This window comes from Acinonyx jubatus, chromosome X (genome assembly GCF_027475565.1).
Source record: "Acinonyx jubatus isolate Ajub_Pintada_27869175 chromosome X, VMU_Ajub_asm_v1.0, whole genome shotgun sequence".
Taxonomy (NCBI): Eukaryota; Metazoa; Chordata; class Mammalia; order Carnivora; family Felidae; genus Acinonyx; species Acinonyx jubatus.
The window spans coordinates 75,167,831-75,239,919 of NC_069389.1; the positions used below are offsets into that span (position 1 = coordinate 75,167,831).

A 72,089-nucleotide genomic window follows, 5' to 3' on the forward strand; every position below is an offset into this window, starting at 1 on the left:
CATTTAACCCATTTACATGCAGTGTTATTATAGAAAGATACGGGTTTAGAGTCATTGTGATGTCTGTATGTTTTATGCTTGTAGTCATGTCTCTGGTACTTTGTCTCACAGGGTCCCCCTTAGGATCTCTTGTAGGGCTGGTTTAGTGGTGACAAATTCCTTCAGTTTTTGTTTGTTTGGGAAGACCTTTATCTCTCCTTCTATTCTAAATGACAGACGCTGGATAAAGGATTCTCGGCTGCATATTTTTTCTGTTCAACACATTGAAGATCTCGTGCCAATTCTTTCTGGCCTGCCAAATTTCAAAAGAGAGATCAGTCACGAGTCTTATAGGTCTCCCTTTATATGTGAGGGCACGTTTATCCCTTGCTGCTTTCAGAATTTTCTCTTTATCCTTGTATTTTGCCAGTTTCACTATGATATGTCGTGCAGAAGATCGATTCAAGTTACGTCTGAAGGGCGTTCTCTGTGCCTCTTGGATTTCAATGCCTTTTTCCTTCCCAGTTCAGGGAAGTTCTCAGCTATAATTTCTTCAAGTACCCCTTCAGCACCTTTCCCTCTCTCTTCCTCCTCTGGGATACCAATTATGCGTATATTATTTCTTTTTAGTGTATCACTTAATTCTCTAATTTTCCCCTCCTTCTCCTGGATTTTTTTTATCTCTCTTTCTCTCAGCTTCCTCTTTTTCCATAACTTTATCTTCTAGTTCACCTATTCTCTCCTCTGCCTCTTCAATCCGAGCTGTCGTCGTTTCCATTTTGTTTTGTATTTCGTTTAAAGCGCTTTTCAGCTCCTCCCCACTGTTCCTTAGTCCCTTGATCTCTGTAGCAAGAGATTCTCTGCTGTCCTCTATACTGTTTTCAAGCCCAGCGATTAATTTTATGACTATTATTCTAAATTCACTTTCTGTTATATTATTTAAATCCTTTTTGATCAGTTCATTAGATGTTGTTATTTCCTGGAGATTCTTCTGAGGGGAATTCTTCCGCTTGGTCATTTTGGATAGTCTCTGGAGTGGTGAGGACCTGCAGGGCACTTCCCCTGTGCTGTGGTGTATAACTGGATTTGGTGGGCGGGGCCGCAGTCCGACCTGATGTCTGCCACCAGCTCACCGCTGGGGCCACAGTCAGACTGGTGTGTACCTTCTCTTCCCCTCTCCTAGGGGCGAGATTCACTGTGGGGTGGCGTGGCCCGTCTGGGCTACTTGCACACTGCCAGGCTTGTGATGCTGGGGATCTGGTGTATTAGCTGGGGTGGGTAGGCAAGGTGCACGGGGGCAGGAGGGGCAGGCTTAGCTTGCTTCTCCTTAGGTGATCCACTTCAGGAGGGGCCCTGTGGCAGTGGGAGGGAGTCAGATCCGCTGCCAGAGGTTTGGCTCCGCAGAAGCAGAGTTGGGTGTTGTTTGCACGGGGTGAGCAAGTTCCCTGGCAGGAACTGGTTCCCTTTGGGATTTTGGCTGGGAGGTGGGCGGGGGAGATGGCGCTGGCGAGCGACTTTGTTCCCCCACCAAACTGAGCTCTGTTGTCCGGGGGCTCAGCAGCTCTCCCTCCCTTTGTCCTCCAGCCTTCCCGCTTTCTGAGCAGAGCTGTTAACTTATGACCTCCCAGAGGCTAAGTAGCGCTTGCTGTCGGAACACAATCCGTCAGGCCCCTCTGCTTTTGCCAGCCAGACTCGGGGGCTCTGCTTGGCCGGCGAGCCGCCCCTCCACCCCGGCCCCCTCCCGCCAGTCCATGGAGCGCGCACCGCCTCGCCACCCTTCTTACCCTCTTCCGTGGGCCTCTAGTCTGCGCTTGGCTCTGGCGACTCCTTTCTGCTAATCCTCTGGCGGTTTTCTGGGTTATTTAGGCAGGTGTAGGTGGAATCTAAGTGATCAGCAGGACGCGCGGTGAGCCCAGCGTCCTCCTACGCCGCCATCTTCCCTCTCTCCAAACCACAATTTTTTTATCCATTCATCAGTTGATGGATATTTAGGGTTTTTCCACAATTTGGCTATTGTTGAGAGTGCTGCTATAAACATTGGGGTACAAGTGCCCCTATGCATCAGTACTCCTGTATCCCTTGGGTAAATTCCTAGCAGTGCTACTGCTGGGTCATATGGTAGGTCCTTTTTTAACTTTTTGAGGAAACTCCACACTGTTTTCCAGAGTGGCTGTACCAGTTTGCATTCCCAGCAACAGTGCAAGAGGATTCCTGTTTCTCCACATCCTAGCCAGCATCTATAGTCTCTTGATTTGTTCATTTTAGCCACTCTGACTGGCTACTGTCTTAATGCTAATGTTTTGTTAGAGGGAAAAACAACCTTAGCTTGACAATAGCTAGGCCTCCAGTTTCCTGAGTCTTCTTTAGGATATGAAAATCTCCTTGGAATCTTCTCCTGGACTTTACCTCCCCAAACTCCATAGTATATAACCAGTCTCTCTTCATGGTCCTGGGGCAGCTCTTTCTGCCCACCCCATGGGGGTCCTGTCCCCGTGTTTTAATAAAATCACCTTTTTGCACCAAAGACATCTTCAAGAATTCTTTCTTGACTGTGAGCTTCAGACCCTGTGAACCCCACTATCACCCAAAAGCCCTCAGCATATATGAATTGTTATTTAAATCTTAATAAAAGTTTGAGCATCTAAAGTTGCAAACTGTTATTCTGTAATGACATTCCTTTATAGTAAGTGGGCTCTATCAGTAAATCACTCAAAGGTTAATGTTTCTGAATTGTCAGAAAGAAGAGGGTAGCATTGCTCCAATATCCTGGTATTCTCAGGTCTCATTGATCAGTGTGGGATTTGGAAGCAGCAATTTAGAGTCACTAATGTGGGGAAGGAAATCAGAACGTGCCACCTCAAAATAGGCCTTTTTGGCATGAGCATTATTTTTGGGCTGATTATTTTTGAGAAGCTGCAGATACAGGAGAATCTCTGAAAATAGAGTAGAAGCTACACTTTGCTAGGGAAATTTACATTTAGAAGGGAAATCTCCATTTGTAAGATTGTCTCTCTCTACCAGGAAGAGAAAGAAGAGTATAAATCACAAAAGAATTTTATGAGTGGACAAGGCACCAACTTAAGTCTGCATAGTAACCTTACCCTTGTCTACTTGCTTTTCCTAGTAACCTCTCATAGCTGGCCTCCCTCTATCCCAACATTTTTTTTTTTGTCTTTAGCTGGAAATTGTATTTAAGATGGCAGATTGGGCCATTTGGGGCAGTTACAGTTTTCCTGGCTCCCATTTTTACAGGAGGTGTATATGTTATTAGATTTGTTTGTTTTTCTTTTTTTAATTTGTCTTTTATAATGGGGGGTGGGTCTCAGCCAAGAACCTAAAAGTGAAGAGGGAAAATTATTTTTCTTACTCTACAGAGTGACTAACATGGTAAACCGAAATTCACTGATAGTGTTCCTCTTCCTTCAAAGAGCTCAGCACTCAGATGCCCCAGTGTCTAAAATTCTAACTGCATACTTATTTTATTTGACTTAAGCTTTTTTCTTTCTCCACAGTGCTCTTTTAAAATGATCACCATCCCTCAGATCTAACATATTAAGACATTCCATATATGATGCTGTTTATTTGATCCCTTTTTCATCTTACAGGAAGGACTTATATATTTTGAGATGTCTGGGATTCTGGACCTGAGGATGGAACAGAATGGTTGCTGAAGAAAAATTTTACAACTGTCAGTTTGGCCAGAGTGTGACCCTGCTGCCAATCAGTTTCTCAGCTCCTCAAAATGGATGTCTCTCAGCTCCAGTGTAGATTCTTCTATAATGTTCTTAAGGTATTAAGGCCACTAGACCTACAGGCTTTGACATAGGGGAGTGGGGGTCTAGGCTGTAATTTTGGAAAGGACATAGAAGTCATGACAGGCACACTGGCATCGGTAACTCCCAGGAGGTGGAGGGGAGGAAAAATAATTTTCCTCTATCCTTCTAGGGTCTTGGCTGAGATATCTCTGTAATAAAAGATAGATTAATAAAAGAAAAAACAAGGGCTTCTGGGTGGCTCAGTCAGTTAAGCATCCAACTCTTGATTTCAGCCAAGGTCATGATCTCAGGGTTCCTGAGATCAAGCTTTGTACTGGGCTCAGCGCTGACAGAAAGAAGCTTGCTTGGGATCCTTTCCCTCTCTCTCTCCATCCCTCCCTTGTTTGTGCTCTCTCTCTCTCTCTTTCAAAATAAATAAACATTTAAAAATTAAGCATAAAAACAACAAAAGTTTGATAACATGTATACTTCCTGTATATACAAGGGGCAAGACTCAGGAACAGCAAGTAAAACCCCCCAAAATGCCCCAAGCTACCCCTTTAATATCATCTTTATCTAAAGACAAGAAGAAATATCAGGGTGGGTGGGAAGGCAGTTATGGGAGGTTATAGGGATAAGTGCAGTAAACACGCATAAGGTTTATTATGTAGATTTAAATTGTGCCTTCTCCATTGGTAAAATTCTCTTGTGATTTATAGTCATACTGCTCTTCCCGGTAGAGAGAGGAAGACACCCTTACAAATGGAGATTTCCCTTATAAATGTAAATTCAGCTAACAAAAGCGCAACTTCCACTCTGTTTTCAGAGATTTTCCTGTGCCCTCAGCCTCAAAAATAATCAGCTCAAAAAAATCCTTATGTTAGAGAGACACATTTTCAGGTGGCATACTGTGTTCCCCTTCAGAAGACTGTGCATGAACAAAGACATAAACGTTAGAGTGATGATCAGGCCTCTTTTGGGGAGGGGAAGATGAGAGGATATCCCTTGGGGCAAAAGGTGCACACAGTATGCAGAGCAGAAATGCTTCCGTTGAGTTACATGGAATGAGAATTTGGTCAATTACATTCTCTAAATGTCTAATTATCCCTCCTTGTTCTTACTTAACAAATTCCTCCTCCTCTTTTTAGTATACGATTCAAACATTTTGTAAACTGCTACCACACCCCTGCTTAGTGATCATCTAGTAAAGCCACATTTTAAATTCCTTTCACCTTTTCTTGTAAATCAGTCCCTTTCTTCCTTGAATTTTGTGTTCTTTCTTGCTGGATTCTTTTTCTCTCTCTCCCTCTCTTTCTTTCTTGCTTGCTTTCTTGCTTTCTTCTTTCTGATATGTTTTCTTCCTTTCTTTCTTTTTTCTTTCTGATATTGAAATGCTCCAATTAAATGCAGTGCTTATCTCCCAGGCTACAGCCTCACTCTTTTGGTCTGGGGCAGATTACCTCTTTCAGCTAAATTCTTCTTTTACTTTTTCTTTCTGATTTTCTATATCTACACAGTTGTCATAGAGGTGGCTTTCACTTTCTTCAATAACTGCTGTAATATAGCCCTGGTCATCAATGTTATTGTGCAGCTGTTGGAGAAGTGAATAAAGTACACCAAAGATCGCCAATGGGTCTAAAACAAACTGTGGTCTCTAGCTTAGAGACCTCTCCTCCAGGTTCTCCTTCCTTTATTTGCTGAGCGCACAACCCCCCCCCCCCAAATATGGAGGCTTACAACTATAAATTATCCTTCCTGCTCGCATTAGGGGCTCAGATCTTTGGAGAAATGGTCTTCTCTGAGCCCGATGGTGTTAAACAAATCTCTGATCCACCAAGATCTCTGAGTGCTGCTTGGTTTTTCCGCCAGCTTTTCAGCCTGGTTCTGTAAGAAATTTGGTTCCCTGACTGGGAAACACAAATGCGCTGGCCCATTGTTGCCACCAGTTTGGGAGAATGGCGTGGCGGTGACAGAATGAGGGATCACAAGGGAGAAGGCCTGCCCTGCCTGAATTTTGAGAGTCTCCTGCTCAGTTGACTCAGGCCAGCCCCCGCTCTGCCATTCCCGCTGGACTCCAGTAGACTTGACAGGTGAGGACCTGACCCGACATCAGAACTGGTAAGGCTGGGGCCCAATCTAGTTAGGCCCACTTGCAAGAGTGGAAGGGGGACTTGATCACTCCCCGAGACTTCAGAAGTTTCACAGGTAGGAATTCTGTGGGAGGGAATGTAATAACCTCTGGTGTGTATGTGAGTGTGAATGTGTGACTTGGTGTAGCTTGCCTGCTGACTTCGATTCTGTGGCCGGATGGGCGGGCGCCCTTGGGGTACCCAAGGGTCCACAGAGTCTGAGTGGGTCCATCTGCAATTCCATGATGAATGGTGTTCGGTCTGTGGCGATATGAGAGTGTTTTCTGATCATGGATTGCAGGGCTGGGACCTGTGGGGCTGAGCCTTGCCTGGGTTCCTTCAGGACACGGCCAGGCAGGCATCTGGCTGGTCTCCTCATTGGAGGGGGTGCCCCTGTACTTCTGTCTCTGCGACTCTGCTTCAGGGGAGGATTGTGGGGTTGGGATGGTGCAAGGAGAGCCAGGCAAAGGTTTTAGCCACTTTATCTGGAGACTCACCCAGGGAGCCAAAGAAGCGACCCACTGTTCCCCAAGTGTTCTGCCTCCTCATGACTCATTAGGTTCCCTCCCCCCTCCACTGAGCTTGAAAGTCCTCCCTGTCTGTCTTGCCTCTGCAGCCACCATGGCACCTGCCACCACAGCTGCCCATCTCTCCTCCCCTTCCAGGCCAGAGAACCCTATCCCACAAGGACCAGTGGCCAGCTTGTGCCCTCAGCCAGGCACAGGCTCTCTCCAGATGCTGGTCCACATCTGCGGATATCAGGAGGCTTTCCAGGGGATCAGAGCAGGGGGCTGAGAAGGCCATTAATATGAACCTACTGCAAGGGGAAAGGACATTAAAAAGAATAGGTGTCCCGACCAGGGAAAGTCCCAAAAACCCAGCTGAAATCAGGAGGAACCTCAAGAAGGGGACCTTATTGGTCTAGCCAAGATAGAACCATACTAAAAGGGGGCACTGACTCTCTCTCCCTGTTCCTCTGCTTAAGAGATGTGAGGGTTCTCCCTCATTTCCCAGGTTCACAGCTAGAATTAGAACCAACTGTGGTTAATCTACTTCAGGAAAGGGGACTTTAAGGAATATTCCCAAGCAGTTGCTGCTTCTGCCTTCCCCTCCCCCTCATGCTTCTGCACCAACTTGGGTGTGGTTCTATACCATCCTCAGGGTCTCAGGCACCATTGCTTCCTCCTCCCACACTCCAAGTCAAGGAGCAGAGTGCACCCCCCCCCCTTGGACCACCCATTTCAGATATCTCCACTGGTGCCCCAACTGAAAATTGACAATGGGGAAAAATTGAATGACTTTTAGGTGGACGCAGGTGAAACATATTTGATGTTTAAACTAATTTAAGTTTATTGGACCTGTCTTTAAAGTTATCGACAAAGGTCAAATAAGCTCATGTTATCTCTGTTGCAATTTGTTAATGATAGTTAATTTTGTCTGTCTCAAAGTTTTCATGGGTAATTGTTAAGATAACTTTCAAGGTCCTTGGTAACCTGAAACTTTCCAAATAGGCTGGAACGCTAAAGCTTTGATTATTGAACATGGGTTTGTGTTTCCAAATTCTTATTGCTGAGAAATTAAGGCTATTCGGACCTATTGGAAAACATGCTTTGTACTTAATTGGTTCATGAATTTACCATCTAAAAAAATTCTGATGTAAACACCTCCCAATTGGTTACTAAGTCCTCAACTGGAGACTAAGGTTTCCTAAGAGTTAAAATTCTGCTAAATGTACTTAAGACTGATGAAAATAAAGAAAGCAACTCTGTATGTAGGAAAATAGGAGGTATATAAGAAAGATATAAGGAATGGAAATACAGTTTCGTTGAGGGTAGAAGAAAGTAATTTTGTCCTAAATGAGACAGGTTATTTGGAAAGAAAAGGCTTTGGGACAAAATTTAGAAGCAAAAGAAAGTTGTAGAAGGTTGAGATGAATGGAATCTTAAAAGTACACTAGTATAAGGTTGAAATCCTGCTTTTTTCTCTGCTCAAATGACAGTTTTCTTGACCTGTTGAACTCCTCTTGATAAGACAATGCAAACAAAGGTTTATCCTCTGGGAAAATCAAGGTTTTAGGTGTCATCTCTATCAGGTCTTTGATTACTTAGTTAAAACTTCTGAATGTTAAAGGAGCTAGGTTTTGATAACAACTGTATAATGCTATACATTCACCTTTGGGATCTTTTATTGCCACTTTGGTTGAATACATAAAATTGTAAGATTTTTAATGATCTGTAATCCTATTTAGGATGCACTTATGACTTATGGGGTTTTAACAAACTTCTCAGGATTTAAATGGTAAATGAAGTCTTTTTGACCAATTAGGTCCTTTTATTTGGGATGTTAAGTTATTTGGAAAAGCTGTCATATGATAGTAAACCTTAGATTGTATTGCACAGGTAAATGTTGTAACTGCCTGAATATATGCAATTCCTAAAATTTTAATGTTTTGATATAAGGTCATCACTTAATATTCTGATTACTTGAGATGTTATGTGTCACAGAAATAACTGAATTTCTTTATCAATTGCATCATAATGAATTCTCATCAGATCTTTAACGATGTCTATTTCTGAGATTTTGTCATTTATAATTGTTCTTATTCTCTCACAAAATGTGTTTCGTCTTCAAAGAGATTTATAAAAAGGACTTTGGGGACAAATACAGATATTTGACATCTTTACGATTAATACTAAAATGGGTAAGAATTTCCAGAACTAAAAAGCTGCATTCAAATTGAACAAGAATTAGGAACATGGGATTAAATGAACCGAGGAAGATTATAGTTTTGTGATTCTTGTTGAAAATATTGCTGGTTCCCTAATGTTTCCTCTTCCAGATTAAGGTAACTTTCTCTTAAGATATCGATGACATACAAAAATGTCATAAAGTATGCATTTGTAAACTGAAGCATTTATCTTTACTCTCTACATTATTCCCCTGAAATTCAAAACTCTCAATGAGTATTCTTTCTTTCATGGCAATTACAATTGTTTGCATAAGTTCAATAAGAATCTGTTCATCTTATAACAGGCCACCATTTGGAAATACTGGTTATTTTACCAAGGCTTTGACTGGAATATTTGAGGATGTCATTCATAGACTCAGATATGACCAGAAAATTTAAGGAATTAGGGTTGGCTTTATAAAACATGGAGCCATAAAGCCCCTTGGAAATGTTGGCCTTGTGCCTTGCTTACAGAGTTCCCAGCAGCCTCACCAGGTTAAGTAAAGAAGGTCACTTCCTAGCAGGTGCAAGAACCTCAGGATATCTTGGGGACCTCATGAAGAGGAATTCACCCAATTCTACAGGTATTGCAGGCCTGTCTAATGGCATGTATTTGGCTTGGCTTCTGGCTTGGAGAGGCTACTAAAATTTCAACCCAGAGATTCCTTATAAAAGGTTCCAGCAAAGCAAACTTTAAAAGATACTCATGATCAGTCACTATTCTTACTAAGCTTATATAAATAATTAGGCCAGGTTTGTTAAGACTGGATTTGTTCTACAAATACATTGGTCTCAATTTGTCTATCTCTGGAAAGGGGGGTTTCAGAGAGAACAACTATGTTTCAACAATGAACTGTTATGATTGTTAAATTCTAGTTATGATTGCCTTTAAATGTTTGTTGTTTGCCTAAACTAGATACTTGAGGTAAACGTCAGAAAATTGTCACAGTATTTCATGTACAGGCAATCTTCTGTGCTTGTTATTCTATGGGGATAATAATAAGACCCCATGGGCATATGATTATTTAAACAACTGGAAAACAGGATGGATCTTTAAATATGCAAACCATAGCTTCCCTAAACCTGATCTGACAGTTCCCAGAAACCCGCCCCTTTCGAAGACTTGGAGGTGGACTTTACAGACATACAACCAAATAGAGGATTCAGTTTCAGGTATCACCCCATGCGTCCATAACTCCAGAGTTAAGAAGGCCAACTCAGAGTAACCCTCAACCTGGCAAAGTGATCCAGATCCATTCAACCCGCTTAAACTGATCTTCAAAAAGACACTGGCCCCTGAGATCTCCAGTCCTGCTCCAGTCACACCCCAGAAGCTGGCTGGCCTGCACATAGCAGAAGCTTGAGGAATCAACATATGGACCGAGCCCAGGGATGTGGATGCAACTCTGCCAGCCCTTGTCCCTTACTGGTGTCATAGCCTGGATCTTACTTCTTGCGCTTGGGCTGATAGAGACTGCACCAACAAGCTGGACATGGGACAAAAGATGCATGCCGGGTCTCACATACCTCCTCTGGATGGGAGGATTATTAAGTATTGCCTGTATATTATGATAACCTCTTTCACCCTCACAACTGCCGCTTACCCACTTTTTCCCCAGGATTGTTATATGACAATAAGGGGTGTCAAGGGCATTCAGTGCCTTCACCTCCCTCCACAAAGATTGCTACAAGGGAAAACACCCACTCTCTGTCAGTCACCCGGTGCCTCAAGGACTAAGTATTGGACCATAGAGATAACCCAAAATGTCAGGAACCCATGTCACAACAAGGGCCTCCAGAGAGAGAAGCGAGCTTGCTACACTTAACTTCCTCAATGGGGGATCTCCGACGGGGGAGGGATGCAAGACAGGGCCCTTCAAAAGGGTATAAAGGATACCCAAGACAGGGTAATATAAGCCATAAAGGCGACCACTCCCCTGGCAGCCTGCCAGGGTTTGAGCCTTTCAGCCCTGAATCAGATGCTGACCAATTCCCCATTCCAGCATTGGGCCAACACTACTCTATAAGTCCTTCATAAAATAGATAATCACACCCAAACCTGCTGGATATGCTTGACCCTCAACCAAAGGGCTTACTTAGCCGCTCCTATCCCTGTGACCTGGGAAGCTCCTGAAAATCTCAAAACCAACACCTCCGTCTTAATTGGACCACTGGCCACTGGTATCCATCTCACAAATGCCAACAATCTAATCTGTACAGTCCCTGAAGGTATGAACAGTACCTCCCTATGCGGAAGCAATATAACCTTAAAGAGGAATACAACCTTATGTTCACCCCCTGGGGTGTTCTGTGTTCTAATTTGGCCTACCGATGCTTAGAAGCCAACTGGACTCAGACATGTTATTTCATCTTCCTAGCCCCAGAGATATCCATGTACACTGAAGATCAGTTCCCAATAGCCTTTAGCCCCAAGTCCTGCACTAAACTGGCAATCCTGCTACCCATTCTGATAGGAGCAGGAATTGCGACAGGAATAGGAACTGGAATGGGGGTATAGGTTCATCCATAGGACTATACCATAGACTATCTCAAGAGCTAAATTAAGACATGAAATGGGTGGCAGCTTCTCTGGTAACCTTACAAAGCCAAATAAACTCTCTGGCGGCAGTGACCCTCCAAAATAGGTGAGGCCTTGACTTCCTCACTTCAGAAAAAGGAGGGACTTGCACCTTTCTGGGGGAGAAATGTTGCTATTTCATGAAACAGTCAGGAATAGTTACAACTACATTTAAGGAACTCAAGGAAAGAATTTGACATAGACAACAGGTAAGTATCAACCAGTGGAAAGGATGGGATCTCATGGATTGGGCATCCTGGCTTCCTGCCCTGGCGGGGTTCCCTCCTCTACATAATTTTACTTGTATCCATTGGCCCCTGTATACTGAATGCTGTGGTACGTTTTATTGAAAACACTCTTGCTTGCCAAACTACAGCATGTATCTTAGCCTTCTGAGAGTACCAACCTGTAAAACTGAAAGGTGATGCCTACTAAAAGTTTTTTTTTTCTTAAGGCATCAAAGGAGGGACTGTTGGAGAAGTGCATAAAGTACCCCAAAGATGGCTGATGGGGCTAAAACAAACTCTGGTCTCTAGCTTAGAGACCCCTCCTCTGGTTTCTTCTTCCTTTGTTTGCTGTGCGCGCGAAAACCGCCACAGATATGGAGGATGTTGGCTATCAATTACCCTCCCCACTTGCATTCCAGGCTCAGACCTTTGGAGAAACAGTCTCCTCTGAGCCCCCCGGTGTTAAATAAATCTCCAATCCACCAAGATCTCCAAGTGCCACTTGGTTTTTCCGCCAGCGTACCAGCCTCGTTCCATAACACAGACACAAACTTAGGAGTATAGGGAGAAAATTATTTTTCCTCCCTTCCACAATTAAGAAATTGAATGTCAAATTGTCTATTGATGATATTTATAAATTGCCAAAATCAGATATGTTATTTGACCAAACCATCAATTTTAACACACCCAATCTTTCATGGCTTGTGAGTCTAAAGTTCTGATATTCGAGTTTCCACTTTCGCATGAGGACTTGTTTTTGTATTCTTGCCTTTGGCTATAGTTGAGTCACTCCTATTTGCATAGAACACAGTGCTAGACATTAGAGTATCAATAAAAAAAAATAGAAGACCATTCTTCTAGTGTTATAGAACCAGTCTGGATCGCTGGCAGAGAAACCAAGAGGCACTCAGAGATCTTGGTGGATCGGAGTTTTATTTACATCAATGGACTCAGAGGAGACAGTTTCTCCATAATTCTGAGCCCCAAGTTCAAGTGCAAGGGGTAATTTGTGGTTTTGTCTTGTCTGCATTCATGGCAATTTGGCACGTGTGGCAAGCAGAGCAGGAAGAACTCAGGAAAAGGAGTCTCTAGGCACGGACTGGAATTCCCTTGTTAGCCCTGCTGGCCGTCTTATGGTATAACTTTGTTTTTCCAACACTAGGAACTTAAAAGCCAGTTGGAGAGTCAAAAGGAAAACACATAACAAAATCTAGCATTTATTGGGCACTTACTATACTGAAATTAAAAGCTAGTCATTCATTATCTTATTTTATCCTAACAACCTTCTGAAGTGGGTACTAATTGATGTGGGAAACAAAAGCAAATGAAAAATTAAATTTCCTTACTGTCTATAGCTCATTGACAAGTGCTTGAAACAGGCAAAGTGACATTCCTCTAGGAATTCAGCTGCCTCAATGATGACAACTTTGCTAAGGGCAAAAGGCAATCTTAGCTGAACATTATCCTGACCTCCAGGATCCTGTAAGTCTCCTTTAAGATATAAAAATTCCTTTGGAAACTTCCTTTATCTCTACCCACCAAGATATATGTGAGCAATCATCCTCCAAGAATATGGCACACTGATATACATCTGAAGGGTCTTATGGTTCAGTTTTTGCTAAACAGTAATAAATGATCTTTTCCTAACAATAGCTAGCCCCCTCAGGATCCTGGAAACCTTGTTTCCAAAGTACCTTGGAGGCTTACACCATCCTTAAACCCCTCTTAACTTGAAGGTATATAATCAGTCACCCTTCACAACCCCAGTGCAGCTCTTTCTGCCCACGGGTCCCGTCCCCATGCTTTAAAAAAACCACCTTTGTGCACCAACAATGTCTTAAGAATTCTTTCTTTGCCGTCAGCTCCAAACCTGAACACTTAAAACCACATCACTAATGACTTACATTTATTGAGGTCTTATCAAGTGTTTTACGCATATTCTATACTTTTCACAATGATCCTGTGAGGTTCTGATAATCAGTTGGCCCTACTTTATTAAGGGGGAGGGGAACTGAGTCATAGGGAAGTTAGGCAATTTGCTCAAGTTCACAATGCCAGTAAGTGGTGGAGCAGAGGGTTTAAACCCAAGCATTTTGGCTCCAAAGCCTTGACTCTTGATGCTTTACTATTATCCCAGTTTTACAAATGAGGACACTGAGGCTTAGAAAGAAAAAAAAGTGATCTACCCAAGACTATGTGGCTAGTAAATGAGAACCGGGGTTTTGTTTGACTCTATGGCTCATGCTCTTAGCTTTTGAGTTATACTGCTTCATAAAGCAAAAAGCTAACAATTTAAACAATTAAGTAATGTCACATGGCATGGTGCGATGGTGACAAGTTTAGCAGAAGAATTTCGAGATTTTGTCTTCCTTTTGAGGAAGGAAGCTTTTGTTATTTGTATTGTTCGTATTTTCCTTGTTGGATTTGCTTTCATACTTTAAAATTTTTTCAACAATAAGGACAAAATTAGTTAAAAAGTTAGTTAAAAACTCAGACCCTTCAATGCTCTAGGCTAGTTGCCTTGCTTCCCTTGATGATATGGACATGATCAATTTTTTTGTGTTCCATTTGCGGTGTTATTGACAGTTATTGAAAAAAGAAAACTCCTTGTGCAGATGCATTCTTTGGCCTTAAATTGGCCTCATGGGTGAACATGGCCTTTGAACAATTAACCACCTTGATAACAAAAGCCTTTCCAGACTATTGATGCTAACATCTCCAGTGCCTCCAAATTAATCTTTTCTTTAGCATTTAAGGATAGAAGCTTTTTGTATTTATTTTTGCATAAGAGATTCCACATTCAGTTGATATTGTATCTTTCTTTGGTTAATCAATTTTGCCATTCTCCTCCAAACAAAAATGTAAATAAGCAAACCCACATTAAACACAGCCAAAAAAGATGTTAGGCCATGAAGGACACTTGAGTGGCTCAGGTTGTTGAACATCTGACTCTTGATTTCAGCTCAGGTCATGATCCCAGTGTCATGGGATTGAGTCCCACATCAGGCTCCTCACTGAGCATGGAACCTGCTTGGGATTCTCTCTCTCCCTCTGCTCCTCTCCCCACCTTGCTTTCTCTCTCTGCCTCTCTAAAAAAATAAATTAAAAAATTAAAATAAAAGAAGTTAGGCCATGAAAGGTGAAGAGCATTTTGATCTACAGAAATGGTGGCTGTGGTGGCTGTAGGGTGTGTGTGGATGTACATGTGGCAGTGGGAAGTACAATTAAGAAGCAAAAAACACTTTTCCTCAGAGCAGGTGGTGGTGGCTTGTGCAACCATTGCCAAGGTTAGAGTTTGAGGTCTTTCTGGAAAAAAGGAGGAGCTGCTGTAACAGCTAGACAACCTAAAGTTGGAGTTGAACCAGCTCTATGTCACTAAAGTGACAGTATGGTATCCAAGTTCTCCAAGATCCAAATTGTTTGCAAATCCATTGTTGCATTCACACTATTATTAACCAGACCCAGAAAGAAAACCTCAGAAAGTTCTACAAGGGCAAGAAATACAAGATTCTGGGTCTTCAGACCAAGAAAACACGTGCCATGGATTACCATCTTAGCAAGCATGAGGAGAAGCTGAAGACCAAGAAGCAGCAGCAGAAGGAGCAGTTGTATCCACTGCAAAAGTTTGTGGTCAAGGCCTGAGCATCATGGCATCAATAAGCACAAACAAACTGGAAAAAAAAAGAAGTAAAAAATAAGTGAAATGGCACAGGAAATAAGGATGGAAAAGTCTTGTTGTTGTTTCGTTTGTTACAGTTCTTCTCTATCCATGTTCTATCCAATCTAGAGATTCCCTTGTAGAGGAAGCACTGTGTTTCTCCATTCATCAGTGCTATGGGAAGCAAAAGATTTGACGAATGGTATTCTAATTGGACATCAAACCAAGACAGTGCTTGCTTTCCAACCCGGAAGAGAAGGTTTTAGATCCCTGCTCTACTTGGAAAGAAAGTGCATATTTCCCATTTATGTAACAGGCTATGTAAATTTTCTTAATGAAACTAAAAGTACCAGTTGAATGCTGTGACAGTGTTCCTTAAAAAATGTTCTTGTGGAGTCACAAAGGACAAGATAATTAAAACTCCTCACGGAGTTTAGTTCTTTGACCTCTAATTAGTTTCAGCATTATAAATTGCCATTTGTTACCAGCCTAATTTGATTATTAGCCCCTCTGAGCTTTATAGCATACATTCTGAAGAGTGGACTCTGTATGACTCAGAATGCATGCTGCATATCCAAGATGGAAAATTGAGGAGTAAATTGCCTTGATCCGGTGTGTTCATGAGTTAGTCATACTAAAGTGGTTAAACAAAGGGAAAGCAATCCTTTCCAACATCTGCAGCTATAAGTTTGATAAAAGAAACTCAAAAGTGTGACTAGTTCATTCTGGAAGCAGCTTTATGAGGTGTCATGGAGGGAGGAGGAGAAAGAGGGAATTTTGGTTCCTACAGTTTTATTAAGAAAAAAAAAATTGGTGTGTTATATCACCTTTTGTCACCCTGCAGAGTGAAATAACTGAATTATTTCCTCAAGGTATTTCAACAAATGCAGAAACTTACAGCTGGGAACTACTAGCACATTCATTCTTTATCTCTCTAGGTAGGTCCTCTGGTCTCAGCATTTTAATTAATTCATTGATATTGCTATTAGGAGGCTCAGCAAATGTAATCAGGCTTCTTGCCAAAGCCAGTGTCTGTAAAACAACCCAACTTCTATTTTTTTTTAAATAAGCAAGCTAAATCAGAGAGTTATAATAAAGCAAAAAAGCATGATAATAAGAATACAAAATTGAGGGGTACCTAGGTGTCTCAGTAGGTTAAGCATCTGACTCTTGATTTCGGCTCAGGTCATGATTTCACAGTTCATGGGTTTGAGCCTCACGTTGAGCTTTGCATTGATGGTCTGGAACCTTCTTGGGATTCTCTCTCTTTCTCTCTGTTTATCCCCCACTCATGTGCTCTCTTTCTCTCTCTCTCTAAAAATAAACATGAAAAAAAAAGAATATGGAATTGAAATACTTTCTGACCCCTGTGCTTGTCAAATATAAGCAGTTGAAACAGTTGGACCCATTGCTTCCATTACACTCCAGATCATTTGAGGCAAGCATAAAGTCTTCAATTCTCCCAAATTTGAGATTATTAAAGAACATTAATTAAGTTAGAATTTCAGTTTGAAATATGTAGGAAAACACATAATAATAATAACAGTAACAATATACTAGATTTTTTCTTAGTGAACTTCCACTTAATCAGCTTGCTGGATTAATTGACAGTAAGACCCAGTAACCAATGACAATAACTGCTTGCGGTTGGTGGTGTGGTTAGAAGTGTCTAGTTTGCCCAGAAACTTCAACAATTTTTGTTGTACACTTACTGCCAATTTTTTGAGTTTGTTCCAAATCTATTTATGCCAGTTTTACATAATAATGTGATTATCTGATTTAATTAAATATTAGGTATACTGATGAAATATGAATGCAAAGTGAGTTGTTGCTTCAATGAAATCTAGACTGAATGTGTTTGTAAGACTCAGAAAAGGCAGGGTGATAAAAAAATCTGTCAAAATTAAGTATAGGTAAGAAAAAAGTAAAAGATGGGGGAAATTATAAAAATTAAAAGATTCTACATTCAGATTGCTTCATGTTTTGTTTTTTATATTATGGAAGATTTCAAACATATCTAAAATTAGAGTATAATATAATTAAAATGATATTCTCATCACCGATCTTCAACAATTACCCATACATCTTCAATCTTGTTTCAGCTATACCCCACTCACTCCTCCATCATAATTATTTTGAAACAAATCTCAGACATTTTGTCACTTCCTCTCATAAGTCTTTTACATTTTCATTCCATTTTAAAGGAGCAAAAACTGGAGATTATTTTGAATGTGGCTTGAGCAAGCAAGATCATGCAAAACTCCAAAAGTCAACCCCTACTTAAGGAAAAAGTTGGAGGGTAAAAACAATACCATGGAATCCATATTCTGGGCTCTAGAAGGGAGAGGCTATCCACTAATCTATTATCAAAAATATTTGTAAAATATTTAAGGTATACAGCATATTTTAATGATTGTTTCAATCACTTTATGTGACTAACAAATGAACTACTGAATCCTATTCGTTAGATTACAAAGTTTTTAGCATAAGAATATTGATGATGATATAATGTGATTGGTATGCTGAGAATGATTTACATGTCAAGGTTAGCATAAACCAATAACTGTAATGCCATGTTTTTCAGGTTTATTTCATTTGGAAAAAGAGAAACTCATGGCTTCAAGGTTTGTTTCATCTGAAAAGTCATAGTTTGAGAGCAGCAAAGATGTCATGTTAATTAAGTTGTTTGCCTAAGTCCAACTTCTTTTAACATAGTCCCATTCACTAGGATGCAATATTTCAGTGACTTTTCATTCCACTCTTCTACCCCTAGACACACCTGATTAAACACACACCAAGACACCAATCCATGGGTTAACCCACTGCTCTGTCTCAAGAATTTGAAATAAAATACATAGATCTAGTTAGAAATAAAATAAAAAATAAAAATATAATGATAATAATAATAATAATAGTAGAGCAATAATTTGGCTTTAGCCAAATAGGCCAGTTAAAAGCAGAAGAAGTGAGTTGAGAGAGAGAGAAAGAGAGAAAGAGAAAGAGGAGGCAGAGAGAGACAGGCGTTTTCAGAGACAGTTTTTGATTTAACAGGTAAATTTCTAGTTTCTAGAGTCCTGACTGGGCTTTGTTGGTTGCCCTTGGATTTCCATGAAATTGTTTGTTGCAGTCTTTTATTGATTTTTTTTTTCTGTTTAAGTTTGCTTGAATCAGTTCCTATTCCTTGAAAACAATACTCACTAACTGATAAACCTCGCAGTTTAAACTAAATGTAGCATTAGGATAGGGTTTGTCATGGCAATCCCCCACCCATGTGCGTATATGTGTATGTGAACTTATGTGATGAATGTATGTGTATGACTTTAATATCCACTGATCCTATGATATCTATAAAACACCCAGGGTTGTCTCAGCTTAAGATACTTGATTCACATATAATCTTATACAAGAAGAAGGAATTATCGAGTGGTAAACTCAGGCCTATGAAACAGGGCAAGTTTACATTATTTTATTCATGTTTTTAATACTATGTTGCTCCTTTGTTTTAAAATTGCTTATGAGTCTGAAAAAGACCATTTTCTGTTTTTATTCTATTTTATTCTCCATAAACTAATTTCAGATGGGTATCAGAAAATAATGTTTTCCCAACATATTGGGTTTATGCAACACTTACTAGACATCACACACTTTTGCATACTGACTTTAACTTTTTCTGGAAACTGTCTTTTACAGATGAAGAAATTGTGACTCAGAGAAATTAAATGTCTTTTCCAAAGTTGTATGGCTAGTCAGTGGCAGAATGATGTACTCTTTCTATGGAAACAAAGGGTGTAGCATTGCATATGAGAGCAAAAGTGAACACATAGCTTAAAATAAGGCTATAAGGGGCATTCTTTCACAATGAAGAAATAATTAGTAATACAGACAAAATTCCTTTAATTTAGACTCTTTTAATTCATCACTTGAGCTATTAGATAAGAATATTGTTAGTGAGCAAAATATGCTTTATGCAAGACAGAATAAGGATGATCATAGCCCTATGTTCAAATAGTAAGAACACCTTGGTTCACATTGGATTTAACTTGGGTTAGGTCATAAGTAAATTGAGTTATCCCTGATTTGACTTTAGCCTTTTTTGTGTCTATTATTATTACATGCAATATTTACTTTTATTTCTTCATAGAATACCCTGTGTGCAAATGTAAGGGAATATTTTATATTGTGAGTAAGAATTATGAGGTCTCCAGTGGAGAAAAGTCTGAAATGGTATCCAGGAAGGCTCGTTGCAACATTTCACAAACAGCTCTACCCAAGCATTTGTAGATCCAGCACTAGTCAGGTATTGCTTTTCTATGCATCTTCCTGGAGGAAAGTTCTTCCCTTTATTGGATCTCAGTTTACCCATTTGTAAATTGAGCAATTTCATCCTAATTATTTCTATAAATAACTCTTTATTCGATAATTTTGCTTTCTATAAAATATATTTTCCAAAAGCAATAGCATACTGAAACAGAATTATCTTATTCTTTTTCCTTTTAGGTAGTTATTTAATTGGATAGTAATGCATTTCCTAGAAGCTGGTGAATCTATTTGATGGATACCAGCCTAGTTTGTACTGACATCTTATGTAGCTCCCCATCGATATTACACAATCAGACATGACACTTCTATACAGCTTATCTAGCCCAGAGGTTAAATGCATTCATTTGCTTATTACCAGGGCCATGTATACACATGTCTGCCAACATTTGTAGCACTTAGAAAAAAAAGAATTGCAGAGAGGCTTGGCATTCTACTTTTTCTGTTTGGTCTTGGCAGAATTGTTTTCTCTTGCAATTTCATGAGCATTGTATGGCCTTTATTGAATGACTAAAATGTATTTGTTTTTGGAGTATGAGAGAGAACTATCATTCTCTTTTTAAAAACCTTTGGATAATATTTTGTTCCATTTCTAAGGCTGCCATTCATTCAAAAATATTAAATGTATTAAAAACAAAAAAAAATGTATTCAAAACAGAGAAGAGTTATTGTCAGAAAATGAAGGCAACTTCTAGAAAACTCCACATGGCCAACTTCTACTTTCCTTTAGGAAATAAACAGTGAATTCTCCCTCAACTCTACCTTAATTATCTAGTACAGGACTTTCCAACAAATTCATTCACTGTAGCCTTGCTCAGTTTAATTTCTCTGTCCTCATAAACCTACATTCAGTGTTAATGACAGAATTGAAGGAGAAGTTGTGGAGAGTCAGTCAGATGTGTGCATATTTTCTTGGAGCTTTTACATACTAATGGTTCATTTTCTGAGTCCTGGGAAAAATCAAAATAATACACTTTATTATCAATAGTATCTTTATTCCACTTCTTAATAACACTTTTGGGGTTTTTTGACATTCAAATCAATATCCCTACTCCTGAAGCATTTTCTCTCTTTAACTTGAGTTGTCTTTTTTTTAAAGTTTATTTTATATATTTTGAGAGAGACAGAGAGTGAACAGGGGAGGCACAGAAAGAGAGAGGTAGGGAGAATCCCAACAGGCTCTATACTCTCAGCACGGAGGCTGACTCGGGGCTCAATCTCATGAACGATGAGATCATGACCTGAACGGAAATCATGAGTCAGATGCTTAACCAACTGAGCCACCATGTGTCCCATTGAATTATCTTTTTTACATCAGTTTTTCTTGAATAAACCTTTGATGTAGCTATCATTACTCATTTATATCTTGTCTAATAGTACATACTTGATTATTTTATTACATGACATTAGAAGACTGTATGGCCTAACTAGCTACTCAAGCAACACCATCAAGGGGAAAGTATTCTGTCTTCATTCAGGTATTGCTTTCTTGCTTAAAAAAGTTTTCTAAGACATTTCTTTTCTGTCAATTTTTTTTCTTCAATAGAAAGCAGCTAATAAATAATATTTCACTACTTCTCTGGCCACAGCCTTGCCCTACCTTTTAAGATAAGAATTTTGAATGAGGAGCATGCTAGTTTATTTGCCATATATATTTTTTTTCAATTGTTACCAAGATATTGCAACCTACTGATCTCGTTGGGGATGGTGACATTTTGGACATATATGGATGTGCTATAGGTTACATTCTTAACATTTTGATTCATACATGTGTTTTATTTACTGAGAACTTTAACATGTTTTGAAAAGACTAAAGAGTCATCAGTGACTTCAGAATTATTCCAGCCTTTTCCATCTTGTATGACATTCTAGACAGTCTTCTCTAGCTTGTATCACATTCTAGACAGTAGTAGAAATGACAGTGGAGTAAATAGCAAGGTAAAGGAACGGGTCACTTCTCCTATTTATGTCATCTAGGATTCTATGGAAAAACTTAACATTTTATTTTGGTGAAGAACTTATAAAGTGTAGACTATCAGGAACTATCAAGAATTGGGGAGCCTGAGTGGCTTAGTCGGTTAAGCATCTGACTCTTGGTCTCAGCTCAGATCATAATCTCATGGTTTCATGGGATGGAGATCTGCATGGGGCTCTGCACTGACAAAGTAGTGCAGAGCCTGTTTGGATTATGTCTCTCCCTCTCTCTGCCCCTTCCCTGCTTGGATTCTCTTTTGCTCTCTCAAAATAAATAAACTTTTTAAAAAAAGAACTATGAAGAATATACAGAGTGTATTAGAAACAATAAAAAAATTAGAAATGTATTTTGGGAGAAAGGTTGTCCTTTAAACATTTATAATAACACAGCTTGTTAGAAAGATCCAAGGCTTTATCCACTTGGAACCGAATAGCCACTGACCAGTTGTTGGACTGAATTTACCAGTTATCCATCACTACAGTTCAGTGACACCTGTTTCTTCTATCCAGTTAGGATGAACAGCTCAGTATGCTATTTGTAACACTGGAATAGTTACCATGCTATGTTCTACTCCCATTTTTTTAAGTTTTTCTATAAACAAAATGCAACATTCATTAACCACTGTAGTGTGCGCAAAATTTTCAATGTGGCTAAGTGAGATCAGTGGAAACAGGCACTTCTAGTGCACAAAATTGCATGAAACAAAATGTTTGGGATTTTTGACTTCTACCCAAGTGAAAAGACCTCAGCATTAAAGTACAGAATTGGACACTAACTAAGCTTCTGCCATAGCACACTCCTTGTTGTACTCAGATGTGAAGTCCCCTGACCCCTGAGTGCTGCATCATAATGGCAAGCAATTCTTTGCCACTCCCTGGCATGAATTTGCTCACAATTTGCTCACCTTTAGTGCCAGAGCTGATTCAATGGCTCACACAAACCCAAAGGCCCCTCAGTAAGAACAGTTTAGAGAACACTTCAATAGGAAGTATAAGAACTGAATGACCAGCCTAGCCGTATAGGTGGTTCAGGGAGAGGAACTCAGATATTTGCTCTTTACTTTTCCTTGTGTACCCATTTGGTGACAGTCTCTGGTCTGAATCTATCATTCTGATCTACCAGATTAAAAGGGTGTACAAACTGTAAATATATCCCTGATCTCATAGTGGGTAGATAAGGCATTAATATATGTGCACATACTCCAAGTTTTCCCCACAGAATGTAAAATTGCAATTGGGGATGTGAATATTTATTTTATAGTTTTTTTCCTCTATGTGTGGCTGCAATATTTTTTTCTAAACCATTCTGACCTCAACTTCCATTCAAGCTGATCAGCTATTGTTCTGCCCAGTGACAGGAAGAGATTTTACCATGTCTCTGCTGCTGTGGGACAGGAACTCAGTTAATTAGTTCTGCCCAAATTTACAACTGATGTAGTTCTATAATGATTTTGCCTTTATGTATATTTAAATAGTCTATATCTAGTTTCTTTGTGTTGTTTACTAGATCATAATCTTCTAAGCTTTAAGACATTTGTCTTTTATTTGAATCATTAACTATACCTGTTATATGACTATAACTGTACCTGTTACTGGTTGTGTATTACAACAAATATAATTTTAGCAATGGTCACAGCTGAGCTTAACTGACGTATAGACATACCTGAGTGCATCTGATTAGCTGGTAAGAATCATCCGCCTGGTCCATTTACATGGGTTTAGTAACTTGGGGAGAAGAGATCTAGGAGAAGGAGGAGTTGTAGGAGGAAGATGAGATGAAGATGGTGAAGAAATGCCAGGAAGAGTCATATAAGTGGTCACTTGGTTGGCAAAGATGAAATGGAGGAGAAGAGATGGAAAAGATAGCCCAGTACCTGTCCCCTGATCTATTCCCAAAGATTTCTGTCTGAACTTTTTGAATAGAGGCATTGCAGACAGAAGCAGAAAGAACTGTATTTACAAGAGACTTGCAAGATGTCATATGGTATGTCATGGTCAGGCTTCAAGTAACCTTAATGATTAAGTAAGCAACAAGACACAGAAATACATAACTGTGATGTGGTGAGAATTTCATTAATATTAATAGGTAGATCCTTGAGTGCTGATGGAGATGCTTTCTCTGGCTAAAATCATATAAAAAACAACAGGTTCAGGTATTTGACTCCTCTAACCTTGTAGATCTCTCTTTTTGCATAGGACACATTTACCACTGATTTTCTTGTATTTCCACAAAAAACCTGGGCAGCAACAGAGAGCTGCATCATCTGTAATCATATCTGATATATATCCCTTCTCATCTTGTTTGCTGGTTTGGTAATATCACAGACTGAAAGTAAACTGAATTCTTTCTAAGCCATCATTGCCTCAAGTCTTTAATGGTCCAGCTGCGGTGGTCAGGTGATCAACCATGACACAACATGGAGGAAAAGAGCATCCTGTGTGGATACAGTGTGGCCTCAGCTCAATGAGGACTCAAGAAATTAGAGCATCTCTTTGACACAGCTTCAGAAGCAGCAGAAGAACATGGTATGGACATGGAAATATATCCATGGCAAGAAGCAGCTAGGTCATGATAAGATGCCACCTTCAAGTAGCTGCGTGATAGCTCACGTTAATGAGATGAAGGTGTCCAGAAAGGAGAGTTGCAATGACCCTGTGAGTTCACAGATGATCCCTAAAGGATATCCTATTTGAGGATATCCCTAAGTAGTTTGATAAAACTTGATGTGGATAACAGGTAAGATACCAGCTCGTTCATTTTCTGTTGTTTAACTTACTATTACTTACCCCTCCACCCTTCATGAATTAATAATCCCTTATATTTATGTAACCTTTACAGTTTACAAAGTGGTTCACATGCATTCAGTACCAGGAAGGAAAACACAGATAAAGAAATCTAGGGTCTGGAGAGTTGAAAACATTTTCCCAAAGTAACATCTCTAGGAAGTTGATAAATTAGGTATAGAACTGAAGACTTACTGCGGTAGGCAGAATAATGGCTCCCCAAAGATGTCCATGCCCTAGTCTCTGAAACATGTGAATAAATTAACTTCCATGTCAAAAGAGACTTTCAGATGTGAAAATGACTAAAGATCTTGATGTGGAGAAGTTTTTTGCTGGATTACCCAAGTTAAACAAAGTCTAATCACAAGAGTTCTTAAAATTAGAGAATCTTTTTCAGTTGAGGTCAGAAAAAGATGCGATCATAGAAGGGTCAGAGAGAGATTTGGCTTTGCTGCCTTTGAAGATAAAGATCAGAGCCAGGATCCAAAGAATACAGGCAACCTTTAGAAACTAGAAAAGGCAAGGAAATGGATTGACCCTATATTAGTTTCCTATTCTGCTTTAAAAAAATAGCGCAAACTTAATGGCTTAAAGCAGCATGAGTTTATTATCCTATAATTCTGGAAGCCAAAAATTCAAAATGGGTATTACAGGATAAAATCAAGATGTTGGCAAAGCTACATTCCTCTAGAGGCTTTAAGAGAGAATCTGTCTCTTGCTTTTTCAAGTTTCTAGAAGTCACCTGCTTTCCTTGGCTCACGGCCTCCTTCTTCCATCTTTAAAGTACATCACTCTCCAAACTCTGCATCCATCACCACATCTCTCTCACCCCCATTATGTGATATCTGCTTCCATAATAAGAATCTTTGTGATTATATTGGGCCAACTTGGACAAATCCAGGATAATCTCCAGAAAGGAATGCAGTCCTGCTAACACCTTGATTTTAGCCCAGTGAAACCCATGCCAGACTTCTGATCTATACAACCATATGATAATGTATTTATATTATTTAAGCCACTGTGTGTGGTAATTTTTTATAGCAGCAGTCAGAAAGTAATACATCTTCCAATTCTCACACCAGGGACTTAAGATATCATAATTGCTTTGGTGTGCTTTGAGGAATATCACTTTGGTATCTATTAATCATCCCAGGCTGGACCTTGGGCTTTCTGAATTCAGAACTTTTTCTCTTAGTCAAGCATATTAGAGGGCATGTTTGTTATCATTTTGAGTTTATATACATCACATTGTACACATTCATGAATTTTTATTTATATATAATGTGTATCCTTAGTTCCATTTTGCAGATAACTAAACTGAAGCAATAATGTTAGGAATTGGAAACACAGCACTTATTTCCCCAGCTTGCTACTTAATATTCTGAGTCATACTCTTCCCTGTTAAAAAAAAAAAAAACTCTAAAGGTACAACTAAAGGAAACTACCATAGACAACGATTTTGGTGAAGAAAATTATCTAAGACAGTGAAGATGACAAAAAAAAATGTCGAGAGACTGCAAGTGTACAAAGTGCTGTGTATGTCCTATGTTTCCCAACTATGTTGCATTTTCTCTTTGGTAGTTAAACATACTTGTCTCATAAATGACATAAAATGGAAAAAGAAGATGAAGAAGAATTAGAGACAATTATTATTTTAAAGTGAACAAGACTCAATAGGTAAAATGATAGATTTTTATGTTTGAATATCAGATGCATTTATACAAACACTGATTTATAAATCAGTTGTGCCACAAATTTGCGAGTCCTAAAATAGCTAGTCAGCAATCTGGAAGCTGTCGCCCTATCTTGCCACATCCTAGGAATGAAGATTCAGCAGTCACAGCCTAACTGACAAAATCATTGCTGCTAAAGGTGGAATACAATTCAGTTCCTACTCTCTCATAGGAAGACTGGCTCAACAAAGCTAAGAGAAAGAAAAAGATGTTTTGTCAGTAAATGAAAGAGAAGGGTCTCAATGGTACACAAGAAAAATCTGGGGGATAAATGAGTTTTGTTTCTTATGTTGTCACTTTCTGGACCAATACAATCAATGATTACTTGTAAGATTTCAGACACAAGAAGCAAAATGGTCGCAATATGCACAAGCTATTAAATCCACTGCAACTGATTGTCCTGAATTTACTACCATTGAAAGCAGCTTGTCAAATTCCTTTTAGGAATATATAGTTCTGGTAGACAAGCTCCACCCTAAAGGATGGTCAGATTCAACAGAAAGACAGGTACCTGAGCAAGTTTAACCTCTACTACCAGCATCACACAAACCCTCATGATGAGGCGTATTGCAGATGTACCTGCAGAAAGCCTATCTGTTCCTGAATCTATCTTTATCCCCATTGTATAGATGAGGAATATGAAGTTAGAAGGTTACGCCTAGGGGACTAGTAGGTAGCAGATCTGGGACTTGCATTCAGGTCTTATTAGCTCCCAGTGTATTATTCGGCTTGCTGTTTTACAGGGAAAATGTTAATAGAGCTTGGCCAGGTGGTAACTTTAACTCAGGGAAAAACGATTAACAAGATGTTATATAAATAAATTTTTCTCTGTGTGTGCAGTAGCAAAATGTTGTGGTTCACATCCTACTACTGAGAAGGAACCTTTTTCCCTCAGCTTTTTAGGGATTACTTCTAAGTGTGTTGCTCTGTGTTCAGTGTTTCACATATTTCACTTCATCATTCTTCTCATTGCAAAGCAAACTAACACATTTGAGTAAAAAATAATTTCCAAGTAAACAGTTTTCCCAGGAAAAAACGTTTTAAAAGAAATTCTATTTATCATTTGAAATTAGTATGAATATCAGCACCAGGTAATGTCAAACTTACATGAATGTTTCAAGGACAATACAGAAAAATTCTGATTGCTCTTTACCCAGCTTCACTCTTCACTAATGTTTAATAATTTGCATTTTTGTTTTATTATTCTGTCCTTCTGTCTTTCTCTCTCTATATATATGTATATATACATATAAAATATATGTAAACATTTTTTTCTCAACTATTTGAGAAAATGCTTCATAAGTCCTGAATTACTCTGTTTTTCCTAAGAACAGAAAATTATTTTATATAAGCACAGTGCACTTACCAAATTCAGGAACTTTAATATTGATGAAATACTTTTACTTAACTGTGGATCCACATCTACTTTTGTCAGTTGACTAATTCATGTCCATTTTCATCATTTTCCCCTTTCACAGAATTCAGTTCAATCTCATGTATTGCATTTAGTTGTCATTTCTCTTTAGTCTTCAACCTGGAACAGCTCTTGATGCTTACTTTGTTTTTATGATATTGACATTTTTTAAAGAATGCAGTTCAGTTTTTTTAATACAAAGTACTTAAATTTAGGTTTGTCTGATGTTTCCTCATTATTCGAAATGAGACTTTTCTACATACTACAAAGGTGATGTTGTGTCTGTTTCAGGGAAACACATCGAGAGGCATATGTTGTCTTTTCTCCCTTTATTGATGAGGTTAATTTTTTTAATGTATGTTTGTTTATTTATTTATTTATTTATTTATTTTTAACATTTATTCATTTTTGAGAGACAGAGAGACACAGAGCATGAGCAGGGAAGGGGCAGAGAGAGAGGGAGACACAGAATCTGAAGCAGGCTCCAGCCTCTGAGCTGTCAGCACAGAGCCCCTTGCAGGGCTTGAACTCATGAACCGCGAGACCATGACCTGAGCCTAAGCAGGATGCTCAACTGACTAAGCCACCCAGGCGCCCCAAATGTTTATTTTTGAGAGAGAGAGAGAGACAAAGAGACAGAGAGAGACAGAGACACAGAGAGAGAGATCATGTGTGGGGGAGGAGGAGAGAGAGAGAGAGAGAGATCATGAGCGGGGGAGGGGCAGAGAGAGAGGGAGACACAGAATCTGAAGTAGGCTCCAGAGTCTGACCTGTCAGCACAGAGCCTGAGGTGGAGCTCCAACTCACAAGCCATGAGATCATGACCTGAGCTTAAGTCAGATGCTCAGTCGACTAAGCCACTCCAGCGCCCTGATGAGGTTAATTTTGATCAAATGGTCAACAAGTCATCTTTTTTTCTCCACTGTACAGTTGCTATCTCTCCCTTGCAACTGATAAAGAAATTGTAGGGAGACATTTTAAGACCATGCAAATATCCTGTTTCTCATCCATCCCCCTATATCACATTTAGTATTAATTGATGATTCTTGCCTGAACCAATCTTTACTGTGATGGTTACAAAACAGGTGTTGTTCTAAATCAATTACTCCGTCTATTCTTACTAGTTGACATTATATTTGTTTATTTCCCTCCTTGTCTTTGTCTATTTATTATCACTATGGACTAATGGGTTCCTAATTTACTCAATGGTTTATTTTTCATTGACTTCTTTGTATATTTTGATGCTCAACTTGTGCCAAATTTTCTCAGGAGATTGGAAGTTCCTTCAAGTTAGTTACTTCAAAATCCACTACATCTTTTTTTTTTTTTTAACACTTTCCTACTTCCTAGTAAAACAAGTTACTCTAGGCTTATCTTGTACTTTTCCTCCCAGAGCCCTGGCATTTGCCATTTCTCCAAGGAGTTATAGTTCCTTTCAATGGGTAATGGTACTTAGATACCAAGATCTAGACACTAAGTGTGCTTATTGTTAATATAGTATTGTTGATAACTCCAATCTTAATCTTTTCTGTCCCTATTCTTTATTTGTATTTTCCTTCTTCCATGGTGAGAACTCTGATTCCCTACAACAACATTTACTCACTTGTTCAATCCTGTATTGCATATAAATACTTTCAGAATTTTTATTACAATAAACAAACATGCCAAGAAGAGTTCCAGTCGAATTTTGTTTCCACATTTCAGGTATGGACATTCTTACAAGAACTCTGAAAATGGTTGGAAGAAAAGAATAGGGTTTAAATCATCACTTCGGTCAGGACAATATCAAGTCCACCATTTCTGCTTTGTTAATGTGGCAGGCCCACTGGGAAAATAGTCACCAATGTGACTCTTAGTGGCATTTCCTGTCAGTCTTTTAATTAATAAAAAATGCATTGTGTGCTTAAAAATTTACTCATTTTATATGTTAAGTGTTACTTTAAGTATTAATTTTTCTTACTACATGTTAAATGCTCTTACTATAATAAAATAAGAATTAAAAAACATCCTTATATTACAAAGAAACTTTGGGAAATATCATACTTCTTTTAAGCACCATCTGAATGAATGTTTATGTACTAAACATCCATAGTTTAGGAAGAGCTAGAGAAGATTAAGGTGTGAAAAATGAAAAAAAAAAGACAAAATCTATTTCAAATTCAAATACTCAAAAGAGGTCCAGAGTACTCTAGAGTAACTAAAGTTGGGACAAGAATACCACCCCTCTAAAAAATCCAATTTTATAAAAATCAAGTCAAAACAAAACAAAACAAAACAAAACCCTGGGCTCTCCCATTTAAGTGCAAAATTTTTCAATAAATGAATACAGAGGAAAACAACAAAAGAAACAAACAAATGAACAAAATCTATGGGCTCCATTACCAGAAGAATACTCCATTTTTCTGTGAAAATTCAGAGAGTTTTCAGAACCCCTGAAACAAGCTAAATAGTCCTATAGAATGCCTGAAATCATATTTCTTTGGACTACTGGTTGTATGGAATACACAACTTAATAGGTTTCATGTACATATATATATGTACACACACACACACACACACACACACACACACACACACATATATATATATATATCAAGTTAAAAATATATGAGATTCCTAACCATTGACTAATTTAAATTGCCAAAGCATTCTTCTAGGAGTTTACAAGTGCATTTCTCCAGCATAGTTATACCCCAGTTTTGATATTTGAATACTCCATCCAGCTATTAAGATGCTATCTTGATCCTAAAGTATATCTTTCTAGAACATTTAGACAGACGGATGGATAAAAAGTGGCTTTATTTTAATGATTTTGATAAATGCCTTCAGTTGATCACAAAGGCAAAAATCAATTCAAACAAATTTGAGGGAAATAATGCACATGCCACATGGCTAAGAATAGCTACACAATTTAAACCAATATTAACAAAGATTCTCCAACAAATTCTGAGAAGGAAACAAAATTTAGTCCAGTTTATAATGTAAAGTTATATTTACATTTCTAATTTTCAAAATCTCAGATAAATCAACATAGAAAGATAACTCCTAGCTAAATCAAGGGAAAGACTGACTAAGGAAAACTGTGATCAAGGTAGAATCATCAGTAGCAATTTTGTGATAATTTCAGACTTGTAACAAAAACACAATAGGAAATTAAAAGAGGAAAAGGAAAGACAACTTCAAAGGGATCTGAATACTGAAAAATTATCTGTGTATATAGATACAAAAAAAGATGTTCCATTATAATTGTGTTAGAAACTCTTGTAATTACAACAGTTTTTGTGTTTAATAACCATCCTTCCTGTCACTTTCTGTTTTGGGCATGAGGTCAGACAAATAAAATATAAACCCTTGGGGTTACTATATTCCTTTGTTTGTTGGAGAAAGTTATGGATAACTTATTTTATCTTGATGTAGTGTTTAATAGTGCCGTATTCACTCTAAAAATGTTCTGGTTTAGATGATAATTATATATATACTCTAAGCATGAAAAAAAAAATACTTGAATAGTTCCATATAGTATAGAGTTATCTTTGGTGCCTAATTGATTCTCTTCTGTCTCTGGGTAGTTTAAGATCTCAATAATTAAAATATAGTTGTCAATTCTTACTGTGTATTTCTGTCTCTCATAGTACTAATTAATGTTAAATAAGAATAAAATACTTCAATATTTCCTCCAAGCTTTTATCTTGACTTATGTATGTTCAATTGATAACAGCATTATAAGCAACAAGATAGTAGTTTCTAAGTTATTGTTCCATTTATTGAATCACAAAGGAGAAATAAGCTACTTTGGAAAGACTTATGTAATATTTTCCTCAAAGAAACTTGCCCCATCAAACTGGTGTAAATGATATTCTTATGTTTGTGTCAATCATGCTCATTTGACAAGGCAAAGTAAATTATAACATACTATACTCATTTAATTGTATAAAAGTAAAGTCTATGACATATGAACTACACAAGCATTAACTAATATAAGAGAAGACTCTCTTTCATATATTTTATAAACTGTATTATATGAAAATTTGGGACCAGATAAATACCAAGATTGTGCTGAGTTAGTATCAAGCATCTACAGTAGGGAATTTAGCTGAGAGACATTAGCAGAGATGAAGAGTAGTATAGTAGATGAATAAGAGACTCTGAGTACCTCTTGACAATCCTGAAGCTGTGATACAGCAAGAGAACAGGGTATCTGAAACTGTAGATGTAGTATGAGAAATAGAATACAAAACCAAGGGTAGCCAATTAGGCAGAATTGTACTTTTCTTGCATAGGCTATTTTTTCTGGGCCTTTGCAGGCATGGTGTCTTTATCCCCAGATCTCTTACAGATACCTGCCACCTGGAATCTGCATATTGTTGCTTCAAATAGCAGCTAATACTATCTTGTTCATAGTCTGAATAGAAATGTTAAAAGTTACTGAAATCATTTTATAAGAAGTTCAACACATGTCTCTCCTTGAAATTTTAGAAATTTATATTTTTGTAAGACTTATTTTCTATTTTTTATTTTAGTGAATTTTCAGTCTAGCTCTCCGGAACAGATGCCAATTTACATTGGTAGTAGCCAATTACATTGATAGTAGCCTCAAAACTGTTTATTAGCTAAAAAGGGGTTTTGGAAAGCAATATTTCTACTCATTTTTTTTAAACAAAATAACCTATGGTTGTTATATAGCTTCTCTTTTCATATTGGTATTTAATACCCATCTCTGAAATGTACATAATTATGTTCATCCTCAAATTTCTAAAAAGTATGCATTTAATCTTGATATTTAATTCTTTTTTAGGTGGGATGCATGGATTTGGGCTATAAAATACAGTGCCAACATTTATAAGAAAAGTTGTTGAGCCACCTAAGGCTAGAATGCAATAATCCCAACTTTGCCAAATGTCATGGAAAAGAGACAGGCTCTTCTAGAATCTTAGCTGCACTCCACTATGGAAGTAACGTTTCAAGTATGCAGACATATAAAAGTACAATTGATATTTGTTTTGTTCTGTTTTCCATAGGATGTTTATTTTTAAGAAAAACCAAAACAAATACGCACAGTGTCTGCAAAATAAAATGTACAATTAACACACCACGAAGCACAGAGGGGAATAATCTTGTCAAAAGTGTGTCGATTTTCTTCTTTTTTTTTAGAATTTAGTTTTATTTATTTTAAATTGTGATATTTTATCCCAATATTTTTATTGTATTGTATTGTATTTTTTTAACATTTATTTATTTTTGAGAGACAGAGCATGAGCAATGGAGGGGCAAAGAGAGAGGGGGGCACAGAATCCAAAGCAGTCCCAAGGCTCTGAGCTGTCAGCATAGACCCTGAAATAGGGCTCAAACTGGGGGATAGAATAATGGAAAGTAATTAAGCTGAACAGAGAGAAACAAATACTGCATAATGAGAATAGACTTAGAGAACTCAGTGACTCGATAAAATGTAATAACAGTCACATTATAGGTATCCCAGAAGGAGAAGAGAGAAAGAGGGGCAAGAAGTATATTTGAAGAAATAATAGTTGAAAAGTTCCAAAATATGGAGGGAAACAGACCCAGATTCAGGAGCCACAGAGATCCCCCAACAAATTCAAACCAAGTAAACTCACACCAAGACACACAGTAATTAAAATGGAAAAAAAAAGTGAAAAAGAATTTTAAACTTGCAACAGAAAAGAAGACAGTTACATACAAAGGAAACACCATAGGCTATCAGCAGATTTTTCAGCAGAAAGTTTTCCCGCTACAAGGGAGTGGCATAATATATACAAAGGGCTGAATGGGAAAAATTAGCAGCCAAGTATATTCTATCCAGCAAGGCTATCATTCAGAATTGAAGAGGTAAAAAATTTCTCAGACAAACAAAAACTAAAGGAGTTCATGACCACTAAACCAGCCCTTCAAGAAATATTAAAGGGTATTCTTTAAGTGGAAAGGAAAGGCCATATGTGTGAGTATAAAAAGTAAAAAAAACACAAAAGCAGTAAAAATATTTATGTAAAAATCAATTAGAGGATTCATAAAATAAAAAAGTGTAAAATATGATACCAAAACATATTTTTCTGAAAAGTAGAGGGGAGAGGAGTAAAGAATGAGTTCAACATTAAGTGACCATCAGCTTAATATAGATTGCTATACACAGAAGATGTTACATATAAATGGAATGGTAACCACAAATGAAAAACCAATAACAGATATACTAAAAACAAAGAATAAGGAGTCCAAGTATATCACTAAAGAAAATAGACAACCCATGAGAAATAGAAAGAGAAGAAATAATCAGAACAAAAGCTACAGAAACAACCACAAAGTAAGTAACAAAATATATATCTATCAATAATTAGTTTAAATGTAAATGACCTAAATGCTTCAATAAATAAACAGAGTGTCAGAGTGTATAAAAAACAAGACCCATCCATATTCTGTCTATAAGAGACTCATTTCAGACCTAAAGACACCTGCATTTTTAAAATGAGGGGATGGAGAAACATGTACCATGGGAGGGGATGTCAAAAGAAAGTTGGAGTAGCACTACTAATATCAGACAAATAGACTTTAAAACAAAGTATGTAAGAAGAGACAAGCAAGAACACAATATAACAATAAAGGGGGCAATCCAACAGATGCTATAACAATTGTAAATATTTATACCCCAAACATGAAATACCCAAATACATACAACAGTTAATAACAAAAAAAGAAACTAATGAATAGTAACACAATAATCATATAGAACTTTAACATCCCACTTACATCAATAGACAGATCATCCAAACAGAAAAGCAGCAAGGAAACAGTGGCTTTAAATGACATATTGAACCATATGGATTTAACAGATATATTCAGAACATTCCATCTTAAAACAGCAGAATACACATTTTTTTCAAGTATGCATGAACCATTCTCCAGAGTTGATTACATATTACATCACAAAATAAGTGTCAACAATTTCAAAAAGATCACAGTTATACCATGCATCTTTTCTGACCACAATACTATGAAACTAGAAATCAACCACAATAAAAAATCTGGAAAGACCACGAATACATGGAGGTTAAAAAACATGTTACTAGACAATGAATATGTCAACCAATTAATCAAAAAAGAAATAAAAAATTACATGGAAAAAATAAAAATGAAAACACAACAGTCCAAAACTTTTGGGATGCATCAAAAAAATTTTTTTGAGAGGGAAGTTTATCGCAATACAGGCATTCTTCAAGAAGGAAGAAAAATTCCAAATAAACAACATTACCTTACATCTAAAGGAGCTAGAAAAAGAACAGCAAACAGAATCCAAAAACAGAAGGAAGGAACTAATAAAGATTAGAGTATAAATAAATGAATAAATGATATGAAAACTAAAAAAAAAATAGATCAATGAAACCAGGAGCTGGTTTTTGTAAAGATCAACACAATTGAAAAACTTTTAGCCAGACTTATCAAAAAGAGAACTAGAGAGAGAAAAAAGATAGAGGGAGAAAGGACTCAAATAAATAAAATCACACTTGAAAGAGAAGAAATAACAAACAAAACCACAGAAATACAAACAATTATAAGAGAATATCATGAAAAATGATATGCCAACAAGTTAAACATGGAAGAAATGGATAAATTCCCAGAGACATATAATCTACCAAAACAGAACCAGGAAGAAATAGAAAATCTGAACAGACCAGCTACCAGCAAGGAGATTGAATCAGTAACCACAAAACTCCCAACAAACAAAAGTCCAGGACCACTTGGCTTCTTAGGTGAATTCTGTCAAGCATGTAAGAAGATGAGCGCTTGGGTGGCTCAGTTGTTGCGTGCCCAACTCTTGATTTCAGCTCAGGTCATAATCTTACAGTTCATGAGATCAAGCCCTGTGTCAGACTCTGTGATGATAGCATGGAGCCTGCTTGGGATTCTCTCTCTCTCTCTCTCTCTCTCTCACTCTCTCTCTCTCTCTCTCTCCCCCTCTCTCTCTCCCCCTCTCTCTCTCTCAAAAATAAATACAAAAGCATTTAAAGAAGAGCTAATACCTATTCTCAAACTGTTCTCCAAAATAGAACTTCCAAATTCATTCTATGAGGCCAGTATCACTCTGATACCAAAACCAGATAAAAATACCACCAATAAAATAACGATAGGACAATATGTTTGATAAACCTAAATGCAAAATTTCTCAACAAAATACTAGAAAACAGAATGTAACAATACATTAAAACAATCATTCGCCATTACCAAATGGGATTTATTCCCAGATGCAAGGGGGGTTCAATATTTGCAATTCAACTAACATGATACATCACATTGATAAGAAAAAGAATAGAAACCACATGATCATTTTAATAGATGCAGAAAAAGCATTTGACAAAGTACAACATCCATTCATGATAAAAGCCTTCAACAAAAGCTTAGAGGGAACATACCTCAACATAATAATAGCCATATATGAAAAATTGGCAGCAAACATTATACTCACTGGGGATAAACTGAAAGCTTTCCCCCTAAGGTCAGGAACAACACAAAGATGTCCCCTTTTGCCACTTTTATTCAACATAGGACTGGAGGTCCTAAACATAGCAATTAGGCAACAAAATGAAATGAAAGACATTCAAGTTGTTAAGAAGTAAAACTTTCACTATTTACAGAGAACATAATATTATATGTAGAAAACACTAAAGACTTCACCAAAAACTACTAGAAGTGATAAATGAATTCAGTAAAGTCAAAGGATACAAAAATCAATGTGCAGAAATGTATTGCATTTATATACACTCACAATGAAGCAGCAGAAAGAGAAATTAAGAATACAATCTCATTTATAATTGCACCAAATATAATAAGATACCAAGGAATAAATCTAAAACGGAAAACTATAAGACACTGATGAAAGAAATTGAAGACAATACAAAGAAATGGAAAGACATCCCATGCTCATGGATTTAGAGAATAAATATTGCTAAAATACTTGTATTACCCAAAGCAATCTACATATTTAAGGTAACCCTATCAAAATACCAACAGCATTTTTTCATGGAACTAGAGCATAAAATCCTAAAATGTATATGGAACCACAAAAGACTCTGAACAGCCAAAGCAATTTTGAAAAAGAAAAGCAAAGCTGGAGATATCATAATTCCAGACTTCACGTCATATTACAAAGCAGTAGTGATCAAAATTGTATGGTACTGGCACAAAAATATACACATAGATCAGTGGAACAGAATAGAAAACCCAGAAATAAACCCAAAATTATATGGTCAATTAATCTTTGACACAGCGAGAAAGAACATCCAATGGGAAAAATCTCTTCAACAAAAGGTGTTGGGAAAACTGGTCAGCTACATGGAAAAGAATAAAACTATTCGATTATCTTATACCATACACAAAAATAAACTCAAAATGGATTATACACCTAAATGTGAAACCTTGAAACTATCAAAATCCTAGAAGAGAGCTCAGGCAGTAATGTCTCTGGCACTGGCCATCACATTTTTCTAAATATGTCTCCTGAGGCAAGGGATACAAAACAAAAATAAAATATTGGGACCTCCTCAAAATGAAAACACACACACACACACACACAATAAACACCTTATGCACAGCAAAGGAAACAATCAACAAAACTGAAAAGCAACGTACAGAATGGGAAAATATATTTGCAAATGACTTATCTAATAAAGGGTTAGTATCTAAAATATATGATGAACTGATACCACTCAACACTCCCCAAAAACAAATAATCCATTTAAAAGTGGGCAGAAGACATGAACAGACATTTCTTCAAAGAAATCCAGATTACCAACAGACTCATGAAAAAATGCTCACCATCACTCATCATCAGGGAAAGGCAAGTCAAAAACTACAATGCAATTTCACCTCACACTTGTCAAAATGGCTAAAATCAAAAACACAAGAAATGACAAGTTTTGGTGAGGATATGGAGAAAAAGAAACCCTCATGTACCGTTGGTGGGAATGCAAACTGGTGTAGCCACTCTGGAAGACCGTGTGGAGTTTCCTCAAAAAGTTCAAAATAGAACTACCTTACAATACAGCAATTGCACTACTGGGTATTTAAAAGGATATACACTGTGTATTCAGAGGCATACACTCATCCTTATGTTTAGAGCAGCATTATTTACAATAGCCAAGATACAGAAGCAGCAAAAATGTCCATGGATAGATGAATGTGTAAAGAAGACGTGGTATACAAGTACACAACGGAATATGATTCAGCCATAAAAGAGAATGAAATTTTTCCCTTTGCAACAACATAAATGGAGCTGGAGTGCATAATGCTAAGAAATAAGTCGGAAAAAGACAAACACCATATGTTTTCACTTATATGTGGTTTTTAAGAAGCAAAACAAAGGAGGAAAGGAAAAAGAAAAAAGAGAGCAAACCAAGAAACCGATTTTTAACTGTAAAGAACAAACTGATGATTACCGGAGGGGAAGTGGGTGGGAGAATTGTTGAAATAAGTGATGGGGATTAAGGAGTCCACTTGTGGTGACGAACACTGGGTGATGTATGGAATTGTTAAATCACTATATTATACACCTGAAACTACTATAACATTGTATGTTAAGTATACTAAAATGAAAATTTAAGAATCTCTCATCTCCAAGTGTACCATGAAATATTTCTGGCAGAATAAAAAATCAAAGAAAAATATCCTTCTCATATTCCAGTGAGTTTTCCATCACACCACAGATTTTTAAATGTTCTGAGACTCATTAAAGTGGCATTAAATATGTTATTTTTTTAGATTTGTTTGGATTACTTTCTGTCAAAACACCTTAGGACTGTATTTTATTTTTTATACAACATTTTTATTTCTATTTTTTAAGTTTATTTATTTATTTTTAGAGAGAGAAAACATGGGTGGGGCAGAGAGAGAGAGGTGGAGAGAGAGAGAATCCCAAGCAGGCTCTGCACTGTCAGTGCAGAGCCTGATTCGGGGCTCAAAGTCATGAAACATGAGATTGTGACCTGAGCCAAAACCAAGAGTCAGCCGTTTAACCAACTGAGCCAACCGGGCACACCAGGACTGTGTTTTCAAAGACAACCTCACTTTTATTTTCTAGTTTGCATTGATTTGTTTGTTTTTGTTTTTACAGAATGTAACATGAAATCCAGATGCTTTATTTCACTCATAGAAATGCATATATTTTTATCCTGATGAATAGAAAAGGAAAGCATGCAAATGAAAATGATTCCATTTCTTGAAGGTCCACTGTCTTCTCAGATTAATGCTCTCTGATATGAACATTGCAATTCACTGCATCATGCAGAAAATGTAAAAGGGCAGATTTTCTGAATAGTAAACCATAGCTGTTAGAAATATAACTAAAATGGAAAGCAGCATGTAGCTGGGTCTCTTGGTCAGGCACATGGAAAATGTTTTCTATTTGGTGGCATTTATCCAGAGGCCAAGTGTTCACAACCAAGTTTTTAGGTATTCATGTAATTGTGGTTCTTTCTCTTATTCTTCCTCACTTTCTTACACCCTGTCTACATTCTAGTCATCTTTTCCAAACTACCTATTCTGCCTACTTTCAAATAAAAACAAATAACTCATCACCTGGGTGTTCTCCAAACTAAGATTTAAAAAATATATACTAATTAGTAACATGAAAACATATGAAAGTATAAACCTCACTGGTAAAATAATTATATAGTCAAATTTAGGATAGTTTAATGCTGTAATATGGTAGTGTGTTAATCATACAGCTCTAGTTTAAAGGTTAAATGACAAAAGTATTAAAATTACTACAATAACTTTTAACAGATACACAATATAAAAATATGTAAATTGTAACATCAAAAACATAAAATGGGTGAGGGATATAAAAGGGTAAAGTTTTGTGTGCAAATTTCAATTTTATCAGCTTAAAGTAGACTATTATACCTATAAGATGCTTTTTGTAAGCCTTATGGTAAATCACAAAACAAAAACCTATATTAGATATAAGGAGAAAGAAATCAAAACATATCACTACAGAAAATTATTGATTCACAATGGAAGACACCAAGAGAGGAAGAATGGAATTAGAAAACATCCAAAAAAACAATTAATAAGATGGCAACAGTTTTTACCTATAAATAATTACTTTAGATGTAAATTAATTAAACCCTCCAATCAGAAGATACAGAGTAGCTGAATGAATAAAACAAAAAAAAGCCTCAACTGTATGTTGCCTATAAGAGACTCACTTCTGCTTTAAGGACATAGTGAAGGGATAGAAAAAGATATTTCATGCAAATGAAAACCAGAATAGAACAGGGATAGCTATACTTATAACAGGCAAAAAATAGACTTTAAGCAAACTGTAACAAGAGACAAAGAAGGTCATTATATGATAAATGAGTCAGCTCATTAAGAAAGTATAACAACAGTAAATATGCAACCAACATTGTAGCACCTAAATATATGAATACTTCTAAATGTATTGATCTGAATACAGAAATTGACAGGAACACAATAATAGTGAGGGACTTCAATACTCACTTTCAACCATGGATAGGTGATACAGACAGAAAATCAATAAAGAAATTTTGACTTGAAATATACTTTAGATCAAATGGACCTAACACATGTACAGAGCATTCCATCCAAATGTAGCAGAATGCATATTCTTCTCAAGTGCACACAGAACAATCTCTAGGATATATCACATATTAGACCACAATACAATCCTTTATAAACTTAGTAAGATTTAAATCATATAAAGTATCTTTTCTGAGCACAATGATATGAAACTAGAGATCAGTAGAGGAAAGCAGGAAAATTCACAAATATTCAGAAATTAAACAATACATATCTGAACAATGAATGGGCCAAAGAAAAAAATGAAAATGGAAATTAAAAATATCTCAAGACAAACAAAAATAAAAACACAACATACCAAAACTTATGGATCACAGCAAAAACAGTTAGGGGAGGGAAGTCTATAGCTATAAATGTCTACATTAAGTAAAAGAAGGATCTCAAACAATCTAATTTTATACCTCAAGGAACTAAAGAAAGAAGAACAAACTAAGCCCAATGCTAACAGAAGGAAGGGGGAAAACTATCAGAGCAGAAATAAAATAAAGATACAAAACCAACAGAAAACATCAGCAGCACTAAGTTTTTTTTTTTTGAAAAACTAAAAATATAAAAACTTTTAGCTACACTAATAAAGAGAGAAAACTAAAAAATCAGAAATAAAAGAGGAGATACTAAAACTGACAGTGCAGAAATATAAAGGATCATGAGAGACTATTATAAACAATTTATGCCAACAAGTTGTATCACCTAGAAGTAACAGATCAATTCCTAGAAACAGCCTATCAATTCCAAATCATTAAGACATAGAAAAATCCAAATAAACCTATAACTATTAAGGATATTGAATCAGTAATCAAAAATCTCCCAACAGATAAAAGCCCAGAATTATATAGCTTTACTGGTGAATTCTACCAAATATTTAAAGAAGAATTAATGCCAAACCAATACCAATGATGGTTTTCAGGGGCTAGAATGTAGGGGAAATGGGGAGATGTTGATCAAAGGGTACAAAGTTTCACTTATAAGGTAAATAAGTTCAAATAATCTAATATACATCATGGAGACTATAGTTAATACTGAATTGAATATTGAATTATATAATTGAAATTTGCTAAGAAAGTACATCTTAAACATTCTCACCAAAAAAGCTAACTATGTGAGGTGATGAATATGTTATTTAACTTGATTGTAGTAATCATTTCACTATATATATCTATATATATATCTATAAATATATATATAGATATATATATCTATATATATATCTATAAATATATATATAGATATATATAGATATATCAATTATATGCCAATCAATCTGAGAAAAAACCCTCAGTGACATATCACCTCACACCTATTAGGATTCCTTACTAACAAAACAAAAAAAAAAAGAAAGGAAAATGAAAAAAAAGATAATAAGTGAAGGCGAGGATATTCAAAAAGGGAAATCTTGTGCACTATTAGTGAGAATGTAAAATGGTGATGTCACTATGGAAAATAGCATGGAAGTTTCTCAAAAAGTCAAAAATAGAACTACCATATGATCCAGCAATCCCACTCTTGGAATACATATCCAAAGAACTGAAATCAAGATTTCAAAAGATATCTGCACTTGCACTGTCAATGCAGCATTATTCATAGCCAAGATATAGAAATGACCTAAATGTTCATTGATTGATGGATAAAGAAAATGTGGTATGGATGGATAAAGAAAATGTGGTATATAAATACAATGGCATATTAATCAGCCTTTAGAAAGAAGGAGATCTTGCTGTATGTGACCGCATGGATGAACCTTGAAGACTTTATGCTAAGAGAAGTAATCCAGTCATCGATAGGAAAATATTACATGATACTACTTATATGAGATATCTAAAAATGGTCAAACTCATAGAAACAGAGGGTAGAAACGTGGTTTTCTGGCACAAGAAGAATGGGGAAATGGGACTCCCCATGGGTATAAAATTTCAGTCATGAAAGATGAGTAAGTTCTAAAGATCAATTGCATAACATTGTGTGTATAGCTAACACTGTATTCTGGACTTAAAATTGTGTTTAGAAACTAGGTCTGTTAAGTATTTCTACCACAATGGAAATTTTTTTTAACATTCTAACATTATTAATTGACAGGCAGCCCAAAATACTGTAAGAGCATAATAAGGTTACCAATAAAACTAATGTGATATTAGACTGCATTAAAAGAAGGATGGTTTTCTGAGCTAAGTAGTTGAACTCCTAATTTCCAGAACATCCACATTAGCAAGTGTCAGTTTTGTTAATGATCCAATTATCCAATTGCATTTTGCCTAAAATTGAACAACGTTTTGAGGGTTTTTGGCATCCATTCAGGTATCCTACAGATTAAATATAATTATATCAAAATTAAAGGGACTTTACACAGACAGCCCAAAGCAAAATGTTGATAGAGGAGAAAGAAAGATGACTGGAAGACTTGAAACTATACCATTCTAGGAATAGGTGAGGCAACTCCAGACGATTTAAATGGAAAAAAGAAAACTCATTTTGGATATGATATCTGAGTTTAATATGTGAAAATATTTATTATACTTATTCTGTTAGCTCCAATCTAGAATTAATAACACTGATGATACAAAGATTCAAATCAAGGCTGAAGATATGAAAGAAGTTTTGGCTAATTAGAACTTAAAAATTTTGAAATGAGTGCTTTATAATTATTCATTAAGATTGCTCTTGCAGGTTATTATTTATAATTTTAATGTTAAGGTTTATATCATTAAGGTTACTTATAAAGAAACCACAACTTAGAAAAATTCTCCTTAGGGTTGAGACTCTAAATTTCTTTATTAAGCTTGAAAAATTAAAATTTTTCTCTCTAAAAATTCCTTTTACTCATCCTGGCCCCTATGACTCTGTTTCTTTACTATTTTTTTTTAATGAAGTGCAGGGAGTTTTTATTTGGAGACTGGACTTCTGCAGTTTTCAGACATCCAGAACATTACCAAGAAACTGATAAGAAACCGAAATATTTATTATCAAGCTCATGATACAATGTCTCATATCTATTGGTGTCAAATTGTCATAGGCTTTGTACTTCATGTCTTAGCGCAAAGTGCAAGAACAATATTAAATTATAATGTGATGAAAGAGAGGTGTATTGTAGGCTCAGTATAGATACATTGACCTCCTAAGACATAAGATAACCATAAATAGTAGACTAAATCATAAAGAACATGGTTTTGCTGATCACTTGGACAAACAACTCTACAGTCTCCATAACAACTGAGAGAATCACTCTTTTTCAACACAAATAATCATTAGATACAATAATCAATAGTTTTTAAAAAATAATAATCTTATTGAATTATCTAATGGATATTTTCTTAAGAGAGTTAGAGGAATGTCTTATTTATTTTATAAAATTTTTCTTAAACATAATTTAAGTTTTAAAAATCAGGACATTGTTTAATTTGGATTTATATAGTTGCAATATTAATTGAGACAAGAAAATTGGTCTTGCTTCACTTCCTATCCTAAGATTCTACAATTGCTACTAATTAATGTGATGCAGTGGGAGTTGGGAAGATAGGAGTAACCTCATACTCCAATGTTAGCATTAAAATATTGCTGGAGGGCCCCTGGGTGGTACAGTTGGTTGAGCTTCTGACTCTTGGTTTCGGCTCAGGTCATGACCTCATGGGTTCGTGGGTTTGAGCCCCACATTGGGTTCCATCCTGACACCACAGAGCCTGCTTGGTACTCTCTCTCTCCCTCTCTCTCTCTCCCTGCCCCTCCCCTACTCCCTCTCTATGTTTCTTTCTCTCAAAATAAATAAAATCTTTTAAAACATCCCTGGAAATAAGAACATGAGATCTATATGCTAAATGAATAAAATGTTTATTTTTCATCTGAACTATTTGAAGAGTGTTTATTTCTCCCCTTCATCATTTTATTAAGTGCTCATAGGTGTTTTTCTTTTCATTACTGTTGCCTTCCCAACATATAACCATTTAATTACTGGCAGATCTCACAATAATTGGACATTACTTGATTTAACTAATAATCACCACCCAGAAAAACTGCTTGTGGAGCAGATTTCTATACAACAAATGATCTTCTTCCATAGAATGTAAGGAAAGTGTTCTTAAATTTATTTTGTTCAGTTCCTTCCTATAGGTGATTAATGGCACAAGAGTGGTATAGTTACTCCACTAACTCTGAACATCTGCTACCTGCATGGCCTGAAGCCATGGCTCAATTCAGGCATGGGATGCAGGAAGCCCTGCTCTTTCTACCTTGCTTTAGTTTCAAATGCTTACCTCATGCAGGCAACTTCTCCTCCCCTACTGACGTGACCTAGACTTGATGGCACATCCAAGATCAGGCTGTGGGAGATATGAGTAGCAGCTGGTCACATCCTGCTGTTTCTGTGGTAAGATACAGACAACTGGAGATCTCATTTTGTATATGCTCCTGGAAACAGTCTGTTGGGAAATTTCTGTTCATGTGAGGTTTCTGGAAACATATATTGAATTTATTCTCTACTTTTCCATTATGGTGAATTTCTCATTGGCAAATCCCCATATAATGGGGTACACCTGCACTGTTGAATCAAAAGGCAGGGAAGCTGCATTGTAAAATTAACAGTTGCAATTAGTGTTAGGACACATTACTGTTTTTGCAAATCCACTCAATAAATCTACAGACTTTTTATATTCTTTTGTGAGTGCATATATGTGTGTGTGTAACATTATATTCCCAGCTGAGAAATTATCACATCTCTTGATTGCTTCACACCATGATTCAAGCAGCACTGAATCAGCATTCGTGAAGATACTGTTATTGGAATCTTTGTCTTCTAGCTAAGATACACAATTGAAATCCTTATCACTTTGTACTCACTAATTATCCAATGCTACTTTTTCAAAGATATGGACATAAATTAGCTCCGGTGTCCTAAACCAACTCTAAATTAGTAATTACATTGTATATCCTGCAGTTTTTGCTGGGAAACACGTTCTTCACTTCCTGTCTCTAACTGATGGCCAGCTAATTAATGGCTTACAAATTTTCCCCAGAGGTGGTTACACATCAGAAATGATTCTTTTACAGGATGTTTTCAGAATGTTGAAGATGAAAGGAGCTATGTAAATCGTATTGTTATTGCTTATTATTATTATCAGTAGCAACTCTCTTCACTGCTTCATTGCACTAGTAATTTGGAGGCAAAAGACAATGTTATAAGATGCATCTCGGGGATTTTTTTTTAGAAAAAATTGTTATGGACTGAATGCTTGTGTTCCCCCAATATTATGTTGAAGTCCTAACCAATAATATCATTACATTAGGAGGTGGGGACTTTGGAAGATAATTAGATAATGAGGTGGAGCCCTCATGAATAGAGTCCTCATGAATAGGATTAGAAACCTTATAAAATGGACCTCAGAGAGTTCTCTCACCCTCTTTCTGGCATGTGAATTAACAATCCACAACCCAGAAGACAACTTTAACAAGAACCAAACTAGGCTGGCACCCCAATCTTGTATTTTCAGCCTCTGGAACTATAATAAATAAATTTCTGTTATTTGTAAGCCATACATTTTGTGGCATTTTGTTATAGTAACCCAAACTGGCTAAGAAAAAAAATTTCCTAAAAAACAATTTATATTAGTCTAGGACTTCCCAAATTCTTAATAATGTGTTAGCAGAAAAGAATTTTAAAGTCTTCCTGATTTGAGATTTCACCAAGGGTAGGGGTGGCAAAGGGTAAAAGGAGAAAGCAAACCGAAGCCTATTTTGAAGAACAATGGAAATAATATTCAAAATCTTGAATAGTGTAATGGATAAAATATTCATTATGGATGAAAAGAAAAGATAATGTGGGAATTTGCCCTGTGAGCTACCAATGTCTTTTCACTCATGAAAATTAACCATTTCAGCAGATGTTTTTTGTTAAATATTCTGAGGCTCTTCCATCTCCCTAAAAGTCAAAATGTGAAAAGTCACATTTAATTAGAGATCAAATTTTATAACCATAGAACAGCACTGGTATATTATAACTTAACTTTTAATGGTCGTATCTACATTCTAAAAATTAAGAAACTTTATATAGAATTGTGCATACATACACACACACACACACACACACACACACACATATATATATATATATATATATATATATATATATATGATCTCTCTCTCTCTCTATATATATATATATATGATCTGAGTCTGTATGAGACGTGAGTCATTTTGTGTATATGAATCATAGTGGTCATGTCAGCTCTTCTGATAGTTGTTGAAGTTGACACAACTCCTAGTAAGCAAGTTGCACATTAATGGAATCTATGTTAATTCTCTTTAAGTTGCATTATCGCAGTAAGTACATAAGATCCTTAGGGAAGAAAGGCAATTGAAAGGTGGTCCAGTCTAATCACCCATGCTCTGAATTTAGTAGCAATACAGCACTGTGGGAGTGGCTTTAGATAGACATATTTTCCCTCTGTGACAAGTTCTTTTAAGATTAACACCATAATCATAATATTCCTGGCATCCTTTAATAACTCATTGTAAATTTAATACCCCCCCAAAAAAAGCTTACCTTGCATGCAATTAACATACTCTTTTAGGAAAACACCATGTCTTATTCATCTTTATAGCCTCTGTCCCTAGTAAAGTAGTATACTGCAGGAGCTCAATTAAATACTTGCTGAATTAAATAAATAAGTAAGTAAATAAATAAATAAATAAATAAATAAATAAATAAAAACAATGATTTTCTTTTTTCAGTTTTTACCATTTCTTGAAATATAACAATTTATATTATCAACTTTCTAATAATTTTGTCTTTTAATTCATATTAAACTGTATTGTTATAGAGGCTACCTCCTATTATTCTGGATTTTATGAATGAATCTGTAGTCATCAAAAGTATTTATTTGTTCAACAACTATTTTGCATTTCCTATATACAAGGAGCTGTGAATGATACAAACACAAAAATCCAGGTACTTAAAAAAGCTTCCATCCATTCTAGTGGAGACTATAAAAAAATAGAAAGTCATAAGTGTCCGAATAAAGATACTGAAAAGTGCTATGTGACCTCAAAGGAGAGACAGATGTCGCTGCATGGGAGATGAATTAACTAGAGAATGATCCATGCTGTACAGGTGTATCTTAGAGATAATTGCAGTTTGGTTCCAGACCACTGCAAAAAATAAAAATGGCAATAAAGCTAGTCAAATGATTTTTTTTTGTTTCTTAGTGCATGTAACATTTACATTTACATTATACTATTAACTGTGCAATAGCATTATGTCTGAAAAATGTACACACCTTGATTAAAAAAACTTCTTTATTGCTAAAAAATTCTAACCATCATCTGAGCTTTCAGTGAGTCACATTTTTTTTTTGGTTTGTGGAGGGTCTTGCTTCAAGTTGACTACAGACTGATCAGGATGGTGGTTAGTGAAGTTTGGAGTGACTGTGGCAATTTCTTAAAATAAAATAACAATGAAACTTGTCACATTGATTGACTCTTCCTTTCACAAAGGATGTGTGATGCTATGTGAAAGCATTTCACCCATGGTAGAACTTCTTTCAAATTTGGAGTCATTCCTCTAAAACCCTGCCACTGCTTTATCAACTAATTTTATGTAATATTCTAAATTATTTGTTGTCATTTCAACAATTTTCACAGCATTGTCACCAGGAGTAGATTTCATCTCAAGAAATCACTTCCTTTGCTCACCCATAAAAATTAACTCCTTACCTGTTAAACTTTCATTGTGAGATTGTAGGAATTCATCACACCTTCAGGCTCCACTTCTAATTTCAGTTCTCTTGCTATTTTCACTACATTTGCAGTTACTTCCTCCACTGAAGTCTTGAACCCCTCAAAATCCTCCATGAGGGTTGGAATCAACTTCATACAAAATCCTGTTAATATTGATACTTTGACCTTTCACCATGAGTCAGAAAGGTTCTTTTTTATATATATTAAATATAATTTATCATCAAATTGGTTTCCATACAACACCCAGTGTTCATCCCAACAGGTACCCTCCTCAATGCCCTTCACCCACTTTCCCCTCTCCTCCGCCTTCCATCAGCCCTCAATTTGTTCTCAGTATTTAAGAGTCTCTTATGGTTTGCCTCCCTCCCTCCCTCTCTGTAACTTTTTCCCCCTTCCACTCCCCCATGGTCTTCTGTTAAATTTCTCAGGATCCACATATGAGTGAAAACATATGGTATCTGTCTTTCTCTGCCTGACTTATTTCACTTAGCATAAAATGTTCTTAATGGAATCCAGAATAGTGAATCCCTTCCAGAAGGTTTTCAACTTACTTTGTTTAGATCCATTAGAGGAATTATTATCTATGGCAGCTATAGTCTCATAAAATATATCTCTTCAACAATAATACTTGAAAGTCAAAATTATTCCTTGATTCATGGGCTGCAGAATGAATATTGTGTTAGGGGTATGAAAACAACATTAATCTCATTGTATATGTCCATCAGAGCTCTTGGGTGACCAGATGCATTGTCAATAAGCAGTAATATTTTTAAAGGATTTTTTTTTCTGAGAAGTAGGTCTTAGAAGTGGCTTGAAATATTAAGTAAATCATGCTGTAAACAGATGTGCTGTCATTCGGGCTATTTTGTTCTATTTATAGATCACGGGCAGAATAGACATTTTTTTTTTCACTTTGCAGTTTCAACTCTTATACCAAAGATTGACAGCACACAGGGAGAAGAAAAGCAACAAACAAGGAACATAAAACAAATTGATCTCACACGCTACTTTCAATCAACAGAACGTGGCTCTCTAGATAGCTGTGTTTAGAAGGAATCTGAGGCTTCAGCCTCACTTAGCAGAAAGACTATTGCAACTAATTATCAATATTCGCCAATTTCACTCAACCCAGAAGAAACCAATGACACCAAAGTTGGCAGAAAAAAATGGCATTGGCTGTACCACCAGGGCCAATAAAGAGGCCAGCAAAGGTCTGAGGAAATCTGGAGTGGGCATTCTGGTGGTATCTGGTCCAGAAGGTAAATGGGATTCTAGACCAGGGATCACCAAAATCTCCTTCCTCTGCCCAGATCAGCAGCCCGAACTCAATGTCATCCCAGGTCCTGGGCCCAGATACAGCCCCATCTGCAATCTCCACTCAGGTTTTCCTCTCATCCTGGTCCTCAGCCTCAGCTGAAGCAGCGTTCAGAGCATTTAAGGCCTCTTTTTCAGCCTCCATGAATGATGCAGTCCAGTGGCAAGGATTTCTCTTCTGAACCTTTGCAATGAATCTCAGCACTTTCATCTCACTAGCTTTATGGTAGGAACAGAGGCCCCAGAGGAATTCATACTCAAGAGGGTTGCTGTTCAGCATTTGTCTGTAATCCAGGTACTTTTGCTTTACAAACTCATAAACGAGAAGTTTCCTTAGATCTCTAAGGAGAGAATATCTCACCCCAGAACTCGGTCCCATCTTGCTTAGTGTCTCCCAGAGGACAGCTTCACTGGCACAGTTGCCATTCATGAATATGATGCCCAATGCCACTAAGAGAACACCCAGCTTGGGTGTGTCTTTGTCCCCAGTGTGCCAGCTAGGGACTTGGGGGTTACTGAGAAGAATCTACAGGTGCTCTTGTCAATCTCCTTCAGTTGAATCCCAAATTTCTTCTCCAGGATAAACATCAGTGCATTTATGGCTGATATCCCAGAGCATTTCTGAGTGATTGATGGGCACCTTGGTATAATATTTAAGCATCAAGTATTGAATCAACTTATTTGTTCTTTCCCGAAGAAGGGCCACATCTGGACATTGTGGGGAACCCAGGTTCTGTGACGCATGCTAGTTGGGAGAGGGGTGCAGATTCTGCCAGTCAGGTGAAATTGACCAATCAGGTGGGAGTGGCCCGTCAGTGGAAAGTGACCAATCAGGTGGCAGAAGACAGTCAGGTGGTAGTGGCCAGTCAGGAGGGACTTGCCAATCTGAAGGATGCTGCCCGCCTGGTGGGTTCTGCCAGACCAGTGGGTTCAGCCAGACAACCGTACCAAGCCAGACAATGGGGTTCTGCCAAGCAACTGAGTTCTTCCAGGCTGGTGGGGTCTGTCCTAGCTGGGAGGTTCTGATGTGCTGGTGGGGTCTGCCTGGCTGGCTGTTTTTGCCAGCCTGATGGGTTCTGCCAGGACAATGGGGTCTGCCAGAGCACATTGGAGGGTGCCCAAGGTGGGCAGACCTCCAGGTCCCTGCAGCCAGTAGAACTTGCCTCTAATCCCCACTGCTATCCTTTTCTACATTCAAGGTATTAACCTTGTGTGTTCTCTTGCTCTAAATTATAGCCAAATTATAGTCCTGGACTCTAGAGTCTGAGCCTCAGAACCATCTGCTGATATCTGTGGAGCTTGTTTAATATTCTGGGTATGGGTATAAGCTTTTGGGGGCTTAGTGGTGGCATTCAAAGCCTTAAAGGCTGTCTTAGACTAAGTATTAACCATATCACTGGCTATGACAGAGAAATTGTAGGTGGCACTTGGGCCAACTTTAATAGTGGTGTTCAAGGACTTAAAGGCCATCTTGGACTTGTTAGCTGTTAACTTGCAGGTGGAAAATATCATAGGCAGCATTTTCAGACCTTTGGGGTGGCATCCTGGGACTTAAAGGCTGCCTTACGTAGGACATTGGAAATCTCCTTGGCATTAAGAGCCTGAAAGAAATCATACACACGATTTGGGCCTTTTGTCATGGCGTTCTGAGCATTAAAACTGTTTTGGGCATAGTGGCAGCTGCTAAAACTCGAACATCAGCCATCTCACTGGCTGTTGGGGGCTGTGAACTCTGGGAACGAGCATTTGGCCCAGCTGCTGTGGCCTGGTTGGTAGGTGGATCCTCCGAACTCTGGATGCCCTCATAAGAGTCTGCATAAGTAAGGTGTTGTCTTCGATAGAGGCCTTGGCCTGCAAGTGCAGGAGGCCCATACCAACTCCTTTTTCTGAGCCATGGTTCCTGTCCCTCTTGAAAGAGCAGAGCCTTGCCTCAGACTCTAACCCCAACCCCCTTGTTGCCTCCCTTATTCATCACTCAGAGAATTGAAATTCCCCTGATTGGTTTTCTGCCGCTGCACCCTCTCCTTGTCCAGTAGAAAATGCCAGTCAGTATCCCAGAACAGACATAATTTTTTTAAGCTTACTTATTTTTGAGAGACAGAGAGAGAGAGAGAGAGAGAGAGAGAGAGAGCAGAGAGTGAAAGCGAGCAGGGGAAGGGCAGAGATAAAGGAAGAGAGAGGATCCAAGCAGGCTCTGCACTGTCAGTGTAGAGCCCAAAGGGAGTCTTGAACTCACGAACCTTGAGATCATGACCTGAGTCAAAATTGACAATGCCACTCAGGCATCACATGGTCCAAGAAGAATTCTAAGACACACACACACAATAAGGAATTCTGAAATGCAAAAGAGCTCAAGCTGCAGGACACTAATCAATGTCCTGAGTGGCTTTTCCAGAGTGGCTACACCAGTTTGCATTCCCACTAGCAGTGCAAAAGGGTTCCTCTTTCTCTGCATCCTTGCCAACATCTGTTGTTGCCTGGGTTGTTCATTTTAGCCATTCTGATAGGTGTGAGGTGGTATCTCATTGTGGTTGCAATTTCATTTGATGATGAGAGTGATGTTGAGCATTTTTTTCATTTGCCTGTTAGCCATCTGTATGTCTTCTTTGTAAATTGTCTATCCATGCCTTTTGCACATTTCTTCACTGAATTATTTGCTTTTGGGGTGTTGAGTTGGTAAGTTCCTTACAGATTTTGGATACTAACCTTTTATCTGATATGTCATTTGCAAATATCTTCTACTATTCCATCAGTTGCCTTTTAGTTTTCTGATTGTTTCCTTCACTGTGCAGAAGTTTTTATCTTGATAAATTCCCAGTAGTTCATATTTGCTTTTGTTTCCCTTGCCTCTGGAGACATGTCAAGTAAGAAGTTGCTACAGCCAAGGTCAAAGAGGTTGTTGCCTGTTTTCTCCTCTAGGATTTTTATGGATTCCTGTGTTACATTTAGGTTTTTCATCCATTTGAGTTTATTTTCATGTATGGTGTAAGGAAGTGGTCCAGGTTCATTCTTCTGCATGTCGTTGTCCAGTTTTCCCAACACCCTTTGTTGAAGAGACTTTTTTTTCCATTGGATATTCTTTCCTACATTGTCAAAATATAGTTGGCCATGAATTTGTAAGTCCATTTGTGGGTTCTCTATTCTGTTCCATTGATCTATAGGTCTGTTTTGTGCCAGTACCATACTGTCCTGATGATTGCAGCTTTGTAATACAACTTGAAGTCCGGGATTGTGATGCCTCCAGCTTTTGTTTTCTTTTTCAGGATTGCTTTGGCTATTCAGGTTCTTTTATGGGTCCACACAAATTTTAGGATTGTTTCTTCTAGCTCTGTGAAGAATGCTGGTGTTATTTTGATATGGGTTGCATTGAATATGTAGATTTCTTTGGGTAGTATTGACATTTTGACAATATTTGTTCTTTGAATCCATGAACATGGAACGTTTTTCCATTTCTTTGTGCCAGAATAAACATAATTCTTAAGGCCCCTAGGATTTTTGGAATTAGCATTGGCTTCAACTTAAAGTCACCAGCGGCATTACCCCTTAAGAAGAGAGTCAGCTTGTCATTTTAAAGCCAGGCATTGGCTTCTCCTTTCTAGGTATGAAAATCCTAGATGGTGTCTTCTTCAAGTAGAAGGCTGTTTTGAAAATCTGTTATTGAGTGTAGTCACCTTTATTAATTATCTTAGCTAGATCTTCTGGATAACTTGCTGCAGATTCTACATCTACATCTACTTGAAGCATTTGCTGTTTCACCTTGCACTTTTATGTTAAGGACATGACTTCTTTCCTTAAACCTCATGAACCAACCTGTGCTAGCTTCAAACTTTTTCTTTTGCAGCTTCCCCACCTCTTCATGGAATTAAAGAGAGTTAGGGCCTTGCTGTGGATTAGGCTTTGGCTTAAGGGAATATTGGAGCTGGCTTGATCTTCTATCCAGCCTACTGAAATTTTTCCATATCAGCAATAAAGATGTTTCTCTTTCTTATCATTGGTGTGTTCACTAGAGTAATACTTTTAATTTCCTTTAAAAACTTTTCCCTTGCATTTATAACTTGGCTAACTGTTTGACACAAGGGGCCTAGCTTTCAGCCTTTCTTGGTTTTTGATATGCCTTCCTCACTAAGCTTAATCATTTTAAGCTTCTGATTAAAAATGAGAAACATATGATTTGTCCTTTCACTTGAACACATAGAGGTCATTGTAAGGCTATTAATTGGCCTAATTTTAATATTGTTCCTCTGGGAATTGGAAGAACTGAGGAGAGGGAGTGAGATAGGGGAACAGCCAGTCAGTGGAGAAGTCAGAACACACACACAATATTTATTAAGTTCACCATCATATACAGGTGCAATTTGTGTCATCACAAAGCAGTTACAATAGCAATATCAATAATCACTGATCACCATAACAATATAATAATTAAATAGTATGAAATATTGTGAGCATTACCCAAATGCAACACAGATATGAAGTTAGCAATTTTGGGGAAAAATGGCACCAATACACTTGCTCAAAGTAGGGTTGCCACAAACTTTAATTTGTAAAATATGCATTACCTGCAAAGTGTAATCAAAGTGCAATAAAACAAGGAATGCTTGTAATTCCAAAGTGGAACATTGTTTTGTATAGGAGGGGTTCCTTTTAAGTCTTGTACTGATGGCATGTATTTGTCGGTTATATTTTAACCCTTTTGTGAAATTATATCTTGTTTAAAGTTGCTTATTATCATTTTTTAGGTAATACTTAGACTATTCAGAGAGATTACTTAATTTACTGGTTGCTGTGCAATGTGATGCCAAGTTCTAATGTGTTAAGTACCGTTAAAAAGGCTTGCCTTTCTTACAGTTTTTCATGAGACACTTTGTACCACCCACACCACTTTTGTAATTGCAAAATCTAGAAAATACCTTATATGTATATGGTGCACAGTTACTAGTCAAACCAGTAGATGAATTTATATTCAAACTTGTTTCTTTTATATCATCTTTATTTTGTTTTATAATAAGTTGTGGAGGGACAAGTCAAACATGTGCAAGTCACTAATCAACCTGCTATTTCTCAACTAATGGAAAATGTCTCCTGTGCTTACAATTATTTTAAATTATTGTGATAAGGACAAGTAACAACAACGTTACTCAATCTGATAAAAGAAATCACTAGAACTGAATGACAAAGCACCATAGTACATTTTTTTTCCTGAAATCCATTAACCTCACTCATATGAAACTTACCAAAGAATTTATTTTGATGTAAGTACACATTTCTTTTTCTCTAAATGTTTAGTTTTGAGACAGGCAGAGAGCAGGGGAGGGGCAGAGAGAGACAGGATCTGAAGCAAGCTCTGTGCTGACAGCAGAGAGCCCAATATGGGGCTCCAATTCATGAACCACAAGATCATGACCTGAGCCAAAGTCAGATGCTTAATTGACTGAGCCACCCAGGCACCCCCACATTTCTTTTATTAATAGTTACTGTGCCTCATACTCTATTAAATGTACTCCACACATATGGAGAAGTTAGGTGTCCCAGAAATTAAGTATCTATCCTGTCTTTGATAATATAATACCTCTCTGGAAAATAAAGAGGTCATTGATGATGGTAATCTGAGATTCAATAAGGTAGTTTTTGAAAATAGTGGATAAGATTTAGGGTCTCATTCATAAAACAGGAAGTGTTTCATTTCAAAGATGATTGAAAGGGAATGACCAGCCCTCACGTGATAAACATTTAACTCACAATTTTTCCTCCTGTCCTCAATTCATGAATATTAAATCAACTTGTCCTCTACTATTGTAAGAAAACAAATTCTTGTTGATTGGTTTATGAGAAAATGTATTCCCTAAAGGTGTCCATTAGTTTTTTTTTTCCATACTAATGTAAGCTAAAATATATTTTTCACTTGAAATTCTAGGGCAGAATTTTCAATACCCTAGTGTTAATGCCTGCAACATAACTGTTCTGAAACTATTCTTACTTATGTTTTTCTATGCTACGTTGAACATCTTATGGGAAAATATATCTGTGGAACACCACAATAGTTGTTCTGTATCTGCTGGTAATCTATACTAGTATTTCAAGAAGACTACATTCAGAAGTAGTGTTATAGGGACTCCTAAGGGAATACTTCTGTCCAAAATAGGATAGAAAGTAATGACAACAGCAACCAAAAAAAAAAAATATATATATATGTAATTACTTTTATCTATATATAAAAGGAAACTCTTTCATACATTAATTTAATTTTTCATGATGCTAAAACAATACGTTGAAAAATAAGAACTTCAACTAACTAGTTGTTTGCTCATTCCACATGAGTACAAATAATCAGGTCAACAATTCCCCAAATAGTGACTTAACTTGCCCTTTTGAATTCCAGAACAGATATGTTTGTTATACAGAAGGGGTAAGAAATTAATAGTTTCAGATTATTTTTGGGTAACATTGGATCAATGTCATTCTCCAACTATAAAAACTTAATGATGTATGCTTTGTGTATAATTACTCTGTAAGTTAGTGCTTCTGGCACCTCTACCACTTCCACTTATTCCATATATATGACTCCCAATGTGGATAATCAAAGTCCTCTGAAAATAATTGGCCAAAGTAGTTCCTTATAGACATTAGAAACAAATTTGTAAAATTAAAAATAGCAATATTTTTACTGCTTTTGATAAGCATTGTTATTTCATTGAGTAATCAACTAAAAATTACTTAGTTCTCTTTTTATCTGGACACTCTCTGGACCCATCCCCCTACACACACGTGCGTGCGCATACACATGAACACACACACATACAGACATAAAATCTTAATCACATAATGTAACTGTATCTGGAGTACCATTTCTCATCCACAGAAATAATTATAATCATTCTAAGCAGCGTACAGCCAGTAACCCCTGCTATACCCCTTTGGACAATGTAACTATTCACATATTTAAAAAAATTCAGGACTTATCATGTAATAAAAATACCACAGAGAACAATAAATTTCTTAAGAAACTCAAGGAGGAAACACTACAAAATTCAGGTAATGGGAGGGCTGGCTTTATTTGCATATGTTTACAGAAGTGGCTAATCAGGACCCATTTAGTTCCAAGTAGCAAGAATCAACTCAAATTAAGTTAAATTAACACTGAGAATATAGTTAGTTCATATAGCTTAAAAAAATGCTGGAGAAGCTACAAATGGATGGAGGAATCCCAAAAACCAGGACTTCAGGGCCTAGAAACAGAGTCAAATATATTAATGTTTATATATGTGTATATATACACATATGTATGTATATATACACACATATATGTGTATATATACACACATATATGTATATGTATGTTTATATATAGGGTATAATGCATGTATATATGCTAATATTTATATATATGGTATATACTAATGTTGTCTATATGTAACATATACAATATATTATATCTATCTATCTAAATAACAATATATTATATCTATCTATCTAAATATACCTATCTATTGGTAAGATGTATTTTGATTAGCGAGGAAATTTTCATTTTCATTTTGAAATACCTAACATTGTCCAATACAAACACACAGTGACAGTGCGCCTCGGTGGCTCAGTTGGTTAAGCATCTAACTCTTGATTTTGACTCATGTTATGATCTCACCGTTGTTAGATCAAGCTCTGCATTGGGCTCTGAGCTGACAGTGTGGAGCTTCCTTGGGATTCTCTCTCCCTCACTCTCTACCCCTCTCCCACTCATGCTTTCTCCCTGTCTCTGTCAAAATTAAAACAAAACAAAACAAAACAAAATAAATACACTGTGACCTTGTTGTACAGCTGCTTGGAATATTCCAAGTGCTGAGTGTTGATTCTGAGAGTACTTTCAGGCTAGATCTGTGAGGGAAAGCAAAAAAAAAAGAACTAGACAATAGAGATTTTTCATTGAGCCAGAAAAACAATGGTATGACCCAGAAAGTATTAAGTTGATTAAAGAACTTAAACCAATATCTAGCACTTAATGAGTGTCAGATAAATATTAATTCTTACACTGTGCTTTTAATAATTCATCTCATTTATTCCTTACAATATCCCCCAAATAGAAAGTTTCATTTTACAAATGAGGGAATTGGAATGCCAAGAAAATTTTGCAAGGTCATACAGCTTATAAATGAATTATTCATCTAGGTTTGGAACCCAGGCATGTTTTTTTCTCAAATCTATTGTGTTATACTACTTGTCAAAACAGTGCCTTATAGTAGAATTTTAAATTATGCTATTATTTTTGAGGTAAGTCTGTTTATGTAAATAGATTTAGAATAATGGCATGGATATTTTATCTTCAGTATTTATATTTATTTCAAGTTCAATGACATACAAAAGCAAACCAAAAGTGAGTATATGTAACTCTTTAAAACTGTTTAAATGTGACCCATAGGAAGAAATGCATTTTACACTATGACCAGTAAACATGTGTTTTTTATTTATACGACTGAAATCAAAATTTTATAAAGCAATATCTACCTTATCACATGTGATGTAATTTTTTATGTTATATTCAATTTATTATTAAAAAATAGTGATGGCAATGACCAATTAAATTGATTTCTTAACTAATTAATAGGTTGTGATCCACAGTTTGATAAATACTCATTTAGACAATGATGGTTTATACATTCATGCCTACTTTTTCTATCTCTTAAGCATAATTGGAGAAGTATTAGCTTTAACTGAAAGGAAAAAAAGAAACCGGAAGCCCCCACTCTCGAAGGTTGTAGTCAGGATTCACTCTTCTTAAGGAAGCAGGCAGTGACAGCATCTCACAAGTGTTGCTCCCTCAAGCAGTTTCTCCTCACTCAACCTTCTTTAACTAGCTACAATCTCAGATCTTTTTCTACTTGTCTGGAAGGTAAGTCTTTTGCTACTTACACTCCACATTAACACCAATCTTAACCAAGTTACCAAATTCTATCCAGTGGAAGTGGAAGTTATAAAATGGGGGAGGAAAGCAGTGCCACAATAAAATTTAACAAAAATATGTCAGAAAAACACGGGAAAAAATGGCAGTAAATATATTGGCTTCCATACACAATCTCAGGCCACTGGTGTCTACAGTAGACTGTATAATTATTAAATAGTAACTACTCTAGTGGAGAATTTATAGGCATAACTATGAGCCAACCTGTTTTGTCCTTTCTTTCTTTCTTTTTTTTAATGTTTATTTTTGAGAGAGTGCAAGTGGGGAAGGGGTAGAGAGAGGAAGACACAGGATCCGAGGTGGGCTCTGAGCTGACAGCAGTGAACTCTAGGTGGGGCTGAAATTCATGAACCATGAGATCATGACCTGAGCCAAAGTTGGACGGTCAACCGATTGAGCCACCCAGGTGCTCCTGCCTTTGTTTTCTTAATATTTTGATGGACTTGCTATAAATTCTCTTTTCCCTGAAGGCAGAACAAAAACTAACTGATAATCAAAATTTTTTATTACACATTCCATATAGCGTATGTTGAAAAATAAATGGTGTCTAGTTCAGTCTAACACATTTTTTCCTACTAGTTCAAGCTACTTTTTATATTTTAAGTTTCCTTTTTTATTACATATAAGCAACAACCATTGTTGAAAGATAAACTGGAGATACTGGAGGTATCTGGTTGGTGGTTTTTCCAATAAAAGATACTCGTTTTGTTCTCCTTCCCAATCCATATCTTCCCTAGTTTGCTCTTCAGCATATAAAATAAAATATTACTAGTGATAAATTATTAATATTTGATTCATTTTATGAATTTTATTATTTTTCTTCCAAATCATTATTTTATTCTATTTTTAAATTTTGGTACCTTGTTTGAAAACATAAATATACTAAATTACTTTAAAATAAGATTCTGAACATTTGTTTTCTGAAAACTGGTGTGGAGTAATAAAGCTATACTGAGCTTTTAGCATATAACATTAATAAACAGCTGACATAGATAATGACAGCCATACAGTAAAACCAAATACAAATAAGAGAACACCAAAGGCTTTCTGGAAGACAATGATTTTATTGCACTGAGAGCAAAGTAACTTTACACATGTGAAAAATTACTTTTAATTTTAATGATATAAAAAGAAAGTGAACCTCCATTTAATAAACAGTAAACTTTCCCAAGTGCAATACAAAACTATTATCAGTCTTAGTCCTTTCTTAAAATTATTCTTCAAAGAATAAAAAACAGACAAATTGAGATTTAACTGTAAGAATTTTCTCAAATCTTTATTTTGCCTTGAAATTTTATCTCTTATACTACATCTTCTTCCTGTAGCAAAGTACACATATAAGGAAAAAAGAGATTCATTAGCCTTTTAGACACACAAACCTGACAAAAGTCCCCAAAGAATCCTACATAAAACAAGAGAATAGTTATATAAATCATTTATATAAATAAATGTCTACTCTCGTTTCCTATTACAGGAAGCCTTGTACTGTTGACTGAGCTCCAGATAAAGAAAAGAGGTATAAAAACATCGCTTCCCACATGGCAATGTCTATTGCTCCTAATATAAAGAAAATCACTAACTCGTTTAATGAAGATGACCTAGTTTTATTTGTTAGGAAATAAGGACTCATTATTTTTACTCCTGGGATATGACACATTCTGGTATGGGCAGCTTCCAGATTATGTCAGCACCTGCCAATACGAGTTAGTAAATTGGGTAAATATTGACAACTTTTTGAACATCTGTGATTGCTATTACTTTTCCCAAGACATGTACTCAAAAACTTCTTCAAAATGCATGACAAACCAATGTTAAATGCATTTAGTGATGTGATTGTTGTTATTCTGATTTTCTAAATCTGAATGTTTATATATATTCTTGGAGGTTCTTTTCTTAGCTCCTGGAGACAGATTTTTTTTGTAAATAAACTGTATTTTTGGATAATTTTTGACTTACAGAATTATGGCAAAGATAGTACAGAGAATTCCTATGTATCACACACACAGACTACCCTATTACTAATATATTAGAATGGTACATTGGTTACAATTAATCAACCAATATTAAACATTTTTAATCAATTAATATCCAATCTTTATTCAGATTCCCTTAATTTTCATCTACTGTCTTTTTCTTCCAGAATATCCCATCCAGGATATCACTTTACATGTAGTTTTCATGACCCTTTAGGCTACTCTTGGTGGTGACAGTGCCTCCAAATTTCCTTTTTTCTCCCTATCCTTGACAGTTTTGAGGAGTACTGGTCAGATATTTTGCAAAATGTCCACCAGTTGGAATTTGTTTGATTTATTATATTATTATTATTATTATTATTAAACTGTTTATTTTTCTTGGGATGGAAGACCACAGAGGGAAGATGCCATGATCATCATATCTTACCAAAGATGCTTTCTTGCTTCTTTTTCTTTCTTTCTTTCTTTCTTTCTTTCTTTCTTTCTTTCTTTCTTTCTTTCTTTTTTCTTTCTTTTTCTTTCATCAAACTTTCTCAGTGTTAGGTACTACAAGATACTCCATGATCATCTACAGTCCTCCACCAGTCCTATAATTAGTCATTCCTTCAAGAAGCCTTGTTCCTCTTATTGGAGAATGGTCTTAGAACTAAAACCTGTGTGTTCTCATTGCTACTGGGGTGCCATTAGGTATAGCTTCTCTTTACTGACAAGAAAGAAAATATATGTGTGTATGATAATTATGTTATAAATAATACATATTTGTATATGTATCCATCTGTATGTATATTAAGCCACTGATGTCTCCATCATCATACTGAGGTCTCCAAATCTAATCCATTATTACTTAGATCATTTTAGTTTCCTTCCTTGATTATTTGTAAACTTGCACTCCAACAAAAACCTCACTCTTACCACCAGCAATACATTTACTTGATACTTTATTGTTAAATTCTGTATATATGTATTGTAGTATCTGAATTGATAACTTGGGTCCTTGTAGGAAAATGTTTTATCAAGTACATTGTTTATGTGCAGTTGCTTTTGCTTTTAGTCTTACGGACCCTATTATTTCCAAAGTTATTTAAGTCAGCAATTTATTGTCTCACCTCCTTTAGTGAGATTTCACAATACATTTGTAATACATTTAGATTCTTTTGCCATATTTTCCATCCATCCTGGAATGTATACATTAAGAATTATTCTTTGTACTGTAAAAATTTGTTGGTTTTGACAAATGTCTTGCATTCACCATTACAGTACCATATAAAATAGTTTCACTGCCTTAAAAAATCTCTTGTGCTTTACTTAATAAACATCCCAAACCCCAGACAACCAAGGACCTGTTTACCCTCTCTATAGTTTTATCTTTTCCAGAATGTCCTAAAATTGTAATTGTACAGTATAGAAGTACAGTATGGAAGTACAGACTGGTTTCCATTACTTAGAAATGGGCATTTAGTAGCCATTTATGTTTTTTTTCATACTTTGATAGCTCCTTTCTTTTAGTCACTGAAAAATATTCCAATGTATAGGTGTATCAGAGTTTGTTGTCCATTCACCTACTGAAGGACTTTTGTTGCTTCCAGTTTTGGGTTATTATGAAGAAAGCTACTATAAACATTCGTGTGCAAGTTTTCTTTGTGGACATAAGTTTTTGAATCAATTTTTTTAATGCCTAGGAGTGCAATTGCTGAATCATATGGCATAATTTAGCTTGGGAAGAAACTGCCAAATTGTCTTCCAAAGTAGCTGTATCATTTTGCATTCCCATCAGCAATGAATGACAGTTCTTGTGCTCTGCATCCTCACCAGCAGTTGTTATTGTCAGTTTTTGTATTTTAACCATTCTTGTTAATAGATTGTAATAGTATTTCATTGGGTTAATTTGCAATTCCTTAATGACGAATGATGTGGAGTATCTTTTCATGTGCTTATTTTCCATGTGTATCTCCCTTTTTTGTCTTGTTTTCATCTGGATTTGATCTCAAGAGTTAGGAAATATTCCCTCTGTTTTTATTTTCTGAAATATATTGGGGAAATCTGGCACCATTTCTTTTTTAAATGTTTGATAGAATTCACCAATAAAATCATCTGACCCTGTTAATTATGTGTTTTAAAATTTATTAATTATTGATTTACTCTCTTTACTAAATATATAAATACTAGAAATATAATTATAGATACTAGATATAGTTATAAATATTGATATATTTAGATTATCTATTTCTTCTTGTGTGAATTATAATTTGTGTTTTTTGAGGAATTTGTTTACTTCATCTAAATTATCAAAATTGTGGATATAGGGTGTTATATTTAAGTAATGAAGCACTGGGTTCTATTCCTGAAACCAATACTACACTGTATGTTACCAAATTGAATTTATATAAATACATTTTTTAAAATTGTGGACATAAATCAAATTTATATTTTTTTACTTCTTTGTTTAATTTTTTTAAATTTTATTTACCTTTGAGGGAGAGAAAGAAAGACAGAGCACAAGGGGGGAGGAACAGAGAAATAGAGGGAGACACAGAATCCAAAGCAGGCTCCAGGTTCTGAGCTGTCATCACAAAGCCCAACGCAGGGCTCGAACCCATGAACTGCAAGATCATGACCTGAGCTGAAGTTGGAAGCCCAACCGACTGAGCCACCCAGGTGCCCCTATTATTCTTTTAATGTCAATCTATGTTTTCTCTCTTTTTTTACTTGGTTAGCCTGGCTAAAGGTTTACCCATTTCTTTTTTTATATTTTCAAAGAACTAGCTTCTGTTTCATTCATTTTCTCTATTTTTTTTATGTTTCCAAACTCATTGATTTCTGCTCTGAATTTTATCATATTTTTCTGATTGTTTTAGAATTAACTTGTTATTCTTAATTATATAATTAATTTTAGACATTTGTTATTTTCTAATAGATACATGTAATACTATAATCCTACCTCTAAATACTAATTTTGCTGCATCTCTCAAATTTTGATAAAGTGTATTTTCATTTTAATTCAGTTTAAAATGTTTTTTAATGGGATTGCTTCTTTGCCCCATATGTAGAATAGAAGTATGCTAAGGTCCAAATATTTGGTAATTTTCCAGCTATCTTTCTGTTATTGATTTCTACTTTAATTTCAACGTAGACTGATAACATACTTTGTATTATTTCTATTCTTTTAAGCTTTGTTAAGGTGTCTTTTATGGCCTAAAATATGGTCTATTGGTGAATGTATAATATTTTATAAATGTCAAATACATTCAGTTTATTGATAATGCTATTCAAGTAAACTGTATCTTTACTGATTTTCTGCCTGCTTGGTCTACCAATTACTGAAAAAGGGATGTTGAATTTAACTATAATAGTGAATTTCTTTCTTTCTCCTTGCAATTCTCTGAAGTTTTTGCTTCATGTGCTCTTAGGCTCAAACACATTGTTAGTTTCAAGTTTGGGAAGTATCACTTTAGAAAAATTACATAAAGCTATAAAATAGTATAAGTGTGAAAAATTAATGGCAATACATAAATTGTATCATTTGGTTTACCTAAATTGGTTGTAAATTACTGAGCTCCTGATTGTGGGTCTTTTTTTTAAGCATTATAAAAGGTTTATGCAATTTCTGGTAGTTAAGACTAAGATATATTCCTTAGCTACAGAGCTTGCTCTCCCTCAGTTTTGTCTTGTTTTATAAATTCATTGATTTCTTGCCATTTTCCTTAAAATGAAAAAAAATCCACTTGTTTGAATGAAAACTATGTCCTTCCCCCAGGTTTCTGAGATAACACTCTACTATGATATGATTTCCCCTGGATGGTAGGTAATCTTTGTTATATATATAAAAAAAAGATCTGGTGCATTTCACAATGAGTACTCATACCCTCCCTCTGCTAATGCCAAGTGGTACTTTTTCTCATTTCTTTACTGTAAGAACCTGGTAGTATTTCTGGAGATATCGGTCAAAAACATGTAAGGATACCACTCCCACAAGTTTGTCATTCTCATGAAATCCACATTCAGCCTCCAGCAATTTATTAAAATTACTATTTAAGTGATCCTACAAGTTTATGGCTCTAGTAGCTTCTGTTCTAGGTAAACAGATCTTGGCTCTGACTCTCTAGATTCACCTATATCTCCAGATTTGTGGGTTATAGGTTACCTTTCTACCTCAATTCTATGATATATCCAAGAAAAGTTTTCTCTTACTGTAAGGACAGGAATTATGACTCCAATCTCTCTACATGTTGGAACTGAAACTGGAAGTTCTCTGCGGGATATATTTTACAAATTGTTTATACTATTCACAAGTCTATTACAAAACATTTTTACATACATCTAAAAATATGTTTAGGGCACCTGTGTGGCTCAGTTAGTTAAGCATCCAACTTTAGCTCAGTTCATGATCTCAGGGTTCATGAGTTTGAGCCCTGCATAAGGCTCTATGGTGACAGCTCAGAGCCTGAAGCCTGCTTTGGATTCTGTGTCTCTGTTCGCACTCTGTCTCTTTCTCTATCAAGAATAAATAGACGTTTAAAAAATGTTGAAATACAATAGAAAATATCTTCCTACTAGAGAGAATGCTGTTTCCATTTCAAAAGGCCAAATAAAATATAGGGTATTTTTACATTCATAGCTGTGGAAATCATAAGAATGAATTCTACTATTTTAGTACTATAGAATTGGTAAGCAAAATAATTCATTTTCTAGGCTTCTATGTAGTGGACATAATATCAATTGTTGATAAGTAATGCCCTTACATTCCAACCAGAATAATATTTAAACTTTACATTTCTCTTTAAAGTTCCACTCCCACATTAAATTTCATAGAATGATTTTTTTTAGGGAATACTGCTACCCAATCTGAGGTATGTATTTTAATCATTAAGGTAAGTTTTTCCCTCATTAACCCCCCTCACTAAACAAGCTACATATGGTTTTGATAGCAAACACAAGAGGGTATTTATTAACTCATAAACTGTCATACAAGAGAAAATTAATTTAAATTTGATTTAACAAAAGTCCTGTTGCTTATTATTAAAATTTAGGAAAAGAGTCAATACATTTTAGAAAGCCAAAATCATCTCTATTTTCTTAAAAAAATAAAATCAAATCAACAAGAAATACCCCATGTAGCACTTCTTTCTTTCAACAATTTATATCCCTCCCATGATAAAAGAGCATGGTTTGAAGAATCAATAGGCAATTTTTCTGTATTCTCTTATTCAAAGTCTGGATTACATAAGGAAAGCTACTTATTTTATATTATTTGGCATAAATCAAAAACTATTTTCACCATTTTTTCTTCATTGAATAAGTGGCATAAACTGAGTTATTTAATCTTATGTATTTGTAGCAGTATTAAAATAGAAAAATATAGTAATTTGGAGCTTAAAAAGCCTTATTTTACACCAGCTTCCTCATTTTATACTGATGGAAACTAAGGTCCAGAAATATTAAATGATTCTTTTTATAAAAGGAAACTATTGCTCAATCACAAAATAATTCTAATCAATATTGCATTAAAGAGGCTGAAATTAGTGAACTGGTGAAAACTGTTTTGTTATTTTTAAATCTAACCATTTAAGGCTTCTGGAAATGGTCTTAAGGGTGAACAGAAAATAAAGAAACATCTATTTGAATTAAAACTACTACCTCCTTCTCCCACTTCCCAGGTCAACAAGGCAGAGACTACATTCTAGATTGCTGTAGCCAAGAACATGGCACCCAGATGGAGGGTTTTCTTCCTAGGAGGAGCAAGGTATCAATATTTTTCATTCTGCCACCAGCTACATGTTGCTCAGGGTAAGTCATGGGTGATTGCAATTGAGAAAGGGGCTTCCTTCTTTTACCCAGCCCTGACTCATGGAACAAAAGCTCTACCTTGGGCACAGCACTTGTGAGAACAGTGGACACTGATCACTATTGCTCCAGCTTGAAAGGTTGTGGTTTCATGCCAGAAGTGGCCCCCTGAGAGTACTCTAGTCTAGTGCCCAATCCAATGTATGCTTACCCGATGAGTGCTTACTCAGTGAGTGTGGTGAATGATAATTAAGGGATTATATGTCAAAAAATCTGCTAAAATGGTTACATATGATTTTTTCTTAAATATTGAGGTGGGCAAATACAAGTCCTTTCAACTACTGTCACAAAATTTCTGAGTCTCACCCAAGTGCTTTCTCAGGCACAGGGATAGGAGCAATCATAGATGTTATCTTCAGAAGGTTTGTCCCACTCCCTGACATACATGTGACTCAATTCAGTGCAGTGGTGGGGTATGCCTCCTAGAGGAAGAGAATACAACAGAATTCCTAGATTTTCATAGCATGTGCTTCCCACTCTTCTTCTGTTAAAAATTCTCAGGATTAAAACTAATGATGATACCCAGGTTCTGTCAAAAGCCTACTGAAGCCAGTTGATAATTAAGACTATCAGTGTAAGATTGGATTGGCAAACCCTGTTTGTAAAGGGACACATTATAAATGTTATAGGTTTTATGGGCCATATATTTTCTGGGGCAAAAGCTCAGCTATTAAATCATAGTATTAAAACAAGCAATGACAGTTCTTAATTAAGATGGTGGAGTAATAAGGGGACCCTGGACTTGTATCATCCTTTAAACACATCTAGATCAATATCGAACCATTTTCAACATCTAGGCAGCTGAGATGAGGATTACCAGAACAATCTGCATAATTTGAGGGAGACAATATGACAGGTACATGGTGTGGAGAGGTGAAGTGGGGGAGAGAAGAGCCACAGTGCTGCAGAGAAGTGGGAGCCCTTTTTGCAGAAGGGAGAATTAGTGGGATATTGAGCAATACATCAGGTTTGAAAGTGAAAACCATTCCCCCTGAAAGTAACTGGAGAGAAAGAGTGAAAACACGTGCAGGGGACTGCACAAGAAAACTGTTCTGTAAAACCATTGACTGGAAAAATGAGAGTGTTACAATATTGCCAGTTTGTTTTTTAAATAGACAGCAGAGTGCAGAGTCTGATGTTTTGGAGCTCACTGTCTGGCAGTTCTTCAGTGAAGAAGCAGGGCAGAGCCACTGGAACATGCATCATGGTGTGAGGATCCCCTGGATTGCATGGAGAGAAGTGTCTCTCCTTCTTGGAATGCATTTGGTACAGGTGACACAGCCTCTCCACTGTCAAAGCACCCAGCAGGCAACATAGAACTGTTCCATTCACCTGTATAGGAACAAAGACACCGGATGAGGGCAGAAAACCTGGCATTGGTTGTTGTGATTTACCAAAATCTCGGAGCTGCTGCCTCTATATGGTCAGGCAAATGTTTTCTGGGACAAGCTGGTACAGACCACAGTGTGGTGAGAACCTCCCCCAGAGAATCAGAATGGGTCTGAGCTGTGGAGGTCTCTGAAGTGTGGGGTTTTGAAACACAACTGTGCCTGAGATAAAATTCTGGAGGGAGGCACCTCCTGGCAGGTGGAAAGCTCAAACACAGATTGAGGAAAGGCAGGGAGCAGAAGTAAACCAGAGATACAGGAGGGGTGAGTGATTGCATGTCTGTGAGGACAAGAATTAACGATACTATAACTGAGATTCAAATTCCAATGGGTGCCAAGACAGTGAGGATGGATGAAGCATAGGAATGAATTAGTAATAGAGAAGATAAAATTATGGAAAATAATGAGGCTGGAAAAAATGAGAGAAACAAAAGTAGATCACAAAGGTAGACTTAAAGAACTCAGAAAAATATTAAAATGGAATAACATTTATATCATAGGAGTCACAGAAGATGAAGAGAGAGAAAATAGGGCAGAGGTTTATTTGAACAAATTACAGCTGAAATCTTCCCTAAGCTGGGAAAGGACACAGACATCAAAATCCAAGAAACACAGAGAAATCCCATTAAATTCAACAAAAAGCAACCATTACCAAGGCATATCATAGTCAAATACACAAAATACACAGACAAGGAAAGAATCTTGAAAGCAGCAAGGTAAAAAAAATGTATATATTTAAATACAAGTGATGACAGATCAGGTTTACAGTAGATCTGTCCACAGAAACTTGGCATGCCAGAAGGGAGTGGCATTATACTTCAATGTGCTGAATGGGAAAAATATGCAACCAAGAATACTTTATTCAGCAAGGCTGTCATTCAGAATAGAAGGAGAGATTAAAAAAAAAGTTTCCCAAACAAAAATTAAAGCAGTTAATGACCACTAAACCAGCCCTGCAAGAAATATTGGGGGGGGAGGGGGGTCTGAGTACGGGGAAAAAGACCAAAAGCAACACTGATTAGAAAGGAACAGAGAACAGCACCAGAAACATGAACTTTACAGGCAACCCAGTGACACTAAACTCATGTCTTTCAATAACCACTCTGAATGTAAATGGACTAAATGCTCCAATCAAAAGATATATTGTGTCAAATGGATAAAAAACAAGTCCCATCTATACACTGCTTACAAGAGACTCATTTTAGACCTAAAGATATTAGTGGATTGAAAGGGAGAGGATGGAGAAACATTTAACATGCTAATGAGCACCAAAAGAAAGCTGGAATAGCTATACTTATATCAGACAAATTAGATTTAAAACCAAAGACTGTAACTAGAGATGATATCCTAATTAAGGGGTATATCCTTCAAGAAGATCTAACAATTGTAAATCTTTATACCCCCAACTTGGAGAAACCCAAATATATACATCAGTTAATCACAAACATAAAAAACCTCATTGACAATAATAGTTGGGACTTTAATATGAGACTTACAGAAATGGACAGGTCATCTAAACAGAAAATCAAGAAGGAAACAATGGCTTTTCTTGACACACAGGACCGGATGGACTTAGATATATTCAGAACATTTCATCATAAAGCAGCAGAATACATATTATTTTCGAGTGCACATGGAACATTCTCCAGAATAGATCACATACTCAATCACAAATCAGGCCTCAACAAGTACAAATGATTGAAATCATACCATATGTATTTTCAGACCACAATGCTATGAAACTTGAAATCAACCAAAAGAAAAAAAAAAACTGGAAATACTACAAATACATGGAGATTAAATAACATCTTACTAAAGAATGAATGGGTTAACCAAAAAAATAAAGAAGAAATTAAAAAGTACGTGTAAACAATTGAATATGATTACATGACACTCCAAAACCTTTGTGATGCAACAAAGGCAGTCCTCAGAGGGAAGCATATTACAATACAAGCCTACATGAAGAAGCAAAAAAGGTCTTAAAATACAACCTAACCTTATAACTAAAGGAGCTAGAAAAGGAACAACAAGTAAAGCCTAAAGCCAGGAAAAGAAGGGAAATAATAAAGACAAGAGCAGAACTAAAGAATATAGAAACAAATAAACAACAACAACAAAAAAGAAACAGTAGAAGAGATCAATGAAACTAAGGGGTGGTTCTTCTAAAAATTAATAAAATTGATAAACACCTAGCCAGACTTATCAAAAAGAAAAAAAATTGACCCAAATAAATAAAATTATGAATGGAAGGGGAGAGATAACAACCAACACTTTAGATATACAAACAATTATAAAAGAATATTATAAAAAATTATATGCCAACAAACTGGGCAACCTGGAAGAAATGGGTAATTTCCTAGAAACGTTTAAACTACCAAAACTGACAAAGGAAAAAATAGAAAATTTGAACAGACCCAAGATCACCAAAGAAATTGAAACAGTAGTAAAAAATATCACAACAAACAAGAGTCTAGGACCAGATGGCTTCCCAGGGGGAGTCTACCAGACCTTTAAAGAAGAATTAGCATCTCTTCTTCTCAAACTACTCCAAAAAATAGAAATGGAATAAAAACTTCCAAATCATCCTAAAAGGCCAGCATTATCTTGATTGAAAATGAGACAAAGACTGAAGTAAAATGAGAAATACAGGCCAATATCCCTGATGAACATGGTTGCAAAAGTTCTCAATCAGATACTAGCAAATTGAATCCAACAGTACATTAAAAGTATTATTCACCACAATCAAGTGGGATTTATCCCTGGGCCACAGGGCTGTGTCAATATTTGCATACCAACCCACGTGATACACCACATTAATAAAGAAAGGATACAAACCGTATGATCCTCTCAATAGATGCAGAAAAAGCATTTGACAAAATATAACTTCCTTTCTTTTTTTAACATTTATTCATTTTTGAGAGTGAGAGAGACACATCAGGAGCAGGGGAGGGGCAGTGAGAGAGGGAGACATAGAATCCGAAGTAGGCTCCAGGCTCAGAGCTGTCAGCACAGGGCCCGATGCAGGGCTCAAACTCACGGACTTTGAGATTATGACCTGAGCTGAAGTCGGACGCTCAACTGACCAAGCCACCTAGGCACCCCTAACTTCCTTTCTTGATAAAAACCCTCAACAAGTATGGATAGATGGAACATGCTTCAACATTATAAAGGCCAGATATGAAAGACTCACAGCTAATATTATCCTCAATGGGAAAAAACTGAGAGCCTTTCCCCTACAATCAAGAATGAGACAAGGATACCCACTCTGGAACAACATAAGGATGTCCACTCTCAACATTGATATTTAACATAGCACTGCAAGTCTTAGCCTCAGCAATCAGACAACAAAAAAATATGAAAGGCATCCAAATTGGCAAGAAAGGAGTCAAACTTCCACTATTTTTAGAGAACATGATACTGTATCTAGAAAACACTAGGAGTACCTGGGTGGCTCAATGAATTAAGCTTCCAACTTCAGCTCAGGCCATGATCTCACAGTTTTTGGGTTTGAGCCCCACATCCTGCTCTGTGCGGACAGCTCAGAGCCTGGAACCCCCTTCGGATTCTGTGTCTCCCTCTCTCTCTCTGCCCCTCCCCTGCTCACACTCTGTGTCTGTCTCTGTCTCTCTCAAAATAAATAAACATTAAAAAAATTAAGAAAACACTAAACACTCCACCAAAATTTTGCTAGAACTAACACACAAATTCATCAAAGACACCAGATATAAAATCAATGTACGGAAATCGGTTGCATTTCAATACACCAATAATGAAGAGGCAGAAAGAGAAATAAAGGAATGTATCTAATTTGCAATTGCACCAAAAATAATTAGATACCTAGGAATAAACCTAACTAAAGAGGTAAAAGATCTGTACTCTGAAAACTATAGAAAACTTATGAAAGAAATTAAAGATGACATAAGGAAATGGAAAAGCATTCCACACTCATGGACTGGAAGAGCAAATATTGTTAAAATATCATTACCACCCAAAGCCATCTACATATTTAATGCAATGTTCATCAAACACGATGAGCATTTTTCACAGAGCTATAACAAACAATCCTAAAATTTGTAAGGAACCAAAAATCCCTGCATAGCCAAAGCAATCCTGAAAAAGAAAAAAAAAACTTGAGGCAATTTAATTCTGGACTTCAAGTTATACTACAAAGCTGTAGTCATCAAGACTCTATGGTACAGGCACAAAAATAAACACATAGATCAATGTAACAGAATAGAAAATCCAAAATGGGACCACAACTATATGGACACCAATCTTTAACAAAGCAGGAAATAATGTCCAATGGAAAAAAGACTGTCTCTTCAACAAAAGGTGTTGGGAAAACGAGAGTGACATGCAGAAAAATGAAACTGGACCACTTTCTTACAACATGCACAAAAATAAATTCAAAATGGATAAAAGACCTAAATGTGAGACAGGAAACAATCAAAATCTCAGAAGAGAACACAGATAGCAACCTCTTGGACCCTTCTGTAGTGATTTCTTATTAAACATATCACAAGAGGCAAAGGAAACAGAAGCAAAAATGAACCTTTGGTACTTCATTGAAACAGAATGCTTCTGCACAGTGAAGGAAATAATCAACAAAACTAAAAGGCAGACTACAGAATAGGAGAGGATATTTGCAAATGACATATTGGATAAAGGGTTAGTATTCAAAATATATAAAGAACTTATCAAACTCAACCTCCCCCCCAAAAAAACCCCCACAAATCCAGTGAAGAAATGGGCAGAAGACATGTATAGACACTTTTTCAAAGAAGACATTGAGATGGCTAACAGACACATGAAAAGATGCTCAACATCATTCATTATCAGGGAAATACAAATCAAAACCACAATGAGATACCACTTCACACCTGTCAGAATTACCAAAATTAACATAATAAGAAGTATTGGCAATGAAGTGGAGAAAGGGGAACCCTCTTGCCTGGTTGGTGGGAATTCAAACTGGTGAAGCCACTCTGGAAAACAGTATGGAGGTTCCTCAAAAAGTTCATAATA

General features: G+C 36.4%; 2 pseudogenes; one reads left to right on the forward strand and one right to left on the reverse strand.

The window, feature by feature from the left end:
* The first annotated feature begins 14,560 nt into the window (after positions 1–14,560).
* LOC106988507 (60S ribosomal protein L35-like) lies at positions 14,561–15,038 on the forward strand (annotated as a pseudogene).
* Positions 15,039–48,717: 33,679 nt separating this feature from the next.
* LOC106988508 (melanoma-associated antigen D1-like) lies at positions 48,718–50,784 on the reverse strand (annotated as a pseudogene).
* Positions 50,785–72,089: the final 21,305 nt, after the last annotated feature.